This window comes from Rutidosis leptorrhynchoides, chromosome 9 (genome assembly GCF_046630445.1).
Source record: "Rutidosis leptorrhynchoides isolate AG116_Rl617_1_P2 chromosome 9, CSIRO_AGI_Rlap_v1, whole genome shotgun sequence".
In the NCBI taxonomy this organism is placed as follows: domain Eukaryota; kingdom Viridiplantae; phylum Streptophyta; class Magnoliopsida; order Asterales; family Asteraceae; genus Rutidosis; species Rutidosis leptorrhynchoides.
In genome coordinates this window covers 61,516,665-61,588,753 of record NC_092341.1, presented here as the reverse complement: position 1 = coordinate 61,588,753, position 72,089 = coordinate 61,516,665, and the positions used below count along the sequence as shown (strand labels likewise).

General features: G+C 34.5%; 3 protein-coding genes across 5 annotated transcripts; 1 reads left to right on the top strand and 2 right to left on the bottom strand.

The window, feature by feature from the left end:
- Window positions 1-31,474: 31,474 nt before the first annotated feature.
- Window positions 31,475-31,978, bottom strand: LOC139868096 (probable calcium-binding protein CML45). Its single transcript, XM_071856434.1, has one exon. It carries the CDS (start codon window positions 31,976-31,978, stop codon window positions 31,475-31,477), a length of 504 nt encoding a protein of 167 aa, XP_071712535.1.
- Window positions 31,979-34,522: 2,544 nt separating this feature from the next.
- LOC139865880 (uncharacterized) lies at window positions 34,523-41,356 on the top strand. 3 transcript variants are annotated; one of them, XM_071853983.1, is made up of 4 exons: window positions 34,523-34,873; window positions 40,687-40,725; window positions 40,899-40,983; window positions 41,084-41,356. In XM_071853983.1, the coding sequence occupies exons 1-4, from the start codon at window positions 34,854-34,856 to the stop codon at window positions 41,240-41,242; spliced, it is 303 nt and encodes a 100-aa protein (XP_071710084.1). In that variant the 5' UTR covers window positions 34,523-34,853; the 3' UTR covers window positions 41,243-41,356. The 3 variants fall into 3 exon arrangements, 2 of the variants coding, with proteins under 2 accessions (XP_071710084.1, XP_071710083.1); XM_071853982.1 differs by having other exon boundaries at window positions 34,523-34,940; XR_011765144.1 differs by lacking the exon at window positions 34,523-34,873 and adding an exon at window positions 38,597-40,479 and having other exon boundaries at window positions 40,687-40,983.
- A 6,058-nt stretch (window positions 41,357-47,414) lies between these two features.
- LOC139866469 (cyclic dof factor 1-like) lies at window positions 47,415-49,387 on the bottom strand. Its single transcript, XM_071854704.1, has 2 exons — window positions 49,184-49,387; window positions 47,415-48,590 (listed from the first exon to the last, which is right to left on the bottom strand). Exons 1-2 carry the CDS (start codon window positions 49,316-49,318, stop codon window positions 47,625-47,627), a joined length of 1,101 nt encoding a protein of 366 aa, XP_071710805.1. The 5' UTR covers window positions 49,319-49,387; the 3' UTR covers window positions 47,415-47,624.
- Window positions 49,388-72,089: the final 22,702 nt, after the last annotated feature.

The following is a 72,089-nucleotide window of genomic DNA, read 5'->3' as shown; positions in this document are numbered from 1 at the left end:
ATTGCAAGATCTTAAGTGTGGAAAGGGGTTAAATTCTTTCGGATTTTTAAAATTTTTATCTTAAACACTTGGTTACCATTAAAAATACTAGTAACGTAGTAGTTGTATTAGAATCTAGTTCTCTCTGATAATAAAGAACAGCCCTAGTCTTATATACTGACTACCCAATTCTAGTAAAATTTTTCAAAATTTTCAATTAAATGAACTCAAAATCATGTTTATACATATTTATGAACGATAAAACTAGGTGTTAACACCGAAATTATTGTTACCTCGGAAAGGACATAAATTGAGAAACAAACCAAAATGTTAAAATTCATTTAAAATGGAATAGAGGACAATAAAAAGGAAAATAAAAGCCAAGTGTGGAAAAAATTACCAAGTTATCTTAAACATATGTCACATATTTCTGTAACAAATAATTGAAGATACTTTTGCTTTGGACTAAACTAAACTGTTTTACCCGATGAAAGAAAAGAAGAGATGGATCTACACGATAAATCAATTTCATCGTTAAAAGGAAGTAAAGTCTTTCAAAAAAGACACGCGCTTCTTGATTTAGGTCATGAAGTTGTCGTCCAGACCAGCTGTAGGTTGATGAAAAATCTAGAAAAGTCATCTCTAAAATCAGCAGGAAATCCACGGACCTCAGCATAAAACAGGGTCGCCAAGTGGTCAGATTTATCCTAACCATGAGAAGGATTTATCTCGTACAATGGGGGGCACCGTGCAAATTAGCTTGATAAGACTAATGAATCAGATCCCCAAAAAGGATAATCTCCTTTAAAGATCAAAAATCAGCTTTTAAGACTGATATTACTCAATCCTAGAGATTGACCTTAAAGATTGAGAATTACAAACTCATGGAATTCAATGATATCTAAACTCGAGCTTGAACGAGAAAATATTTTGATCAAACTATAAACCGATTTGTTTTCTGAAAACCCATTTTCAATGCGTTCATTACCATTGAACGTAAAATCCTAGGAATTCATCTGGAATTCATTAGGTCATCTGAACCAAATCGGGTGTCAACCATAAGAACAGTGGTTGCATAGCATGGTCAAAGATAGGACCTTATGCCAGACCGAAAAATTATAAGGGTGAGCTTTACTATTGCTCCTACAAAGGATAGTAATTGCGTCCGACACGTTATAGACCATAATTAAAAGCATGTCAGGGGACATTGCCTTAACAGTTGCTTGTTCAACGCTTTCCTTTACAACCGGACGATAGTTTACCGAAAGGTAATATACGGAGCAAGTATACTGGACGTGTTGCTTTCCTAATACAAGGTTAGGAAGTGGGTGACACAAAACCACAAGTTTTGAGCTAAAATTTTCAAATCTGAAACCCACCAAACCCACAAAAATATTTTGCAAACACCGGTGAAGGGTTATTCCGGAAAACTTATCTAGGGTAAAAACTAGATTTAATTTTCAAAAGATCAAATGTTTTCATAAAGATCCAATTTCCTTAATGGATCTAAATTTTATAGTCATGTGGGACTGTAAACCACATCGTTACTACCATTATTTATACCGCCGTAAAGAAATCACTGATGTACAAAGTGTGAAGAATAAAGAAGTGATTCTAGTATTTCAAGACTATATTGCTTGAGGACAAGCAACGCTCAAGTGTGGGAATATTTGATAATGCTAAAAACGAACATATATTTCATAGCATTATTCCTCAAGAAAGACAAGCTTTTAGTTGCAATTGTCCTATTTACAAGTGATATTCGTTTAAATAATAAAAGGTGAAGACAAAAGGCAGATTTGACGAATTGAAGACGCAAATGACCAAAAAGCTCAAAAGTACAAAAGACAATCAAAGAGGTTCCAATTATTGATAAGAAACGTCTCAAAATTACAAGAGTACAAGATTCAAAACGCAAAGTACAAGATATTAAATTGTACGCAAGGACGTTCGAAAATCCGGAACCAGGACCAGAGTCAACTCTCAACGCTTGACGCAACGGACTAAAAATTACAAGTCAACTATGCACATGAATATAATATAATATATAATTAATTCTTAAAATTAATATATATATTATATTATATTATAAAACCGTCGGCATAAAAAAACAAAGACTTTTGAGCCTCCCCAGCTGGCCATGCGATCGCATGGCCTTGAAGGGCAAAGCCCATGCGATCGCATGAGCCCTTTTTCCAGGCCTGTCCTATAAAGTTCGCGAGTTTTGGACGCAAAAACACACATCTTTTTCTTCTCCTCATTCAACGTATAATATTTATATTTATATTATAATTTTAATTTTAATTTATAATAATAAGGGTGTGTTAGCGAATGTTGTAAGGGTGTAAGTCGAAATTCTGTCCGTGTAACGCTACGCTATTTTTAATCATTGTAAGTTATGTTCAACCTTTTTAATTTAATGTCTCGTAGCTAAGTTATTATTATGCTTATTTAATCCGAAGTAATCATGATGTTGGGCTAAAAATATTAAAATTGGGTAATTGGACTTTGTACCATAATTGGGGTTTGGACAAAAGAACGACATTTGTGGAAATTAGACTATGGGCTATTAATGGGCTTTATATTTGTTTAACTAAATGATAGTTTGTTAATGTTAATATAAAGATTTACAATTGGGTGTCCCGATAAATAACCATTTACACTCGATCGGACACGATGGGCAGGGTATTTATATGTACGAATAATTGTTAATTTAACCGGACACGGGAATGGATTAATAGCTACTAGAATTATTAAAATAGGGGTGAAATTATGTACAAGGACACTTGGCATAATTGATAACAAAGTATTAAAACCTTGGGTTACACTCAGTCGACATCCTGGTGTAATTATTAAACAAAGTAATAAAACCTTGTTACAGTTTAAGTCCCCAATTAGTTAGAATATTTAACTTCGGGTATAAGGATAATTTGACGAGGACACTCGCACTTTATATTTATGACTGATGGAATGTTATGGACAAAAAACAGACGGACATATTAAATAATCCAGGACAAAGAACAATTAACCCATGGGCATAAAACTAAAATCAACACGTCAAACATCATGATTACGGAAGTTTAAATAAGCATAATTCTTTTATTTCATATTTAATTTCCTTTATTTTATATTTAATTGCACTTCTAATTATCGCACTTTTATTTTTTGTTATTGTATTTAATTGCACTTTTAATTATCGTACTTTTTAATTATCGCAAGTTTATTTTATCGCACTTTTATTTATCGCAATTTCATTATCGTTATTTACTTTACGCTTTAAATTAAGTCTTTTATTTATTTAATATTTTACATTTGGTTTTAACTGCGACTAAAGTTTTAAAATCGACAAACCGGTCATTAAACGGTAAAAACCCCCCTTTAAAATAATAATATTACTTATATATATATATTCGTATTTTTATTATTTAAACTAATATAGCGTTAAGCTTTGTGAAAAAGATTCCCTGTGGAACGAACCGGACTTACTAAAAACTACACTACTGTACGATTAGGTACACTGCCTATAAGTGTTGTAGCAAGGTTTAAGTATATCCATTCAATAAATAAATAAATATCTTGTGTAAAATTGTATTGTATTTAATAGTATTTCCTGCTAAAATTTAATAGTATTTTATACCCCTTAGCTTTAACTATCAACAGCTACGCGTTAAACATTGAGAGTTTTCAGGTGCATAACTAGATGCATCGATCTTTTTTTCCGTAGATAAAGTGTCGTTGGTTCATCCTCTCGATTGAGGTGTTTTTAAGAATCATGAAAGGTTTGAACGCAGAATGTAATCGTGAAGATACAAATGAAGTTTAAGACGAAATCAAGTGGCAAACTTGAAGAATTGTTTAGTTGAGAATTGTTTAGTTTCATATGTTATAATCAATATTTTAATTCATTTTAATTGTCCAATATTATTAGTCCACAGTCGATAGTCCACAGTCGACAGTCCAATAATTCATATATGGTTTAATATATAATATTCGAATTAATTAATACATGTCGTGACCCGTATACGTCTCAGACTCGATCACAACTCAAACTATATATATTATTGTAGAATCAACCTCAACCCTGTATAGAGAACTCGATCATTACTGCATATAGAGTGTCTGTGGTTATTCCAAATAATATATATATATGCGTCGATATGATATGTCAAAACCTTGTATACGTGTCCCGATATTTAAAGTGCTTAAAATAAATAACAGAAATTAAATGACGATAAATAAAATTGCGAGAATTAAAATTGCGATAATTAAATTGCGATAAATAAATTGCGATAATTAAAATGTAATACGGAATTAACAGTTAGCTAGGATTTCGTTAGCGTGGATTCTTAACAAAATTTCTCATAGTTAATTTGTTTGTTTCTAACAAATTTTATCTTGTCCAATGTTTTCTTCATTATGCCACTTGTTGGATTCTGATAAATCAAAATCCAAATATGAAATTGGATGAATATGGTTATTATGTGGTGAACGGATTTGTATATCGTGGATGTAAGTAGGATAGTAAATGCCTGTTGAATTAGATTTGAAAGAATGTACAGTGTACTTATTATTGTGAAATCTAAATATTCCCCGGGTATTACCTACCCGTTAAAATATTTTCACCATTAACAGTTTGTACGAAAGAATTTTTAATTACAACCTTTATGAGAATATATATACATATATATTTTCTTCAGATGTAACTATGGATTTAATGAGTCAAATGATATTAATCTCATTTGATTTATCGTTAGAACTAGAATACATAATCTCTAAAATATTAGAGATTACCTAATCGCCATGCTGAACGAAGATAAATGAGGTAGAACAATACGTATAACGATGATTATACTCGAGGTATAGTGTGCGATGTTGAGGCATGGATTGTTGATGGTACGGGTGCTGCTATTAATGGTACTGTTGGTGTCGGTGATGTTGCTGAAGCTGGTAAATTTTGCACCATATTCTCCAGATTGATTACTCGAGAGCGAAGTTCGTTGACTTCTTTTATTATTTCGGGATGATTGTCGGTCGGAACGAGCGAATGAATAAGATTTAGAATCTGAGATAGTATGTAATCATGACGAGATATTCAGGAAATGAGAGAGAAAATAGTATCACGAACAGGTTCGAGGGTAAGTGCTTCAGGTTCTTTGCCAAGAGTGCAGGTTGGTGTGTGGAAGGGATCGCCTTCTTCTCGTCTCCATCGGTTAAGTCGACTACGAACCCATCAGATGAATTGGGGATGGCTGATTGGTTGATTCATTCTAATGATGCTGCCTTCGGAGCTTAGGTGAACATCCATGTCAGAATAGCTGTCGGAATAACTATCGGAATAGCTATCGAAATCTGAGGGACTCGAACTTGTTGAGGGATTCATCTCGTACGATCAGATGAAGGATTTTCGATAAGAAATAGATTATAGGATGTAGATTAGTACCCTGTAATACATAATTTACATATGCATATATAATACTAAAATCCCATAAGTTACGGAGGAATCTACGGAAGCTATCAGGCAAAGGTAATAATAACAGATACGCTAAGATATGAATTTTTGTCTATACACTATTCATGCAGTCACTGCAGTAAAATGTGTCTAGAATAAGAATGATAAGCAAATAATTCCCTAAGAATGATAAGCAGGTAATTTTTGACACGAAATGATAAGCAAAACTTTTGACATGCAGACACGGTCGAAGTCCAGACTCACTAATGCATCCTATCGACTTATCAGTTAGACACACTAATGCACACCTGGTTCGCTAAGACCACCGCTCTGATACCAACTGAAGCGACCCATCCTAATCCATCCGGACGAAGTCCATATCGATTATAAATGATTCACAACAGTTGATTACATCGCGAGGTACTTGACCTCTATATGATACATTTTACAAACTTTGCATTCGTTTTTAAAAGACAAACTTTCATTTACATCAAAAGTTGACGGCATGCATACTCTTTCGTAATATATCCATCTATAATTGACTTAGTAATAATCTTGATGAACTCAATGACTCGAATGCAACGTCTTTTGAAATATGTCATGAATGACTTCAAGTAATATCTCTATAATGAGCAAATGCACAGCGGAAGATTTCTTTCGTACCTGAGAATAAACATGCTTTAAAGTGTCAACCAAAAGGTTGGTGTAACGACCCTGGAATTTCCAACGTTAATGTATTAATAATTATTATTATTAATACGTGTGATAAAACGAATGTATGTCATTACATTTGCATGTTGCCATGATTGCCCGAACTTGACTTTAATTGCCCGAAACGTCTTTGTGACACCCGGAACTTGCACGAATAATATTTTCAAGTATTATTTACATTCATGATTAATTTTATTAATCATTTTAATTAACTAAAGCTATTAGTTAGTTACCTGGGCTTTTAATTGGATTAACTTGTTAATTACATGCATACTTGGGCTTTTAATTGAACTTGGGCCTTTACTAGTGTTATTGGACTTTAGAAGCCCACCCTATATTATTAGTGGACTTAACTAGCCCAATATTACATGTGAGTAGTACTTACAAGTGTAACTAGTTAGTTAACTTGTTTAGGAATCTAGTTAACTTGCCATTCCCATGTAAACACACCAAGTATCCAACTTTTGAAGCTTTACTTGCAAGTGACCACAAAACAAATCCATCCCCTCTATTTTTGCTGCTGCTGGCCGAATGGTTTAGGCCTTGGGGAGTGCTTCTTTTGTTTCATTTTTCTTATTACTTCATCACTTGTTACTCTCTCAAACACACACACAAAAATACTTCCAAGTTTTCTCTCTTTTCTCTCTAGTTGTAGTAAGTAACAAGCTTTAATTTCTCTTCTTTTTCTTTAACCAAAACCGAATTCAAACACCCTTGAATCATCATCATCTTTTGTTACTTGTTGTTGTTAGTTGTTACATATAATTGTTAGTTGTTCTTTACTAGCTACAAGATTAAACTCACTAGTTTGATTCTTCATAATATCTTGTATTTATCAAGAACACTCAAGAACATAACTTACTAGTTATGGTTCTACATATACTTTCCTAAAAGATTACAAGTTCATGTGTGGATTAAACTCATACTTGAAGTTCATGAAGTAAACTTTAAAGTTTACTTTCTAAAGATCAAACTTTGGTTTGAATCTTTAAAGTATGAATAACCATGAACAAATTACATGTTTACTTAGTTTACTTCTTCTTGCACTTTACCTTCATGTAATTAGTTTAAATAGTCAAGTACTACAAGTTAGTATTGATCTCATTAATCTTGAACTAAAAGTTAACCTTGAAAGTTCAAGAACACACAAATAAGTTTTCTTTAAATATAACTTTGTATACTTATGCTTGATCTAGACTTTTGGGTCTTGGATCTTCAAGATCTAACTAAGAACCATGTTCTACACCTTAAGATCTTGATTAGTTAGTTTATTTTCAAGTTCAGAGTTCAATATTTCTATTATAGTTCATGTAAGTGTCAAACCTAAGACTTTGATGTAACTTTGGTTCATCAAACTACATGCAACTCTTAAGTGAGTTGTGCTTCATATCTTAGACTTACACTAGGGTTATGATGGTCAAGACTTGGTTAAAATGATGTAGATACATCAATGAGTTGTACACTTGAAGCTATATGCATCAAGGATGAGAACCATGATGAACATCAAGCACCAAGACCACCGGAACTCACTTAAACTTACTGTTTCTGTCCAAAACCTACTGACCTGCTGTTTCTGTAACAGACCAGTAGACCTGGGCTATTCTGACCATGATTTTTAGATAGATCTTTTCGAGTATATAACTTTTCATATAGGACTCGTCTTAATCTGAGTTACGGTTTAGGATTTATGGCCCTCCGATCGTTACTATTTCCTTTAACGTTGTGCAGAAATTTCTGACCTACTCGCACTTAGACCGTCGCCACGGTCAAACCAAGACGAGTTTGCTTCTGTAAATTTTACCACACTTAAAAGACTCATAGAAGGAGCCATGGCCACTGGTCTCACCTTAATTCAGTAAGGGTAGAGGTCGTGGTGACTGACTGAAGTCAGCCTTTGTTGTAAACTACTTTCATAAACGAAACTTACTTTACGCCTTTTGTTTGATGATGAATGATGATGACCCTTAAGACCTTATTTACATAATTTTAAACCTATTAAGACAATTTACTGACTTAGTACTATTTGCCTTAGGTTGAGGACCTTCGGACCGATTACTTGCACACCTTTTCCGAACCGACTTTACGACTACATTATCATTGTGAGTTATAGCATTCCCTTTTTACTTTAACTTATTTTGGGAACTGAGAATACATGAGGATTTTATGTTTTACATACTAGGCACGAGTACTTAAAACTTATATATGTGTGGGTTATACAACGGCATAAACATTCCCTTTAGCTCGGTAACGTTTAATCATTGGTTTTTGAACCGTGAACGCGAATCTTAGATATGGATCCATGGGGTTTGACATCCCCACTCGGGCTAGTCGCGCTAGCATTTAACGAGTGTTTAATACTTCGTAGACATACGCACTTGCCAAGTGTACTTTCAGGGGGTATAAACGTTAAGTTAGTTACCAAGTGCCCACGGTTAACATATACTTTATCTTACTGTTTTGAAACGCTCTTTGTAGCACTGAAATCTCATGGCCTACCTTACATACTGTTATACTTAAACTATAGCTCACCAACCTTTGTATTGACGTTTTTAAGCATGTTTTTCTCAGGTGCTTGAGGTTAGCTTCCGCTTTGTACTAGTCGTGATGTAGACACCCGCTACTTAGAGTTGCTATCGCATGAACTACTTTATTTTGCATTCAAACATTCATACTTTTGAACTAGGACTTGTAACGGCCATTGTGGTCACATACACTTATTATTTGCTTCTACTTAGTGAAGCATGCTTTTGGATTTTAAAACATTCGATGTTGGTTTAGACATCACTTTATTTATGAATGCAAACTCTTTTTAAAAACGCATATAGTACTTAACCTTGTATTGATCCTGTTGTTGATGATTAGTACACGATGGTTTTGTACGGGGCATCACATTTGGTATCAGAGCATTGGTTGTAGGGAATTAGGTTGCATTAGTGAGTCTAAGACCGACCCGAGTAGGATTCACTAATAGGACTAATGTACAACTTGCTAGTTTACGTGTTTCTGCTGAACTTACTGCATGCTGCTGCTTACTTTTACTGCTATATGCCGTATGCTACTACATGATTTCACTACTGCATGCTATTACTTGCTTTCGATTGCATGCCACCTTCGTACGATTTTCTGTTATTGCCATGCTACTTATTGTTATACATGATTTAAACTGTTGGCCTAATACGTGCTTGCTTTATGACTTACTGACATGGAAAATTTATTTTTCCTTGTTCAGATGTCGGATGTACCACCTGCTAGTGTTTTGGGCAGTTCTGACTCAGACTCCACCACACCACCTGCTACTGTTGCCGATACACCGGTTCCGTTACCCACTAGTGATCCCAGCGCTTCGTCTTTCGAAGCAAGTAGTAGTGCGCCGGCACCTGTGACCACTTCTGACCCTACGGAGATTCCAGCTCTGTCTGCTCCCAGACCCTCGGGGTCACAGCCCCACATCGGTGGGATTGAGATTCCCGCGGAGTTCGGGGAAGGGCCGTTTCGTAACCACATGCGCACGCCTTGCCGACGCACTCCCGACGGACGTTTAGTGCTGATTCCGCCAGGCAGACACAGACAGATGTTGGCCGCCTTCGGACTGCCAGTTGAGCCACCCGTGTCGCCACCACATGATTCAGACGACGGGTCTTCCACTGATGCTCCATCAGACGACACCTCTTCGGATGACTCCAGTGATGATGAGGATCCCGCTGATGTACCTATTCAGGCACCCTCCACCCCGCCGAAGAAGCGGTACCGCCCTGATGGCACCGTTATTCCAGGGGTGAATGGAGGTCGTGCTTTCACTGACGCTTTTGGTCGGCGTCGGAGGGTTACTGCCCGTAAGCGGCTTGTGCCGTACCCTGCCGACCCACAGATACGTAAGGTTCCCCGTTACGTATTGACTATTCCTGGAACCGTACCGCCTAGATTTAGATACGGACCATTCCCATCTAGGGACGTACCGTCTACATCCGGAGCTGGACCATCTACTTCAGCACCACCCGCACCATCGGCAGCACCAGCACCATCTGCTCCACCGGCCCCACCTGCACCACCAGCATCACCTGCCCCACCATCTCCCACTGTCGAGGAATTGACAAGGGAGGTGGGAATCCTCTGAGCTCGGGTTACTGAGCTCGAGGAGCAGTTGGCTCAGATTTTAGACATCCTACACCCACCTTCACCGTAGGACTTTTGTATTTAGATTTCGTTATGTAATCTAGTTGTAGTTTATTGTATTACTCATGTATTGTACGGACTTATTCAGATGTATGAAACTTATTATTATTAATGAATGGAACTTTGCGTTATTTAATTCTTGCACGATGTTCTATTTACATTACTGTACGATGATTCTGTGGTATTTGTACCTAGATGCGTTATTTAATAACATGTGATGTTTTGATTCCATGTTGGTTAATATATACTATATTATTACATATTGAATGCTGGATTTTGACTTAAGTCAAAACTTTTGTTTAGAATACCATGGCCAATGGAAGAACCACACCTACCGCAGCCCAGATTGAGGACATGATCAATGAACGGGTCGCTACAGCCCTAGCAGAAAGAAACCTCCAAGCTCCACCGCCACCACCACCAGTTATCCCACCCGTTTGAAATGGGTGTACTTACAAGGAATTCCAGGGCTGCAAACCGCATAACTTCAGTGGAACCGAGGGACCGGTTGGTCTCACCAGATGGTTCGAGAAACTTGAATCAGTATTCCGAGTTAGCAACTGTTCGGAGGACAACAAAACCAAATTTGCTTCTTGCACGCTATCTGACGGCGCGCTAACGTGTTGGAACACGTTAGCTCAAGCGAAAGGCATTGATGAGGCGTATGCTACGCCATGGGAGGAATTCAAAGCTGCTATGATTGATGAGTATTGTCCGAGAACCGAAATCCAGAAGATGGAAATCGAATTTATGCAGTTAAAGGCCGTTGGAAATGACCTTGATGGCTACAACAGGAGATTTTTGGAACTAGCTCTTATGTGTCCGACAATGGTCACCCCGGAATTCAAGCGTATGGAGAGATACTTCTGGGGACTCCCTAAGTCCATCAAAGAAAACTTCACCTCATCCAAACTACCGAATGTTCCCGAAGCAATGCGCATGGCGCATACCCTCATGAATCAGATTCTCATTGATGAGCCAGAGAAGGCTAAGTTTGAAGCTAGAAGTAGTGAAAAGCGAAGGTGGGATAATAACAACAACAACCACAACCACCACAACAACAGGGGGAGAACCTATGACCAGACCCCCGCCAAGAGGCACAACAACGGTGGAAACCCCAACCCCAACAACAACACCAACTCCAACCCGAACCACAAGGGAACCTTACCACAATGCAAGCGGTGCTACAAGCACCATACTGGATATTGCAATGTTGTCTGTGAGAAGTGTCAACGGGCTGGGCATATCGGGAAAGACTGCAAGGTCACCACTTTGAATGAAAAGCCAAACACCAATGGACCGAAGAAGTGCTACGAATGCGGACAGACGGGCCATTTCAGAAATGCGTGCCCAAACAAGCGAAAAGACGGCGGACCACCCCGCGCTAGAGCTTTCAATGTTAATGCAAGGGATGCACGCGATAACCCCGACTTGGTAACAGGTATATTCAAAATCAACAATCTTTTAGCTTCTGTCTTGTTTGATACTGGTGAGGATAGAAGTTATGTATGTAGACATTTTTGCGATAAGATTAATTGGTCATTAGTCCCGTTAAACGAGAGTATGCTTGTCGAGGTTGCAAATGGAAAACTTGAAAAGGTTGACCATATTAGTCGTGGAGCTATTATCAACATAGCTGGTGCAGATTTCGAAATTGATTTGATACCAATCAAACTGGGAAGTTTTGACGTGATCGTCGGCATGGATTGGTTGAGCAAGATAAGGGCCGATATTATCTGTGGAGATAAAGCACTTCGCATACCACAAGGAGATGGTGAACCACTGATCATCTACGGAGAGAGATGTACCTCGAAGTTGAACCTCATTAGTTGCGTGAAAGCGCAAAAGATTATGAAGAAGGGACGTTTTGCTGTCCTAACACATGTGAAAGCGGTAGAAACTGAGGTGAAGAGCGTGAACGACGTTCGAATTGTGAACGAATTTTCCGATGTCTTCCCAGAGGAATTGCCTGGATTGCCGCCGCAGAGAGCTGTAGAGTTTCAGATTGATTTAGTGCCAGGAGCTGCACCTGTAGCTCGCGTACCTTATAGACTCGCACCTTCTGAGATGCAAGAATTACAAAGTCAACTACAAGAGCTGTTAGATTGTGGATTTATCCAACCAAGTTTCTCGCCTTGGGGTGCACCTGTGTTGTTTGTGAAGAAGAAGGATGGATCCTTCCGTATGTGTATCGACTACCGCGAACTCAACAAATTGACAATCTAGAATCGGTATCCTCTTCCACGAATTGACGATTTTTTTGATCAATTACAAGGATCGAGCGTTTACTCAAAGATCGATTTGCGATCCGGTTATCACCAGTTGAGAGTGAAGGAAAGTGACGTGATGAAAACTGCATTCATGACCCGTTATGGTCATTATGAGTTTCTCGTGATGCCATTCGGATTGATCAATGCACCTACCGTGTTCATGAACCTCATGAATCGTGTCTGCAAGCCGTACTTGGATAAGTTTGTTATCGTCGTCATAGATGATATCCTCATCTACTCAAGGAGCGAAGAAGAGCATGAGCAACACCTCCGATTAGTGCTTGAACTCTTAAGACAAGAGCAACTTTACGCCAAATTCTCCAAGTGCGAATTTTGGTTGAAGGAAGTCCAGTTTCTAGGTCATGTTGTGAGCGACCAGGGTATCAAAGTTGATCCCGCCAAGATTGAAGCCATCAGCAAGTGGGAGACCCCCACTACTCCAACGCATATTTGCCAATTCCTAGGTCTTGCCGGTTATTACCGAAGGTTTATTGAAGGATTTTCTCTGATTGCGCGTCCTTTGACCGCGCTGACTCACAAGGGCAAGAAGTTCATTTGGGAACCCGCACACGAATCAGCATTCCAAACTTTGAAGAAGAAGTTAACCACCGCACCTATCCTATCACTTCCTGAAGGCAGTGACGACTTTGTTGTTTATTGTGATGCATCGAAGAGTGGTTTTGGTTGTGTACTGATGCAACGAACAAAAGTTATTGCCTATGCCTCCCGCCAATTGAAGATTCACGAGCGGAACTACACTACACATGATCTTGAACTTGGAGCCGTTGTCTTTGCGCTCAAATTGTGGAGACACTATTTGTATGGAACTAAGAGCACTATCTTCACCGATCACAAAAGCCTCCAACACATCTTCGATCAGAAATAACTAAATATGAGACAGCGTTGATGGATCGAGACACTCAACGACTACGATTGTAAACTCCGTTATCACCCTGGCAAAGCCAATGTTGTAGCTGACGCTTTAAGCCGAAAGGAGAGGACGACACCTCTTCGTGTTAGGGCTCTGAACATCACCATCCATTCGAACCTCAACAGTCAGATCCGAGTAGCCCAAGAAGAGGCTCTCAAGGAGGAGAATATATCTCACGAACATTTGAACATACTTGTCTCTCGATTCGAGGTTAGGGAGTCTGGACTCCGATGTTATACCGGAAGAATTTGGGTACCTTATTATGGGGATCTACGAAACCTGATACTTGATGAAGCACACAAATCGAGATATTCGATTCATCCTGGAGCTGGCAAAATGTACCACGACCTTAAAGAACAGTATTGGTGGCCGAATCTTAAGAAGGACGTTGCGACTTATGTTGGTAAGTGTTTGACTTGCTCGAAGGTTAAAGCCGAGCATCAGAGACCTTCTGGATTACTTCAACAGCTGGAGATCCCATAATGGAAGTGGGAAAGGATCACGATGGATTTCATTACTAAGCTGCCAAAGACGGTGGGCGGATACGATACTATTTGGGTTATTGTTGACCACCTTACCAAATCTGCACACTTCCTAGCGATGAAGGAGACTGATACAATGGAAAGACTTGCTCAAATTTACATTAAGGAGGTTGTATCATGACACGGTGTACCATTATCGATCATCTCCGATCGCGATCCCCGTTTTGCTTCTAGGTTTTGGCGTTCTTTGTAAGAAGCCATGGGAACACGTCTTGACATGAGTACTGCTTATCATCCTCAGACTGACGGGCAAAGTGAACGAACAATTCAGACCTTGGAAGACATGTTGCGTGCGTGTGTCATTGATTTCGGAAAGGCCTGGGAAAGGCATTTGCCACTAGCCGAATTTTCTTACAACAACAGTTATCACTCTAGCATTAATGCCGCGCCTTTTGAAGCGTTGTATGGCCACAAGTTCTGATCTCCTATTTGTTGGGCCGAAGTAGGCGAAAAGCAAATCACCGGACCCGAGGTCGTCCACGAAACCACGGAGAAAATTGCTCAGATCCAAGCTAGACTTAAGACTGCCCGTGATCGCCAAAAGAGTTATGCTGATCTTAAACGTAAGGACTTTGAATTTAATGTTGGTGATCGTGTAATGTTGAAGGTTGCACCTTGGAAAGGTGTGATCCGTTTTGGAAAACGTGGAAAGTTGAACCCACGATACATTGGTCCTTTCGAGATCTTGGAACGTGTTGGACCAGTTGCATACCGTTTGGACCTACCAGCACAATTGAGCTCAGTTCATCCTACCTTCCACGTGTCAAACTTAAAGAAGTGTCTTGCAGCACCTGAACTTATCATACCACTGGAAGAACTTACAATTGATGACCAACTCCACTTTGTGGAAGAACCTGTTGAAATTATGGATCGTGAGATCAAAACTTTGAAACGCAACAAGATTCTGATCGTCCGAGTGCGATGGAATGCCAAACGAGGACCTGAGTTTACTTGGGAGCGAGAGGATCAAATGATGCGGAAGTATCCTCACCTTTTCCCGACTCCTCCATCTACCTCAGCTTAAATTTCGGGACGAAATTTTCTTTAACAGGTGGGTAATGTAACGACCCTGGAATTTCCAACGTTAATTTATTAATAATTATTATTATTAATACGTGTGATAAAACGAATGTATGTCATTACATTTGCATGTTGCCATGATTGCCCGAACTTGACTTTAATTGCCCGAAACGTCTTTGTGACACCCGGAACTTGCACGAATAATATTTTTAAGTATTATTTACATTCATGATTAATTTTATTAATCATTTTAATTAACTAAAGCTATTAGTTAGTTACTTGGGCTTTTAATTGGATTAACTTGTTAATTACATGCATACTTGGGCTTTTAATTGAACTTGGGCCTTTACTAGTGTTATTGGACTTTAGAAGCCCACCCTACATTATTAGTGGACTTAACTAGCCCAATATTACATGTAAGTAGTACTTACAAGTGTAACTAGTTAGTTAACTTGTTTAGGAATCTAGTTAACTTGCCATTCCCATGTAAACACACCAAGTATCCAACTTTTGAAGCTTTACTTGCAAGTGACCACAAAACAAATCCATCCCCTCTATTTTTGCTGCTGCTGGCCGAATGGTTTAGGCCTTGGGGAGTGCTTCTTTTGTTTCATTTTTCTTATTACTTCATCACTTGTTACTCTCTCAAACACACACACAAAAATACTTCCAAGTTTTCTCTCTTTTCTCTCTAGTTGTAGTAAGTAACAAGCTTTAATTTCTCTTCTTTTTCTTTAACCAAAACCGAATTCAAACACCCTTGAATCATCATCATCTTTTGTTACTTGTTGTTGTTAGTTGTTACATATAATTGTTAGTTGTTCTTTACTAGCTACAAGATCAAACTCACTAGTTTGATTCTTCATAATATCTTGTATTTATCAAGAACACTCAAGAACATAACTTACTAGTTATGGTTCTACATATACTTTCCTAAAAGATTGCAAGTTCATGTGTGGATTAAACTCATACTTGAAGTTCATGAAGTAAACTTTAAAGTTTACTTTCTAAAGATCAAACTTTGGTTTGAATCTTTAAAGTATGAATAACCATGAACAAATTATATGTTTACTTAGTTTACTTCTTCTTGCACTTTACCTTCATGTAATTAGTTTAAATGGTCAAGTACTACAAGTTAGTCTTGATCTCATTAATCTTGAACTAAAAGTTAACATTGAAAGTTCAAGAACACACAAATAAGTTTTCTTTAAATATAACTTTGTATACTTATGCTTGATCTAGACTTTTGGGTGTTGGATCTTCAAGATCTAACTAAGAACCATGTTCTACACCTTAAGATCTTGATTAGTTAGTTTATTTTCAAGTTTAGAATTCAATATTTCTATTATAGTTCATGTAAGTGTCAAACCTAAGACTTTGATGTAACTTTGATTCATCAAACTACATGCAACTCTTAAGTGAGTTGTGCTTCATGTCTTAGACTTGCACTAGGGTTATGATGGTCAAGACTTGGTTAAGATGATGTAGATACATCAATGAGTTGTACACTTGAAGCTATATGCATCAAGGATGAGAACCATGATGAACATCAAGCACCAAGACCACCGGAACTCACTTAAACTTACTGTTTCTGTCCAAAACCTACTAACCTGCTGTTTCTGTAACAGACCAGTAGACCTGGGCTGTTCTGAACATGATTTTTAGATATATCTTTTCGAGTATATAACTTTTCATATAGGACTCGTCTTAATCCGAGTTACAGTTTAGGATTTATGGCCCTCCGATCGTTACTATGTCCTTTAACGTTGTGCAGAAATTTCTGACCTACTCGCACTTAGACCGTCGCCACGGTCAAACCAAGATGAGTTTGCTTCTGTAAATTTTACCACACTTAAAATACTCATAGACGGAGCCATGGCCACTGGTCTCACCTTAATTCAGTATGGATAGAGGCCGTGGTGACTGACTGAAGTCATCCTTTGTTGTAAACTACTTTCATAAACGAAACTTACTTTACGCCTTTTGTTTGATGATGAATGATGATGACCCTTAAGAACTTATTTACATACTTTTAAACCTATTAAGACGATTTAATGACTTAGTACTATTTGCCTTAGGTTGAGGACCTTCGGACCGATTACTTGCACACCTTTTCCGAACCGACTTTACGACTACATTATCATTGTGAGTTATAGCATTCCCTTTTTACTTTAACTTATTTTGGGAACTGATAATACATGTGGATTTTATGTTTTACATACTAGGCACGAGTACTTAAAACTTATATATGTGTGGGTTATACAATGACATAAACATTCCCTTTAGCTCGGTAACGTTTAATCATTGGTTTTTGAACCGTGAACGCGAATCTTAGATATGGATCCATAGGGTTTGACATCCCCACTCGGGCTAGTCGTGCTAGCATTTAACGAGTGTTTAATACTTCGTAGACATACGCACTTTCCAAGTGTACTTTCAGGGGGTATAAACGTTAAGTTAGTTACCAAGTGCCCACGGTTAATATATACTTTATCTTACTGTTTTGAAACGCTCTTTGTAGCACTGAAATCTCGTGGCCTACCTTACATACTGTTATACTTAAACTATAGCTCACCAACCTTTGTGTTGACGTTTTTAAGCATGTTTTTCTCAGGTGCTTGAGGTTAGCTTCCGATGTGTACTAGTCGTGTTGTAGACACCCGCTGCTTAGAGTTGCTATCGCATGAACTACTTTATTTTGCATTCAAACATTCGTACTTTTGAACTAGGACTTGTAACGGCCATTGTGGTCACATACACTTATTATTTGCTTCTACTTAGTGAAGCATGCTTTTGGATTGTAAAACATTCGATGTTGGTTTAGACATCACTTTATTTATGAATGCAAACTCTTTTTGAAAACGCATATAGTACTTAACCTTGTATTAATCCTGTTGTTGATGATTCGTACACGATGGTTTTGTACGGGGCATCACAGTTGGTGAGTTCATTAGTTTAACATAAATAATCATTTTCATCATTTTAATAGACAACAAGATTTTCATTTCTCATAAATATACGTCCCATGCATAGAGACAAAAATAATCATTCATATGGATTGAACACCTGGTAACCGACATTAACTAGATGCATATAAGAATATCCCCATCATTTCGGGATCCTCCTTCGGACATGATATAAATTTTGAAGTATTAAAGCATCCGGTACTTTGGATGGGGTTTGTTAGGCCCAATAGATCTATCTTTAGGATTCGCGTCAATTAGGGTGTCTGTTCCCTAATTCTTAGATTACCAGACTAAAAGGGGCATATTCGATTTCGATCATTCAACCATATAATGTAGTTTCAATTACTTGTGTCTATTTCGTCAAACATTTATAAAAGAGCATGTATTCTCAGTCCCAAAAATATATATTGCAAAAGCATTTAAAAAGGGAGCAAATGAAACTCACCTAATGTATTTTGTAGTAAAAATACATATGACTATATTGAACAATGCAGGGTTGGCCTCGGATTCACGAACCTATATCATTTGTATATATATATATATATATATATATATATATATATATATATATATATATTAAAACATATTCTGGTAATCGAATAAATATATATACATTATTATTAGTGATATAATGTTTATTTTAATAATTTATATATTTCATTATTACTATATAAATATAACTTTTATTATATTATATGTATCAAATATTTTATATGTATATATTTCATTTGTTTGTTAAAATAGTAATTATATTAATACTAAAATAATATTAGTAGTAGTTAAAATAATGTTAATGATAATACTAGTGTTAATAATAATGATAATAATATTAATGATTTTATTAATAATAATATTAATGTTAGTTTTAATGATAAATCTTATAATAATGATAATAACAGTAGTTTTTATCAAATTTAATAATTTAACAATAATGATAATGGAAATGATACTTTTTGATATTAATACTTAATAATAATTGTAACCTTAATAATAATATTTTTATTACTAATAATGCTAATAATTCAAAAAATGATACTAATGTTAATATTAATATAACTAATAGTAACTTTTATTATTTTCATCGTAATACTAATAAAAATCCTAATAATATTAATAATAATAGTAATACATATATTAGTAATAATTATAGTAATAATAATTATTATACATGTAATAATAACAATAATTGATAATGGTAATCATAATAATTACTCTAATATTCATCATACTTAATAATAATACTAACAATAATGATATTACTAACAATAATAAACATAATACCAATAATAATAATGATAATGATAAAAAATAATATTAACAATCATAATAATATTAGTAATAATAATATTAATTTTTAAAATTTGAAAACTACCTCAAAATTTCTTCTAAAAAGAAAACGTCCCGAACCAGACTCGAACCCGTGACCCCTCGCTCACCCGCAAACACACTACACCACTCCACCACTTATGCTTTTTCTGGAATTACTCGTAGCAAGTAACATATATACTTGTATTCAATTAATTCCCTTTTCTTCTTCAATTTGAATTCGAACCACAATCATCTTTATCAGTTTGTTATTTCGCTCAAGGTCCATCATGGATTACGGCCCAATCATGAACACGGTCCAATAAACAAAATAAAATTAATAAATGATGCCCCCAAGTCTCGAACTTGAGACCTCTCGTTCCACACAACCACACCCATACCACTCCTCTGCCTTTGCCTTTTCTGTTTTCTATCCTAGTTTAAATCCATTAAACTGTTTATCTTTATTAGCTGAAACAAAAAAATCTTAGCAGCATCCTAAGTAACTCGACAATAAAAAAAAATGAGTGGGGGCTCCGTATTATTTATTCCATTAAGACCTCTCCACATAGATCATAAACATTGTCATTGCCTTTAATCACGGATCATCATTCATTTTAATATGTATCCCACTTTTTTTTTTGTCGGCCAAGTCTCCCATTTGATAAAAAAAACGCGTTATATATCCTGAGTATCATCACTACTTGTATTTTAGTTACAACATAAAGAAAAAGCAAAGTTTTCCCTTTTGTCTTCCACTTTGATCGGCCACAAGAAAAAAAAAAAAAATGGCTCATGCTTTTAAATAGCTGGAGGTTATAACTTTTGTGGTGGTTTGGTCCTACTTCAACCAAAAAGAAGAATACATATATTACGCATGGATGTCGGGTTCTCAAAAGAAAAGAAAGAAAATATAAGGTGACGGTTTGGGTAGTTTTTGGGTGATCAAGTGTGGTGGTTATGGTGTTCACAAAGAAGAAGGAAGAAGAGAGATAGAGAGGAATAAGGGTGGCGGTTTTGGAGTTGAAGTGTGAAGACTTGAGAGGTGGATGATAAAAAGGTGTCGTGAAAGTAGGCGATCATATGTATGTATTTTTTTTATATGTATGAAAACAAATTTAGATTAGATAGATGGAGGAAGAAGAAGGAAGATGTTGTGTATGAAAATTGGTGATACCGGTGGCTATGGTTGGTGAAAGGTGATAGAAAATTGAATGAATTTCTCTCCAACACAAATTAATCGATTTATGGTATAAAATGGAAGCTGTATTAAAGCCAGAGAGAAGAAAACAAATAAATAAATAAATAAATAAATAAATAAAGAGCAGAAAAAAATGTGTAGCTGGTTACAATTATCAAATTGGTTTGATGTAACAAAATCAGACAAGAATAAGAATCAAATAAAGCTTGATAGTGATGCAAAACAGATTTGAGATAGAAAACAAGGATTTAAAACAGTTGATGTTGAAAATTAAGCGAGTTCTTGTATCTGTATGTAATCTAGATGCCTAATTTATATTTAATGACTAATAATAATAATAATATTAATATTAATAATAATAATAATACAAGTAATATTAATAATATTAAATAATAATAATAACAATATCAGAATAATAAAGAGAAATAATAATACATATAGAAATTTTTAATATAAAGAAAAAATGATAGTAATGATATTATTACTTATAATACTAGATATAATAAATTATATAATTCAAATAAAAATACAATTAATACTTTTAATAATGCTGATATATCAATAATAATACCAATTACCATAATACTACTTATAATAATACTAATAATACTAATATTGATAATAATGAACGTAATATTAATAATTTTAATGTTACTACAACAATTATATTTTATCTTGCAATTTAATATATTAATATTACATGTGATAATATTGTATAATTATATCATGTATTTTATATTTTGGTACATACAGAATATTTAATATTTATATCTTCCAATATTTTACAATATCCATATAGTCAATAATCATATATAAAATTCATATATATATATATATATATATATATATATATATATATATATATATATATATATATATATATATATATATATATATATATATATAAATTATGTTTTTAAATATCAAGTTCTAAATTATCTTAAGTTATCTGTTATAATACTAAATTACATAATAATTTAATTAATAATGTATAATTATTTACATATATACTTATTTATATATACATCTTTATTTACAACAATTGTTCGTGAATTGTCGGGAATGGTCAAAGGGTAAATGCATTCATGTAATCCGTTCCAAAGTTTTCGAGACTCAACGTTACAGACTTTGTTTATCGTGTCGGAACCATATAAAGATTAAGTTTAAATTTGATCGGAAATTTTCGGGTCGTCACACAAACGGTCGAATAACACATGCGAATTACCACCAAAATCTTTGATGACAATCTTCTGTTATCTGGTAAATTCCCATTTAACCTGAGAATGATCGAATGATTCCAGAGACCTCGAGCAGTTGACTATTTGTTGACAGGCAAAGAACATGAATCAAAGCTTTGAATCTGTTCATGTTAATTAACTCTGACGAACATCGAGTGTTAGGAATTGAATGAGGATCATGTTCCTATCTTCAACTTGGTATTCAATCATTAAAGGAAGAATCACCTAATTGTTGCTTACGAATATGATGTTGACAATTGATGAAGATATGAATATGTTAATCTTCGATGAAGATGATGATGTAAAGAATGATGTTCGACGATGATTATTGAGGATGAAGGTTGTAAATTTTACTGTTTGTATAGATCTGAAGTTGTTTGTTGAGATATTTGATATTTATATATATGCGATATTTGATACGGAGTATTATTATTATATATATAAAATAGATGTGGGGCCAAGTGATGGGTACGTCATGGATGTTAGCAGTTAATGGTTGGTTAGTGATGGGAAGAAGGTGCTGATGTGGCAGTCAGTGATCCCATGATGGACCGTCATGGATAAGAGTGGTCTAACAACTAATTATACTACATCATATCTTTATACTATCCTTAATCTTTATATGCTTAGGTGTAAATTTCTCTTACTCATTATTAGTTGGTAATGATGGATGTAGGACCAACTTAAATATGTTTAGCACTCTTAATCCTAATAAGATGACTTCCTCTTACTAAAATATTACTCCCCCCACTACAAGTGTTTACATTGTTATAATTCAGTAGGCTTATAACTACCTTTAGTGGTTTGATTCTTGATGTTATAATTCAGTAGGCTTATAACTACCTTTAGTGATTTGATTCTTGATTAAGAATACTAATAATGAAGTGTAAGAACAAAGATGATAATGGAGAGAAAGAAAGAAACACTTTGTAAGTGTGAGAAATGGTGCAAGTTTAATGCTTGCATTCATGGCTATTTATAGCAAAAATATCACAAGTTTAGGTAATACAATAATATTACTTTTGTGTATCAATAATTGACTATCCATTTATATATATATATATTTATATATTATAACACTCCCCCTTAGATAGCAATTTTGTTTGTTGAAGATCAACTGTAAGTTACTGCCTCGTTAAAAACCTTGCTAAAGAAAACCCAGTGGGAAAAACTTTAGCTAAGGGAAAAAGAGTGCAGCATGGAGTTGACTCCCCCTCAAGTAGACATCGCTTCGGTTGTTACATCTTTTGAACATGTCTCATGCCAATGTTATGAACGCGTGTTCTGAAAATAGCAGTTGGAAGTGCTTTCGTGAAAAGATCAGCAGAGTTTTTGCTGGATTGAACATATCTCATTTCAATCTCGTTGTCCTTAATGAGATTTTGAGTGTATGAGAAGAATCTAGGAGGTATGTGTTTGGTTCGGTCACTTTTGATATACCCTTCTTTCATCTGTGCTATGCAAGCTGCATTATCTTCATAGATAATTGTTGGACTTTTATCGCATTTTAGTCCACAAGAATCAGTAATGATTTGTGTCATTGATCTCAACCAAAAACATTCCCGAGTAGCTTCATGTAATGCAATCACTTCGGCATGATTTAATGATGTAGCAACAAGTGTTTGTTTTTGAGAACGCCATGATATTGCAGTACCTCCATTTAGGAATACATATCCAGTTTGAGATTTAGCTTTATGTGGATCAGATAAATAACCTGCATCAGCATAACCAACCAAATCTTGTTTTGATTCGTTAGAATAAAATAATCCTAAATCAGTAGTTCCTCGAAGGTATCGAAATATGTGTTTGATTCCATTCCAGTGTCTTTTGGTAGTAGCAGAGCTGAACCTTGCCAACAAATTAACTACAAAAGAAATGTCAGGTCTTGTACAATTTGTAAGATACATAAGAGCTCCAATTGCACTAAGATATGGTACTTCTGGTCCAAGAATATCTTCATGATCTTCACATGGACGAAATGGATCAGTTTCAACATTGAGTGATCTAACAACCATAGGAGTACTTAATGGTTTTGCCTTGTCCATATTGAAACGTTTCAAAATCTTTTCAGGATATGTTGTTTGATGTACAAGTAAACCATTAGGCATATGCTCAATTTGTAAACCAAGGCAATACTTGGTTTTTCCGAGATCTTTCATTTCAAATTCTTTCTTTAGAAGTTGAATGGCTTCATAGATCTCTTTATTTGTACCTATGATGTTAAGATCATCAACATAAACAGCTATGATCACATATCCGGATGTTGTTTTCTTAATGAAAACACAAGGGCAAGTAAGGTTATTTGTATACCCTTTGCTTATCAAGTAATCACTTAATCGGTTATACCACATACGTCCCGATTGTTTTAACCCATATAAAGATATTTGTAATTTAATCGAATACATTTCTTTGGGTTTTGCATTTGATGCTTCTGGTACCTTAAATCCTTCAGGTATCTTCATATATATATATATCACTATCAAGTGATCCATATAGGTAAGCAGTCACAACATCCATGAGATGCATTTCTAAATTTTTAGAAACTGCGAGGCTGATTAAGTACCTAAAAGTAATTGCATCCATAACAGGGGAATAAGTTTCTTCATAATCAATTCCCGGTCTTTGAGAAAAACCTTGAGCTACAGTCTAGCTTTATACCTTGTAACTTCATTTTTATCATTTCTTTTTCGGACAAAAATCCATCTGTATCCTACAGGTTTCACATCTTTAGGAGTGAGAATGATGGATCCGAAAACTTTTCTTTTATTGAGTGATTCTAATTCAGCTCGTATTGCTTCTTTCCATTGAGCCCAATCATGTCTATTTTGACATTCAACCATAGATGTTGGTTCTGGATCATCATCATTATTCATGATGTCATATGCAACATTAAATGAAAATTTCTCATCAAGATTTTTCATTTCATTTCGGTTCCATAATATTTTTGAATATGCATAATTGATTGCAATTTCTGTATTGACATCATCAATCTCCTCTGCAGTAGGAGTACTGATTTGTGGTTCTTCTTGAACACTTTCTTTTACTTCATTATCAGCTGATTTCCTTTTTCGAGGATTTTTATCCTTTGAACCAATTGGTCTTCCACGTTTCTGACGTGGCAAAGATTCATGAGTGACGTTATTGCCAGCTTTTGGAATTTCAATTCGAGCTGGAGTATTTACTGCTGGTATATATGATTTTGTCACCGTTTTTGTATCTGTAAATGCATCAGGCAATTGATTTGCAAGTTCTTGTATATGCATTATCTTTTGAACTTCTGTCTCACATTCTTTTGTGCGAGGATCAAGATACTTTAATTGAGGTTCACACCATGAAACATCATTTTCTTTATTTTTCATTTCTCCCCCTAATCTAGGGAACAATGTTTCATTAAAATGACAATCAGCAAAACGTGCTGTAAAAACGTCACCTGTCATAGGTTCAATATACCTTAATATTGAAGATGTTTCATATCCAACATATATTCCCAACTGATAATGCTAAAAACGAACATATATTTCATAGCATTATTCCTCAAGAAAGACAAGCTTTTAGTTGCAATTGTTCTATTTACAAGTGATATTCGTTTAAATAATAAAAGGTGAAGACAAAAGACAGATTCGACGAATTGAAGACGCAAACGACCAAAAAGCTCAAAAGAACAAAAGACAATCAAAGAGGTTCCAATTATTGATAAGAAACGTCTCGAAATTACAAGAGTACAAGATTCAAAACGCAAAATACAAAATATAAAATTGTACGCAAGGACGTTCGAAAATCCGGAACCGGGACCAGAGTCAACTCTCAACGCTCGACGCAACGGACTAAAAATTACAAGTCTACTATGCACAAGAATATAATATAATATATAAATAATTATATTAATTATTTATATTTTATATTTATATATAAAATCCGTCGGCAAGAAAGACTCCAAAAGATGTGAGCTGTAATTTCAATCTCCGCGACTCGCGGAGTTTGAAGGCAAAATTCACCGCGAGTCGCGGAGCCCCAAAAATCGAAATTTCCTATAAAGCCAACCGAATTCTGATCACAATATATATCTTTTTCTTCTCTTATCATACGTAAAATTTATATATATATATATATATAATTTATATTTTAATTTTAATTTTAATTCTAATAATAAGGGTATGTTAGCGAATGTTGTAAGGGTGTAAGTCGAAATTCTGTCCGTGTAACGCTACGCTATTTTTAATCATTGTAAGTTATGTTCAACCTTTTTACATTAATGTCTCGTAGCTAAGTTATTATTATGCTTATTTAATCCGAAGTAATCATGATGTTGGGCTAATTACTAAAATTGGGTAATTGGGCTTTGTACCATAATTGGGGTTTGGACAAAAGAACGACACTTGTGGAAATTAGACTATGAGCTATTAATGGGCTTTATATTTGTTTAACTAAATGATAGTTTGTTAATGTTAATATAAAGATTTACAATTGGGCGTCCCTATAAATTACCATATACACTCGATCGGACACGATGGGCGGGGTATTTATATGTACGAATAATCGTTCATTTAACCGGACACGGGAATGGATTAATAGCCACTAGAATAATTAAAACAGGGGTGAAATTACATTCAAGGGTAATTGGTGTAATTGTTAACAAAGTAGTAAAACCTTGGTTTACACGCAGTCGATAACCTGGTGTATTCATTAAACAAAGTATTAAAACCTTGTTACAATTCGAATCCCCAATTAGTTGGAATATTTAACTTCGGGTATAATAATAATTTGACGAGGACACTCGCACTTTATATTTATGACTGATGGACTGTTATGGACAAAAACCAGACGGACATATTAAATAATCCAGGACAAAGGACAATTAACCCATGGGCATAAAACTAAAATCAACACGTCAAACATCATGATTACGGAAGTTTAAATAAGCATAATTCTTTTATTTCATATTTAATTTCCTTTATTTTATATTTAATTGCACTTCTAATTATCGCATTTTTTATTGTTATTATATTTAATTGCATTTTTAATTATCGTACTTTTTAATTATCGCAAGTTTATTTTATCGCACTTTTATTATTCGCAATTTCATTATCGTTATTTACTTTACGCTTTAAATTAAGTCTTTTATTTATCTAATATTTTACATTAGGTTTTAACTGCGACTAAAGTCTTAAAATCGACAAACAGGTCATTAAACGGTAAAAACCCCCCTTTATAATAATAATATTACTTATATATATATTTGTATTTTTATAAAAGTAAACTAATATAGCGTTGAGCTTTGTTTAAAGATTTCCCTGTGGAACGAACCGGACTTACTAAAAACTACACTACTGTACGATTAGGTACACTGCCTATAAGTGTTGTAGCAAGGTTTAAGTATATCCATTCTATAAATAAATAAATATCTTGTGTAAAATTGTATCGTATTTAATAGTTTTTCCTAGTAAAATATAAACTATTTTATATACACCTCGCATAACATCACCAACCTCCTTTGAGGACCCATTTTTGTACGTTGTGGTGTCGCAATTGGAACATACACTGCACAACCAAATGTTCTAAGATGGGAAATATTTGGCTCTTGACCAAAAGCAAGTTATAGGGGGGAATATTTATGACTTGCACTTGGTCTGATGCGAATCAATGCAGCAGCATGTAAAATTGCATGACCCCATATAGATACAGGGAGTTTTGTTCTCATTATCAATGGTCTAGCGATTAACTGTAAACGTTTAATCAATGACTCAGCTAAACCATTTTGTGTATGCACATGAGCAACAGAATGTTCAACAACAATTCCTATAGACATGCAATAGTCATTAAATGCTTGAGATATAAATTCACCAGCATTATCAAGTCTCACCCTTTTAATGGTGTAATCAGGAAAATGAGCTCTCAATTTAATAATTTGGGCAAGAAATTTTGAAAAATTCCACATTACGGCTTGATAACAGACAAACATGAGACCATCTGCTAGATGCGTCTATTAGAACCATGAAATATCTAAATGGTCCACATGGTGGATGAATTGGTCCACATATATCACCTTGAATTCTTTCAAGAAACATTGGTGATTCTTTCTCAACCTTAAGTGGTGAGGGTCTAGTTATCAATTTTCCAAGAGAACAAGATGTACATGGAACCATTGTATCATGATGGATTTTTCTATCCTTTAGTGGATGTCCATGAGTACATTCAATAATCCTTTTCATCATTGTTGATCCTGGATGGCCTAATCTATTATGCCATAAACTGAATACACCAGGATCAATATATTTTTCGTTAACTACCATATGTATTTCTGGTACATTTATATGTGTATAATGTAATCCAGAACTAAGTCTTGGCAGTTTTTCAACCACATGACTCTTGTCAGTGATACTTAAATATTTCTCATTTTCTGTTGTCACTGACTGATAATCATACCCGTTAAGGTATATGTCGGAGAAACTCAATAAATTTCTGCTTGACTTGGGAGAAAATAAGGCATCATTTATTAAAAATTTTGTACCATTTGGTAGTATGAAATTTGCCTTTCCTATCCCTTTTATCAAGTTAGCAGGTCCTGATATTGTATGTATAGTTCCTTCCGTTGGTTTTAGATCAATAAAATATTTCTCGGATTTAAGTATAGTGTGTGTAGTTCCACTGTCTGCTATACAGAGATCTCCACCACTTGATTGATGTTGTATTCCAGCAAAATTCATATTGAACTTCATATATAAGAAATAAATAGTGAGTACATTAATATTACACAATATTTTACACGCAAATAGATAGTACTGAAACATTTAGCAAACATAATGACAAAGACAGACGATATTAAATCGTTTATTTTTCGAAAGACACACAACTTAAACATTCAAGAAATCTTCATATAAATCAGATGGTTTCTCAGTGACTGTTGGATCGACGTTATCCACAAAGTTTACTTCCTTTTCTTTATCTTTCAGCGAATCCTGATACATCTTAACAAGATGTTTAGATGTTCGGCAAGTATTAGCCCAGTGGCCCATTCTACCACATCTGTAGCAAGATTCTTCAGAATTTTTAGAAGAATTTTCTTCAACATCTTGTTTAGTGGGCTTGTTTTGTGGTTGATATTTATATTTTAGTGGATTATTATTTCTTTAACCACCACGGCCACGACCACGACCACGTCCTCGCCCATTACCATTACCATAAGGATGGTTTCTACCATAGTTATGGCTTTTGGCATGATGATGGTGATGGTTATTATAACCACGACCTTGCCCGCGTCCTTGTCCCTGTTTATAATTATTTGCAGTATTTGCTTCAGGGATTGCAAGTGTACCAGTAGGACGGGATTGCTGATTTTTCATTAATAGCTCATCATTTTGCTCTGCAACTAAGAGATATGAATTAAGTTCGGGATATGTTTTGAACTTTAGCATTCTCAAATTTCTTTGCACTGTGATGTTTGCAGCATTCATTGTGGAGAAAGTTTTCTCCATCATGTCTGCATCACTTATTTCATGTCCACAGAATTTAAGTTGTGAACATGTATTATACAGAGCTGAGCTATATTCATTTACTTTCTTAAAGTCTTTGAACCTTAATGTTCTCCATTGTTCCATAGCAGCTGGAAGTAAAATTTCTCTTTGATTATTGAATCTGCTTTTGAGACCTTCCCATAAAACATGGGGATCTTCTACAGTCACATAATTATTTTGTAAGCATTCATCAATATGTTGATGAATAAAGCAACATGCCGTTGCTTGTTCTTTTTCAGAACAAGTGTTGTTTTCATTTATGGCTTCAAGAATGCCCATTGATTTAAGATGCATTTTTACTTTTATAACCCATGGCATGTAGTTGTTTTCAGTTGATTCTAAAGGAGTAAATTTAAGCTTTTTCAGATTCGACATTTTCTATTAAAACAAACAACATGATAAATTATAGTCACTTTATATTCATAAGTATATAAACATTAAACATAAATTTAATATAACATAAATGATAAGTAGGTGACAGTGTCGACCATATGTAAGCAATCATTAATAAATGTTATATAACATAAATATAAATATTAGTAAACATAAATGATAATTAGGCGACAGTGTCGGCCATATAAATGTTAGATAATAGAAATATAAATGTTAGTAACATAAATGATAATTAGGCGACAGTGTCGGCCATATAAATGTTAGATAATTGAAATATAAATGTTAGTAACATAAATGATAATTAGACGACAGTGTCGACCATATATTATTCAGGTGGTATAACCGACCATATATCATTTAGGTGGCAGAGCCAACCATAATTAGTATTTAGATTATCGTGCTGATAACGTGTTATAATTCAGTAGGCTTATAACTACCTTTAGTGGTTTGATTCTTGATGTTATAATTCAGTAGGCTTATAACTACCTTTAGTGATTTGATTCTTGATTAAGAATACTAATAATGAAGTGTAAGAACAAAGATGATAATGGAGAGAAAGAAAGAAACACTTTGTAAGTGTGAGAAATGGTGCAAGTTTAATACTTGCATTCATGGCTATTTATAGCAAAAATATCACAAGTTTAGGTAATACAATAATATTACTTTTGTGTATCAATAATTGACTATCCATTTATATATATATATATATATATATATTATATATTTATATATTATAACATACATTAATATTTTGAGATGTTCTATTTCAAGTGTTCACTTAATATATCTAGGGGTGTGCATGGTACGGGAAGAACCGAAGACCATACCGGACCGAACCGATTTCGAACTGAACCGAGCTTTTCGGTCCGGTCCTTGGTCCATAATTTTACGGATTTTCGGTCTTCGGTCCAGACCGAACCGGACCAAAACCGAAAAAACACTAAAATTACCCAAACCGTACCGTACCGAACCGAACCGATAATATTTGGTCCGGTCCTCGGTCCATGTTTTTGCTTCAAATTGGGATTCGGGGCGGAACCGAACCGAACAAGTTTGGTCCGGAACCGTACCACGCACACCCCTTATATATCAACCAACTAGAAGAGGTTATTCTGGAGAGAGAGGGTTTCTGATTTGTGAAGAAAGAAGTTAGTGGATTTCCTAAACTGTGTGTAAAAAGTGAGTAGACACTTGTAATGAGACGGATGGAGTATTGGTCCTTCTAGGTATACCATGTCAATACAAATTTGATGTAGTTTAAGTACTATACATATTTGCCGTCTGGTTAACTATGCTGTCTACTCGCAAATGATAGAACCGGTACGCATCCGAATAGCTTTTAGCCAACCAACAAACACTTATAAAGAATGTATTAATTATTTGAAGAGTTTAGTACACTAGAGAAATCAAATGTACCCCATAGCAATGGCAGTTGTAGTTTTGCCCCTGTACATCTTGAAGCTTTAAACTTCAAAGTTTATATAAAGTTGAAGATGATATATGCTTGTTAAATCCCAGAAGTCTTAAGTTACGACTCATTATTGGATGCATTCACAAATCATAGCTAAGCATCACAACAATCTATCAAAGTAGAGTTCGGGTGGCTCTAATTCGAGAGATCATAGATTTAGAAAACAAACTACATGATGACTATTGAGTGTTGTCATGTTTTTTGTAGCAAAAAGATCAAACACATCAATATACAAAGGCCACACTATGATACAATACTTATTTCATCATACATACATATTGGACAAACCCAAAAAAAGACACAAGATTTCAAAATTAACAAAAGCCATCCTCAATGACTTTCAAAAACTCTTGAAAACTAAGCTTACCATCTTTGTCAGCATCATAAACATCAATCATCCGTCCACAATCGCTTTCAGATAATCGAAAAAATCCCATACCAGAAAGCACATTTTGTAACTCTTTCGCATCAACGTACCCATCATTATCCTTATCAAACACACAAAATGCTTCTTTCACTTCATCTAAACTCGGTTCGTCTTCAACAAACATATCAACCATATCATCCAACTCAATACTCTCCCTTTGATCATCAGGATCCCAAAACGTACCTAAATTTTCCATCACAATCTTTGGATTCACTCCTAACGCCTTCTTTTTACCTGGCTCGTTTTCCACACGACCAAGCTCAGCATCTGGAGCTTGGTCGTGTGATGGGACCGTGCAACGAGCTCGTGGTGTAGCAATGATAAATTGATAAATAGGGCACGCAAAAAACCGATAGAAGTCATGTAATAAAACAAACCATTCTATACACATGAAACATATGAATAAATACATGAAGAACATTATTGGGTTAGTTCTAGAAACTAGCTAGCTAGATTATTAGTTAGTTTGTGTCGATGATGAAATGGATGATGCATTGCTATTTGTAGAATAAAATTGGAAATTTAGGTGAAAATACATACAAGTCGTCCATGAAGTAGATAGAAAGTGAGACTTGGTTTGGTTTATAGAGCCACGCCATGTCAAGTGAGCTTCCTAGCAATATCGTGAGTATTTATTTACGAATAAAAGTTCATGGATCTTGACGCCGACTCGATATAACAATTGATGGTCTATATATATAATAAATGAATATTAAATAGTTATTGACAATTGGTGGCCCGTGGCCGGTTATTATAATATGATATTTTATAATCTATAGGCGAAGACAAAATGAAATGCAAATGATATATAATGAAAATGGAAATGTATGCGTAGGGATTGGCACCCGCGGTCGACGGTCACGGATCTTTAATACATGTGATCTGTCAGCCAAAATTTTTCTTTACCCGTGGGTACCCGTTTATCCGGCAACGGGTAAATTTTTCTGCCCGTACCCCCAACTCGCGGGTATCCGCAACCCGCGGGTAAAAACGTGGGTTTACAAAATGACACTTCTAACTAATTTTTATTCACGGATACCCACTACCCGCGGGTAAAATCGCGAATAGTTATGAAAATATATTAAAAAATTAAATTATATAATATATACTTAAGTATATGTATGCGGGTAAACGGGTATACCCGCGGGTAACTTAAACGGGCATCACGGATTGACGGGTCGAGTTTTAATCGCGGCGAGTATGAACTACCCACGACCCGCCAACGGGTATAAAATTTTACCCGAACCGCACCCGCGGGTACATTTTTTCATAAATACCCGCCCATCACGGGCACGGGTACCCGCCGGTCACAGGTTTTTATTCACCCATTGCCATCCCTATGTAGGGTTTTCAAAATAACTATATCTGTATTTGATGGAGAAACTCGAAACTCGATAAAATTAGGTCAGGTTCGATCCGGGTTCACAAGTTTAGGATCATTTATGGGAATGGTTTTAGATTTTTAGTCCGCGTTTTAGTCTATAGATGGTTTTAAGTATAAATCTGACTACCCGACCTGTATACCTAAAAATAGACCCGTTTTAGTCTGTTTTGGTAAACTATTTATAATTTATGATGGATGATAAGTAATGGAATGAATTAATCCAGAGGTAAACACATTTTTAGAAGAAAGGGAAGTAGCTTTTTCTTTTTTTGAACATTTTTTCAAACACTAAGATCACACGAAAATATGAACATTTAAAAAAGACACTTTGTGATAAATGTTATTATTTTGGCGGAAAAATGTTCGGAGAATTAACTGATAACATGCATCATTAGTATTGTTATTCTTCGTGCATTTTTTTAGGTTTTATATATGGTTTAGAAATTAAGGTTTAGAGTTTTTGAAATTAAGGTTTAGATTGAATTTTTAACACGAATGACTAAGAGTTTAGGGTTTAGGGTCAAAAACCAAAACACTAAACCCTAATCCCTAAACTCTAAATCGAACTAAATTTTGAAGGAAAAAAACTTCCCATAAGTTGAAAAAAATACTCCAAGAATAACATTCATCACAATGAATGTTATAAGGAATAACATTACTCATGATGCATCTTATCAGTTATTTCTTCGAGCGTTTTCTTGTCAAAATAATAACATTCATTATAAAGTGTTCTATTTTAAATGTTAATATTTTCACATAATCATACTGTTAGTGAAAAAAACAAAATTTCAAAAAAAAATAAATTTACTCATTCTTTCTTTAAAAAAGTATTTTCCTCTTGACTATTACGTTAACGGATATTACTAATTTAATTTTAAACATTATATACAACCTTATGATAATCTCATGATTATATGTTGTACAAATTTTAATACAAATTGTACAATCTTTTATAAAAAAGTTCATGAACACATGTACAAACTTTGAATCATATTGTACAACCTTTATATAATAATTGTATTGTAAATTTTTTTTTAAAAAATTAAAGAGACATTTGTTATTATTAATAATTATTAATACTCAATTTTGAAGCAAATTTTATTATTATATTATTATTATTCAAATATGGGTTCTCTTTACGAGATTAATTACGTTACATATGTATACGAAATACATCTGTCAATAAAATGTTGTAATGTAAGCTTTTATGAGAAGGAAAATAGTAATTGTGATGAAAATTGAAAAATGTAGTAGGAGAATAAATGTAGTTCATTTATTTTCATCAAGTTAAGTATATCAATATGTTTGTAAAAACAACGACAAGTTTCTTAATCGGAATCTGTGATTCCACAGGTCATTAAACTAAATGACTTTAGCATTTACGTTCATTAATATTTAAAACATACTATTATTAAACTATTTCGTTTAAACAAACTCACGCTAATTTTTTTTTTTCATTTACATTTTTGAAGAAATTTTCCACATGTCCTACTTATTTTTATCGTGAGACGTGCGGATCCGTTCCCATATTGACTTGTACGGTACAAACCATCGATGCAGTTCAAGTCCAAATTAACGTCAGTTCAGGCTGCCGTACACGAAATTGCAAAACAAAGAAGATGAGTCAAACAACCAAAAGTAAACGACGAAAACGTCTCCGACCAGAAACCACCGTACAACCACTTCCACCGCTACCTTACCGCCGTCTGCCGTCCGCCGCACTCGTCGACACACAATTCGTCACTGAAAACAACGAATTTACTTACTTCCGTGACCTAACTATCTCGTCTGAGAAATTTTCAAACCCTAGAAGCTTTCCGTACAATGTGAAGCAGCAATGTTGGGAGAAGGCTGAGAATATTAAAGGACGGGATCCAGATCGATGGCGGAAAGATCCACTCGGTAACACAATTTTTCGTAAGCTTATTGGTTGTCCTGGTTGCTTATGTCATGATTACGATCACATTAGGTACGGAGTATTTCATAACGTTACATCTTTCATAACTTTGTATCAATAGTTTAGTTAATTTTGTTTTTATCACATTATTTATTTTGATTTTTAATATACTTTCTGATAAGTTGTTGAACGAATAAAGTTTTTGGTTGACTACATGAAAATTCTGTAGAATAAATGAACATAAGTGTGGTCATATGTGTGATCAGTAAATTGGTTGCTGCAATCTTTTATTATTTGGTTGACAAAGTGTTATTTGATCTGCTTACCTTTTTGAAGTTTCCTGTATCCTGTATGATATTATGTGATTTTTTGCTTACTTGAGTTTATGTCATCTGGTTGAAGAGATTTGATGTCATCATCTGATATAATGATAAAATATTACTCGTAGTTTAATGACTTAAGTTAAGCTAGTCAAAGAAAACATTGACCCTCAATGTGAAATGAATCAAAAAGGTTTTTGTACACTGGTTTATGTGTGTAAAGGGTTACAATAGGAACATATATATAGAGTTGGAGTTTACAATTAGGTGCCCTATAGAACTATGCTAATTACCATTGAATACTTATTCTAATTCGTCCCAGCAAATGACTCGTAGCTTGTATCATAAAAGAAAAACTTGTACCTGATAGCGTCAGTATGTCAACTACATAATATTTATATATATAAATGGTACAATAGATTCAACTTCCATGTGCTTTATATGAGCATGTAAATGGGATTAGTTGAGAGATAAGTTGCACCTACATTATCATATCACACTGTAGGATAGGAAAACACAAACAAATAGTTCTCAGCTAAGATAATTAGATACACGAACGGTCGAGATGGTATTAAGAATGAAAATTTGTCAAAGTTAGAAGACTGCAGAATAAGACTGCATAACGTGATCGGCGAGATTGAAACATGATTTAATACTAAATCATTAAATCTCATTCCATATTCCCATGTTATCAATTAACAAGAATGTGATTTATGAGATGGTAATACATTGAAAACAATCTCAAATTCAAAATTCTTAATTTGTAGAGCTACAATTAAAACCACATTGAAATAAATAATGGTAGACACATCACTCGAGTACCCACACTTAATGATTAGAAAATGGTAGGTGCCAACCCTCAAATACTAAATTATGAGAAGCTAGAAACGCAGATGCATGTGAAAAATGTGCAGTGATTGAAAATATGAAGATTTTGATATTTGTCGATTGAAACTATGAAATTTAAGTATCATTATTGAGTGATTAAGTTAATACTTCATATTAAATTATCTTTTTCAATAGGCATTATTATAAGAGCTCTAAATTAGTTACATGATGATTGGTTAAGATATTAAAGGTCACTATAGTCATCTTGAAATCTCCTGCTACTCCGCCTAATTTAAATGCAGTTTTTTAGATTTCAAGTGAATCCATGGGTTAACAAAAAGTCAGCTCGTTGAGACACGGCCGGTGGAGATGGAATAGGAGGAGTGAATCCACCACCGGCTGACAATGCACTACTCATTTGGGCAGACGAGCCCACCCAGGAGTTAAGCGAAGTCCGGCAAAGGGCTCCGAGGGAGTGGCAACTCGCTTGTTATGAGTCTAAGGAGCTTCTGTTAATCTAATTTAAGGTCTCCAATCTAAAGTCACAGTTGAGCAAGGAGTGAATCATCATAGAGTGAAAAAGAAGCCTTTAGAAACTGGAAATAGCGGAATAAATACCAAGTCTGAGAAATAAAAGAAACCTAACTGTCAAGAAGTGAGGAAAACTTCTTGCAATATGGGCGGCATAGAAACTAATGAGAATTACATGATGCTATTGATTGAGATGCTGGTAGGTGTGGTACTGTTGAAGAACTTTGCTAACATCATACATAGGTGAGTAATAAATAACATGTTAGCTCGAAATATAAAAGTATATAAAAGTTATGTAACTCTTAATAAATTGAGTTGTTACTAGTGTTTTCAACCTTGTTTCTGCTTTGTACACTTTAGTACAAAAGTTTATGTATGATGTTAAAACAAAGTTGAAAACACAAGTAACTTATCAATTTCTTACGACTTACATAGATTTATATACTTTTGTTTTTCCGGGTAGTATGTTATTCATTGCTCGCTTATGTATGATGCTAGCGAGTTCTTCAATAGTATCATGCCTAACAACATCCCAATCAACAACATCCATGTAATTCTCATTGGTTTCTACGTTGTTTGTTTTGCAATTACTTTTCCTCACTTCTTTTGAGTTATAATTTTTTAATGTTTCTCATACTTACTATTTTTTTTACACAACTTCTGTGCAAGCTAGAGCTATTCCTCAAGAGCTGGTCAATTTAGCACAAGCCGTTGATTCAAGAATTCAAGAGTACTGGAGAGAGATGGGTGCCTACTCTGGAGCTCATAGGTGCGTTGGTGAGGGGTCAAATAAAAGGAAAGGGTATAAAAGAAGAGTATGAGGGAAAAGAATACATAAAAGAAGAGTATGAGGGAAAAGAATACAGGGTGTTATTCTGATCACCAAACTGTGTGAGGAGGCACAAGAAGTACAATCTAAATGCTCTCGAACTGAGGAAACCGATGATGAGATAGCTGAGCAAGAAGATTTTCACATGTCCTACTTTTCTACCGCACTCTTCGACACATATTTCATCGCTGAAAACGACCAGTTTACTTCTGTGACCTAATTATTTCGTTTACTTCTGTGACCTAATTATTTCGTCTGGGAAATTTTCAAATCGTCGAAGCTTTCTGTGCAATGTGAAATGTTGGGAGAAAGCTGAGAAATTAAAGGACGGGATCGTGATCGATGACGGAAAGATCTACTTAGTAACACAATTTCTCGTAAGCTTGTTGGGTGTCCTGGTTGCTTATGTCATGATTACGATCACAATATTCCGTAAGCTTGTTGGTTGTCCTGGTTGTTTATGTCGAATGAAACTATGAAATTTAAGTATCATTATTGAGTGATTAAATTAATACTCCATATTAAACTTTCTTATTCAATAGGCATTAATAATAATTAATATAGGAGCTGTAATTTTAGTTACATGATGATTGGTTAAGATATTAAAGGGCACTATAGTCATCTTGAATCTCACGCTACTAAGCCTGCTTTAAATGCAGTCTTTTTTAGATTCCAAATGAATTCATGGGTCAACGAAAGTCCAACTGTGAAGAGGAACCCGAAGTTGGTAATCTAATTTACGCTCTCCAATCTGAAGTCACAGTTGAACTAGGAGTGGATGCAATAAACAATCATCATAGAGTGAAAAAGAAGCCAAAGAAACTGGAAATAGTGGAAAAAAATAGCATGTATGAGAGACCAAAGAAACCTAATTGTCAAGAAGTAAGGAAAACTTATTGCAAAACGGGTGGCATAGAAACCAATGAAAATTGCATTGATGTTATTGATAGGGATGTTGTTAGGCGTGGTACTGTTGAAGAACTTGCTAGCCTCATACAAAGGTGAGTAATGAATAACATGCTAGCTTGAAATATAAAAATATATAAAATTTACGTAACTCATAATAAATCGATTTGTTACTAGTGTTTTTAACCATGTTTCAGGTTTTTACTATTTAGTATGTATGATGCTGAAACAAGGTTGAAAACACAAGTAACAAATTAATTTAATACGAGTTACATAGATTTATATATATATACTTTCGTTTTTTAGATAACATGTTATTCATTGCTCGCTTATGTATGATGCTAGTGAGTTCTTCAGCAATACCATGCTTAACAGCATTCCAATTAATAACATTCATGTAATTCTCAATGATTTCTATGTTTTCCGTTTTGCAATTACTTTTCCTCGCTTCTTCCCAGTTAGAATATTATTTTTTTTTTTGTTTCTCGGGCTTGCTATTTTTTTACACAACTTATGTGCCAGCTAGAGTTATTACTCAAGAGATGGTCAATGTAACACAAGCCCTGATAATTAGATGTCTACCCCTGGAGCTCATAGGTGCGTTGGTGAGGGGTCAAGTAGAAGGAAAGGGTAAAGAAGAAGAGTCTGAGGGAAAAGAATAGAGGGTGTTCGTCTCATCACCAAACCGTTTGAGCAGGCACAACAAGTACAATCTAAACGCTCACGAATCGAGGAAATCGATGATGAGATAGCTGAGCTAGTTGCTTAAGTACAATCTAGACTCTCATGAATAAGAAAATTTTCACGTGTCCTACTTATCCTTTATCGTGAGGCGTGCGGAGAACAACCATCTCGGTGGATCCGTTCCCTAATTGACCTGTATGGTACAAACCATTGATGTAGTTCGAGTCAAAATTAACGTTGGCACCAGCCACCGTAAAGAAGATGAGTCAAAAAACCAAAAGTAAGCGACGAAGTCACTCAACTTCTGCCAACTCTTCGACACATACTTCGTCGCTGAAAACGACGAACTTACATACTTCCGTGACCTAACTATTTCGTATGAGAAACTTTCAAACCCTTGAAGCTTTCCGTGCAATGTGAAGCAGCAATGTTGGGAGAAATATGAGAAAATTAAAGGACGGGATCCTGATCGATGGCGGAAAGATCTACTCGGTAACACAATTTTTTCGTAAGCTTGTTAGTTGTCGTGGTTGCTTATGTCATGATTACGATCACATTATTCCCTACTCTAAGGTACCTTATATAACTTTATATCTCGCATAAAACTGTATGTATAGTCTTGTTTTGTTTTATCGCATACTGTAATATTCTTTATGATTTATACTCCAGTATATAATATAATGATGAATGATGATATACTGTAATATTCTTTATGCTAAGTTGTTGAACAAATAAAGTTTTTTGTTGACTATAAGAAATTTTTGTAGAATAAAGGTGAACATAAGAGTGGTCATATGTGCGATCAATGTATTGGTTGCTGCAACTTTTTTCTTATTTGGTTGACAAAGTAATAGATGATTTGGTTACCTTTTTGAAGTTTGCTGGATGATATTGTATGATATTTGCTTGCTTTATTTATTGTCTTCCGGTTTAGGTGATGCTCGTGGTCGGCATTGTCGTTATTGTTATTACTATACTTTTAATCAAGGTTGCAAAAGACGCGAGACGGGGTCGAGACGGTCGGGTCCTAAAAGGGTCGAGACGGGGTCGAGGCGGAGGTCTAGACGGATGTTGACTAACGTTGACTTTTAAATAAAAATGTTATATATTATATATATATTGTACATTACATTATTCCAAACATAAGCATTTCACACATGTTTAAATACTTCAACATTTCAAACATAAAAAAAGAAACCCTAAGTAATAGCACAGCGTTTAATTTTTATTTTTTTTATAAAAAAAAAAAAAAAAACTTGAAAAAAAATCAGAAAACCCGTTTTTTCCCGTCTCGGACCGTGTTTGACCGTCTTTTGACCGTTTTTTGGCCGATTTCCGTTTTTTCAAACGTTTTATGTATAAACGGGACGGGGCACTCCAAAATCCGTCTACACCCCCGTTTTTTCCGTTTTTTACAACACTGCTTTTAATAGACACGAGTATGGCGAGCAATGCAACAATGGTCGATGGTGATACTAGGCTTGTTAAGACTTTGAAAACATCACATTGTCATGTAAGTTGAAAAATGCAAACTAAATTTTAACATCTGCAGTGATAAATGATTAAATGATTCATCAAAATTTAATTTGTGAATCGTTATATAAAGACAAAGAAATGGTGGACTCGTCTTCTGCTCATATCTGCAGTTTGCATGTTATATGTTTATTCCATGTTGTGCTTTCCTAATACTCTTATGTGCCTCTTCTTGTTAATCTTGCAGGGAGGCCGAAGCACATTGGAAAATTGTCAGGTTCTACAGGTAACACGTTCCCTTAATCGGTTATAAACCTTTTCAAAATTGCCACCTCCACTAATGATTGTTTTTTTGGTGTGTGTGCTTTGCATGTTATTTATTTTTATTGATTAGATGAAACAGCTATGTATGTTGTTTTTCCTGTAAGGGCTTATGGGCCCATGAGTGTTTCTTTTCAGGCGACAGTTAATCGATCGAAAGGGAATCGTACGGAGATGTCTAGAGCTGATCTTATTTAAAAGAGCTCTTATTGCAGGGTTTCAGGTACATTAATAACAGCTACTGGTGTGACTGTGATATAATGTAATTACATTCGCCAGCAACTGGAAATGCAAAAAATGACCCTTTTTATGAAAAACTGCAGGGCGTTACATGGATCTTCTTGAATTGTCAGCCTATGGTAACGTTTGCAGAGGGAAAGATTCTGGAGGATGTAGTATGCAATGATCACACATCAAAGTATGTTCCAATTGTATTTGTATTCACTAGTCATAATTCTGATATATATGTATATAATAACTGAAATGAAATTGGTTTTATTCTAATTTTTATCCTTTTAGCCCCAACTTGTTTAGAGAATAATGTTGGTCTTGTTGGTTTATTTCCGCTTGGAAAGATGGTAAATGGACACAAACGAACATCCTCTTTCGTAAAGAGCGTTCAGCCACATGTTTGCAAACAGATAAATGAAAACACAGAAGCAAGTTCAGATTTCACTACAAAGTAGTCAAATAATTTCTATAATAAATAGCATCCATTCAGTTAAGCACTTAGGTAAGATCTGCATTACTAACCACAAAAGGTGATTAGGTCAGCATGAAAGGTTGTGATATGTGATGTGTGACTTGTGAGATATGAGGATTTAGAATCATAAAATTCACCGAAATGAAGCTGCCTTTTTTAGATTACGGCGACGATATCAATCTAATGTGATAGGAATATTTCTACACCAACACCCCACCATATACACAACATAACATGTGAATTGGTGAACCTTAAAGAAAAGATTGTTGAATGTTTGCGAACGTTAAGAAATGAGTGTGACCTCAATGTTTGAAATATTTATGTTTTAAGTTTGAAATATTTTTTTTTTTTTTTTTTCATTCTTTATGGCCGGAGGTCCCCCTTGAAAGCAATCTCTTTACCCGTCGAATAGAGAGAGGAGGACTTTCTCCGCTCTTGTGAGTGTTTAACTCGGGGTGGAGAAATGATTTCTCTTTATTCTAGGATAGAGGAAGGATTGTCTACATCTCACCTCCCCCATACCCCACTCTTATGGGATTGGGTATTGTTGTTGTTGTATATGTATGTATAAATATATATATGCTTAATTTATGCATTAGTAAAAGTCAATGTTGGTCAATGCCGGACTCGTCCGCGTTTCAACCGTCTCATCCCTCCAAGGTCCGACCGACTCATCTCTGACTCGCGAGTTACCTTGTCGGATTTTAGCTGAGCTTGAGATGATTTTACCAATGAATGGCCTGGATTGATTCTCCAAAATTTCAGCTTGAAAAAAAATCAGTGAATTAAATCTTTATTTTTATATAATTCTACAGAAGTGACAAGGTTTGTGAGCTGTTGATTTGGTTATATAGATCATTTAAAACTGCTATATTATAGACCTCATCCTCATCCATGTAGACAAATCTGGGCCACTGTACTTCCACCACTCCTTTATGGAAAAAGAAGAAAGCAAAAATGTTCATTTTTAAAGATATATAAGATAATAGATATATGGCATTTTGGGTCCACAAATACAAAGCATGTTATATAGAATGTGGCCTCAATTTGATTAGGAAGTAAAAATATCTTGATCTTTTTCAGGGCTAGTTCTCCTGGTACACATATTTTTCTTCTGATGTTGATATGCCTACCCTGTATAATCAGGATTTACACTTCTATATAGATATAAAGATATAGCGACAGGTACCCAATAATAATGATCTTGCATTAGTGAGTTGTACCGTACTAGCCATCCCTCCATATCATTAGGCTGCCTAATCATAGGGTTTTATATGTCCCTTTTATGAGGGTTAGGATGTGTTCAAGAGTTGATATGCATTCTATTTTATAGGTGGCAAGATGGGCGAATTGGGTCCAGGGTTAAACGAATTATCTTTTAACACAGGTCGGAATGAGCAGATTAGCCAGCAAACACTTTTTGTTCATTTCTTAGTAATTGTATAAAAAAAAATAGACTCTAGGGAGCTCTAAACAACCCATTCGATCGTTCGATTATCCGTTTAACCAAAATATTAATCAATCCTATTTGACACAATTGAGAAAAAATAAAACTCAATTTTCTTTATCATAGGTACACTAGAACTTGTTGATTTGCAAGTCATGCGCATATTTAATGTATTAGCATTGCAAATTCAAGCTCTTTGCAAGTATCCAGTTTCCTATATTTAACTGGATTTGTTTATGACAGATGACCTTTTTATTCTTGTCACCTTAAACAGCTGGATTATTAAAGTGGTAGGATCAACAGGTAAGTAACCATTCGGGGGGAAGCGGGGGAAGCAAAAACTTTTTTTTTTTTTTTCGTTTTTTGAAAAAACTTTGTTCACGAACATTATAGATGAGATGAAAATATGAACATTTAGTAGACACTTTGTGATAAATGTTTTTATTTTGGCGGGAAAATGCTCGAATACGTAATATATACCAATTATCGTGTTTTTCGAGCGTATTTTGAGGTTTTAGCTATTGGGGTTTAGATATTAGGGTTTAGATATTAGGGTTTATAGGGTTTAGATATTAGGGTTTAGAAATTTAGGGTTTAGGGTTTAGATTTAGGGTTTAGATTTAAGATTTAGATTGAGTTTTTAATACGAACGGTTTAGAGTTTAGGGTTTAGGGTTTAGGGTTTAGGGTTTGGTGTTTTGGGTTTATGGAATAAACCCAAAACACCAAACCCTAAACCCTAAACTCTAAATCGGGCTAAATTTTACTTCACAAAACATGAAAAAAAAACGTTCATATTCTTCACGAACAATATTATCTTGAATGTTATTTTTGTCGATCGTTTTCCCGCCTAAATAATAACATTCATCACGAAGTGTCTCTTCTAAATGTTCATACTTTCGTGTGATCTTGATGCCGAAAAAAAAAAATTCAAAAAAAATGAAAAAAAAAAACATTTTTGCTTCCCCCGATTGGTTACTTCCCCATTGATCCTGCCCCGATTATTAAAACTATTTTGCAGGAAAAAGTTACTAAAACTTACAAGAATCTTAAAATCTAAAACTATACAAAAGAAATCCTACTTACTTCCTTTGTTACTATATTTTCTTACATCTTATTCACACCGAATCAGTGCGCTATCTAAAGTTGCGTATTAGGCCCTTTCTTGAAAACAATTCGACCTAGATAAAGCGGCTGGATTCGCTTGTAATACATTACATGGTTCTATTTCCGTACGTTTCTTTTCTTCATCCCCTTTTGCTTGAAACGCCTTAAACGCATGTCGTCCAGTGGCGGTTCTAAAGGTTAAGGTGTGGGGTCATGGCACCCCACTACTTTAAAAAAATTTTATAGTGTATACTCTTCAAAATGTATAGGACACCATTAAATTTAGTTAGAGGACCCCATATATTTTTAAAATTTATGATTTTTTAAATATTTTTTAAAGGTAAACATCCACTAAAGTAACCTTAAAAAATAATTAGCTTTGAAAAATATTTTTAGGACGCCATTGAAATTTCATCCTAGCCACTGATGTCGTCTGTCACTGTTTTCATTCTTAATTCCGAGCGTTGCCCATATAGAACTCTTTACAGCTTCATCTGGATCATCTATTCTAAGAGTAACACGTCCTCTTAATCGGCTATAAACGTTTTCAAAATTGCCACTTCCAGTAATGACTGGTTTTTTGGTGTGTGTGCTTTGCATGTTATTTATTTTTTATTTTTAAAAATATAACTATGTATGCTGTTTTTCTTGTAATGGATTATGGACCCATGACGGTTTCTTTTCAGGTAACAGTCAATCGATTTAAAAGGAATCGTATGGGATCTGATCTTATTTAGAAGAGCTCTTACTGCAGGTTTCAGGTACATTAATAACAGCTACTGTTTGCATAAGTTTATCCATCGATTCGGGTAAAACACGATTGTTTTAACTGTGATATCATGTAGATATATTCACCAGCAACTGGAAATGCAAAAAATTGACCCTTTTTATGAAAATCTGCAGGGCGTGACATGGATCTTCTTGAATTGTCAACCTATGGTAACGTTTGTAGAGGAAAAGAATTTTGGAGATGCATCATGCAATGATCACATATCAAAGTATGTATTAATTGTATTCACTATTTATAATCCTGATATATGTGTTGATTACCTTAAATGAATTTGGTTCTGTTCTCATTTTTACCCTTATAGCCCCAACCTCCCCCATTTAAGTTCACATCAATTTTATTCATGTTTTATTCAATGGAAGCATCTTCAATTTGTTTCTTTATGTTGTTTCATTGGTGAGAAGTGTAATATGCTAAAAATGAGCGGCTTGGTAGATTTTATTCAATTGTGAGGTAGATCGTAGATGTAGGTGAACCAGTTTCATTTCACAAGGGACAATATGGATAGTGATGTTCATCATCATATCAAGAACATGGTTGCAAAAATCGCTACTTGGGGAGTAGTTGGTCGGCACTTTTTAGGGAGTACTCAGATGTTGCCTAAGTTTGGCTTCAACCGATTTTGGCCGAGTTTTGACCAATCTTGACTGATTTTCCGAGTAAGCCCGAGCTTTGGCCGAGCTTAACCAAGTTTGAGTTTGACCGAGTATTTGCCAAGTACTCCCCGAGCTGTCAAAACGAAGTACTCGCTGAGTGATTTGGAGTTCTGCAATACTGATCAAGTGGATAAATTGCAAACACAAAGGCTCTAGGCTGTAAATGAACCAAAGAAATACATATACGTATAAAGATTGTTCATCTAAGTTTAACTGAACAAATAAATGAATATAAACTTACAAATGAACATAAGTTTGTTCTTTATGTTCACTTGTTTATAGAATAAGGTTGGTTTATTCTCGTTTGGTAAGATGGTAAATGGACAGAAACGAACATACTCTTTCGTGAACAGCGTTCAGCCACATGTTTGCAAAAAGATAAATAAACACATAGAAGCAAGTTCAGACTTGACTACGAAGTAATTAAATCATTTCGAAGATAAATATCATCCATCAGTTAAGCACTTGGATGGTGGCATTGAGTTTTGTTGTTGGTGTAGTTAAGCACTAAAGTATGATCTGCATTGCTAACCACAAAAGGGATTAGGTCAGCATGAAAGGTTGTGATTTGTGACTTGTGAGATTTGAGGATATAGAATCATAAAGTTCAACAAATTGAGGCTTCCTTTTGAGATTATGGCCAAGATATGATAACAATCTAATGTGAAAGGAATATTTGTACACCAACACCCCACCATATACACAACATAACATATGTGATTTGGTGTACTTTAAGAAAAGATTGCTGTATGTTTACGAACGTTAAGGAATTAGTATGATCTCTATTGTCGTTGCTTAATCTAATTAAACAAACGTAAAAGCTTGTTCATGTTTGTTCTCTTCCTAAATAAATGAATATATAAACGAACTTTCCATTAAATGGTTTTGAATGTTCTATATGTTGCCTTAGGCATAGCTGTTACTCGTATGAGTCACGAGTAGACTCTTATGATTCATAAAAATATAACTAGAATCATAGTCTAGTAGGAATTAAGACCACACTTTTGAATAGAAGGGAATATTATATGTGAAATGATATATGAGGCATATAGAAGGGACTGATTCTTTAAAAAATCAGCTTGAAAAAAACTCCAAAGTGAAATAAGAGTTTATTTTGCAATTTGATTTTATAGATCATTCAAAACTGCTTATATTATAGACCTCATCCTCATCCATGTAGACAAATCTGGGCCACTGTACTTCCACCACTCCTTTATGGAAAAAGAAGAAAGCAAAATGTTCATTTTTAAAGATATAAGATAATAGATATATGGCATTTAGGGTCCACAAAAACAAAGCATGTTATATAAGAATGTGGCCTCAAATTGATTAGGGACTGAAAATATCTTGATCTTTTTAAGGGCTAGTTCTCCTGGTACACATATTTTTCCTCTGATTTTGATGTGCCCACCCTGCATAATCAAGATTTACACTTCTGAACAGATATAAAGATATAGTGACAGGTACCCAAATGGTAATGGTCTTGCGTGAGTTGTACAGTACTAGCCATCAATTCTGCATTTAAGGGATCTATATGTCCCTTTTATGTGGCTTTGCATTTTGTTTTATAGGTGACAAGATGGATGGGTTGGGTTCAGGGTCAACCGAAATATCTTTTAACACAGGTCGAAAAGGGCGGGTTAGCCAGTAAACACTTTGTCTATTTCTTATCAATTGTATTAAACATTGATGCTTTAGTTATGATCACAAAAGCAATATGTTACATTACATGGTCTATATCATTGAACCAAATCATTTAGGATGTTCGACGTATTAAAAATTAGACTTTAGGAAGCATTAAACCCATTTAATCGTTCGATTGTTCTCCATTTGACCAAAATTTTAATCAATCCTACTTGACCCAATTCACACAAAACAAAACCCAATTTATCTTATCAATTATTCATTTTTCTTTAAATGGATTTGTTTTTGAACGATGAGAACCAATTTCATACTAACTTTTATTCTTGTCACCTGAAAAAGCTGGATTATCAAAACCATTTTGCAGGAAAAGGTTACTAAAACTTACAAAAATCTTAAAATCTAAAACTATACCAAAAAAAAAAAAAAAAAAAAAAAAAATCCTATTTACTTCCTTTGTTACTATATTTTCTTACATCGTATTCACACCGAATCACAGTGCTATCTAACGTTATTAGGCGTTTTTAGGCCCTTTCTTGAAAACAATTCGACCTAGATAAAGCAGCTGGATTCGCTTGTAATACATTACACGGTTTTATTTCCGTACGTTTCTTTTCTTCATCTCCTTTTGCTTGAAACGCCTTAAACGCATGTCGTCTGTCACTGTTTTCATTCTTAATTCCGAGCGTTGCCCATATAGAACTCTTTGCAGCTTCATCTGGATCATCTATTCTAAGTGTCTTTGGGATCAAAATTGAACTCCTTTGTTTCTTCGCCTCTTCGTGGGACCCATTTGGATTCATTGGTTCTCCATCTAGTGAATGTTTTCCTAATATCGATCCGTTTGGATGTAACCAAGAAACCGAGCTCCAATAAGACGAAGGGTAAATTGGCATATGAGTGTATCCCGGAGGGAACATAGCTGGAATCGGCATTGGATTCCATGGGTTATACGGAATCCAATGAATTTGACGATTGAAATCGTTCGTTTTAACAGCTATTGAATTGGAAGAACGATCATCGCTTTTTTCGCTAACGCTTGAATTGGGTCCAACATGTGGTGTATTTGAACCAAATGAAAGGACTTTTGGTGAATCAGCAGTAAATTCAATATGATTTGCTGTTGCTGTTACTGATTCAAACGCATCTTCGGAGATTATGAAACGACAATGTGATGGTGTGCTCTTCTTTTTCCGTCGACCTGCGCCAACTGGCATGCTTCTCATGGTCCCACCAGCGGTCCAGTATCTTTGGCAACTCTTGCAAAAATGGCGAGGCTGGTTGATATTCGAATTGTTGTAGTAACAAAACTTTGTATTCATACTGTTACAACGAGGACACGGTAGAATCTTATCGGGTTTTTTCAGAGTTTTAGGTTGAGAATCCATCGAATCGCCTTCGATTGTAGTACTTTGTGGGTTTTCGGATGTACCTTGTTCTTCGATAGGTGGAGTTTTCGGATTATCGTCTGATTCATCTTTTTCTTGATCCTGAAGATTTGAGAACATAATAAGATTAGCAAAGTAGTTAGAAATACATGAAATTTTCATAGCTAAAAAAGACCCAAATTTTGTAACTTTTTCATTGGGAAAAAAACAAAGTTATCATCTCTAGCAAAGTAGAAAGAAAAACATGAAATTTTTATAGCTAAAAAGACCCAAATTTTGAAACTTTTTCATTGGGAAAAAAACAAAGTTATCATCTTTAAACATCAAAAGATGAAATTTTGTAACTTTTTCATTGGAAAAAAAAAACAAAGTTATCATCTTTAAACATCAAAAGATGAATACAATTGAAATCTAAACTCGACCCATTAATACCCAGAGATTTTTATCAAATGGGTATATCGAAAAAGATTTGAGAACATAATAACAATAAAGATTAGCAGAGTAGAAAGAAAAACTTGAAACTTTTCATAGCTAGAAAGGCCAAAATGTGAAATTTTCTAACTTTAGCAAGAAACAAAGTCATGATCTTTAATCATAAAAAGTTTTATAAAATTGAAATCTAAATTCGACCCATTAATTTCCTGAGATTTCTAACAAATGGGTTGTAATCAGAATTGCAAAATAATTACACATACGTGTGGTGTAAGTAATCTTGATGAACAAACTGTTGCATCATGTATGTTCTGTTTCTCTTCTGAATAAGTAATTTTGGGTGTTTCCGGCAACCCAATCTTTTTGCCGAACAATATGATACCGGGATCAGTCGTCATATTCCGGTGACAGTTATCGGCGGCTAAGAAAAGTAGTAGTGCTAGTATTGTAGCGTAAAAATCTAAGTACGAATAATAAAACTGTATATGAGATATAATAAGGAGTTGTGAAAGAAAGGTGGATGCCACGTAAGCAATGGAGAGGGATTGTGAGCCACAAAATTAGTTGTGGCCTTGATACGTTGAAAGTGTTGATTCTTTTGGGTGCATACGAAAGTAGGACTAAATTGGTTAAAATATGTCTGGCACATAGTTATTGGTTGTTTACACGGATATTATCGTACTTTGTGGTTTTGTATCACTTTTTTCTCCTACCTGCCTCTTTCTCTTAAAAAATTAAAATTCGAGTTGTTATTTAATATTATTATTTTTATTTTATAAACTTTAAATTAAAGTGTCAAAGGATATGGATTCAAAGGTAACAATGTACTGAAATGTTTAAAATTTTGTAAATTGTTATCTTAATTTCCTATAACAGTCAGATAATACGAGTTGGATTCCACTTGTACCATATTTTGTACCTTGAATTCTTGTAATAGGTTACCTCAAAATTGGGAAAAAAAAAGTTTGTCAAGTAGAAAAATTTAGGTTGCTGGTGCTTTACTCCCTTCGTCAACCCTAATTATTAAGAATTATTAGGATGATCTTTTTTTTTTTCCTTCTTTTTTACTGTAGTTGGTCACCGTGGTAAAAGTTACGTAGGCAGTAGGTGATCCTTATTAGTAACGATCGTTTTGGATTGAGAAAAACATGCAAGAGACATGGTTAAACAAAAATAGAAAAATACCACATATCCTGAATTAACAGGATTAACGGTATTTTTTTGATGACTATTATTTTTATTATTGACGGCGTAACTTGTGCAATACGGTGACTTGTACATGCATCATCCTAGTATCTAGGGTAAATTGCGTGTCATGGTCGGTCCTGAAAATTTAAGTACGTAGAATAAGGTGAAAAGGGCATTTATGCTGTAACGAACAGTATAAGGTATTTAAAAAAAGGCCCTAAATATAAGCATTTAAAAAAGGTCCCTTTAGGTTTTGCTAGAATGTTAGTAAACTTTAATTTCGTCTTTTTGTAGGGTCATTGATTATTGTTTTTGGGCCTATTGTGTTTCGCCTTCGTTGCTTCAGTTGTATTTTTCTAGTTCTCATGTTTTCCAAATCTCCGATTATGGCTATATATATAAAAACATTGGGCCCCCTGAAAACTCTTAAAACCCGAGCGATCGATCACCTTGTTCTCCCTCCGTACCTCCTCTATCACATGAAATTTTTTCATAGAAATATGATAAAACTAAAGTAGACTTCTATTAGTGATAAGATTAATATAATTGATTTTATAATCGATAATCAGAATTTTTCCTAGATGGTTTAGCTATATTGGCCAAAATAATATAGAATCGGCTAGTAGTTGATGATTTTTGGAGATATATTTATGTATATTTTGCTCTTTTGTTTCAACTAGTTGTGGAGCCCTCGCTTCGCGCCGGAGGCTTCGTTTTGAATGCGAATTAAAAAAAAGTCTTGATCTATTTTGTAAAAAAGAATTTTTTTCGACATATAACATTGAAGGGTTGTTCTTAGTTGATCTATTTTGTAAAAAAGAATGTTTTTCGACATCTTTTGGTAACATTGAAGGGTTGTTCATTTTATAAAAGTTGCATCTTTTATCGTTAGGAAAAAAAAAAGGTAGTTGATTTTTTTGTAAATTTTTTTTTTCGACATCTTTTGGTAACATTGAAGGTTGGTTCTTTTACGAAAGTTGTTTCTTTTATCGTTGGAGATAAAAAAAAGAGTGAAATAACGAAAATACCCCTAATTACTATTGATGAATAGTGCTACAGAATTTTGTGTTTTAGATAGTATATTTATATTAATATTAATATTAATTTCAATTATGTTGAAAATATGCATTAAGTTGTACGCATATAAACAAAGATAAAGCAAGAAACTTAAAGAAAACAATATAATCACAATACACTTTAGTAAAGTCATATAAAACCTTTAATAAAGAAGGGTTTGTGTACGTGTCGTGATAACACGTCATTATCAAGCATCTTTCGGTGTTAACGAGTCTCCTAATTCATTTTTTTAACATTAAGATTGTGTTAATGATAGGATTAGTGAATAAAATAACCATGGAATATCTTTCCTAGTCACTTTATTAATTGTATTTGTTTCCTAAGGTGGACGGTTGTTCGGGTTTGTTTATATAATCGGACCCGAAAAGTCATATAAATTAACATCCCACTTACCTTTACAAAAAGTTGGCTTTTTCTCCCTTTAAATAGTACTTATCAGGATACTTTTCAAGCGACTTTTAGAAGTTTGGTTTAGTAGATAGAACTTTTGAAATAGTTTAAATATCGTGTTAAAATAAAATATTACGTCACGTTTTAAGTATTCATATTAATATTACTATTGTGGTTGCCTCATGGTAGGTGTCAATTTTACCATATCAAAAAGGATTTAAGTGGATAGAGATGAAACTTGATTGTTGAAATTGTAGTTAGTGAGGATTTTAAAAATTGCTTAGCTAACACAAATGAACACTTTAACTTGAACAGAGGGGTAAATATTTGTTTAAACCGGCTACTTTCGTGCCTAAATCTTTCATTATGGGGCTGAAGATTAATATTATCATATGTTCAATGTGCAGTATGATTGTTGAATCGTGTGATCATATATTCTTCACTTGTTATTGCGCCTCCTCCATTTGGGCTATGATTCGGGTTTGGACCGATTCTTCCATGCTTGTGTGTATTAAAATATAGACTAAGTTGGTCCAAGTTTGATTGTGGCTTAGGTCCGTTGGAATTTTAAAAGTTTCTATGTTCCTTCACAATCTATAAATAGTGTAACAATAAAGTATTATATAATCTGCAGGGTTTTCTATTGTTTAACAAATGAAAGAAAGTTATTTTATTTATTTTTTGATAGATAATGTCTTTTTTGTTTCTAGCCTGAACTTTCACGATTTGCCGTTCAAATTGCGCCAGTGTATTAGAATATAGATTAGGTGCTTGAGTCTATAAGGGTTTTTTAGGATTTCTATGTTCCTTTGCGATTTACGAAATATCAGTTGTATATTACAATTATATTGAAGGGGTTTTCATTGTCTAACAGGATGCTCATCTACTACTAATGACCTTGTGATTTGGTTCGACTCTTGACATGTTCAGAAATCATCTAAGGATAAAATTTATTCCATTATTGCTTGTACATGCTATGGGAATTGACGGGGGTTGCACAATTGTTAGAGTATGTGGTTTAATTCGATACAACACGTAAAATCTTACCAACCCTTGACATATGAACAAGAAAACCTGTCATGGGCAGCGGTGAATCTAATTGGAGTCTCGTGGGATCACGAGACACTGCTAGTTAGAAATTTTATTTAGTAAAAAATACTCTTTAAATTGTATAGGATACCACTAAATTTAGATATATGACCTCATATATTTTTCAAATTTATGGTTTTTCTTTTAAATTGTATTAGACACCACTAAATTACACTACTCGAATCCCGTATATTTTTTGAATCTTTGATTTTTAAGGTAAATTATTACTAAAATAGCATTCTAATATAATCAATACTTAAAAATATCGGGACTTCATTGAGTTATAAATCTAGAATCGTCACTGGTCATGGTAACTTTGGAGATACATAAATGATGTTCTTAGGAGCTAACAACATCAACGAATGCTATTTATTCGATCTCCTTAGGCTTTTTTTTTTATTGCTTAAAGTCTAAAAAAGTCGTATTCTTTGATGTTTGAATACTTGGTTAGTTCATCCATTGTAATCTCTTTTCCCTAGTTTCTCATTAGTGACTAATAAAGTTTCGCCCTGAATAAAATGAACAGAGGGGTACATGTTTTACAAACTTTTGTCAATGCTTAGTTTTGGCACAAAGAAACTTCTTAGAAGCAGTATACTGGCAATTTCAACTCGAAGCCCATTAACCAATTAGCCCATTAACATACAGGGCTATTCAGGCCCAAATGTTGACTAGCTGACATAGTCTTTGCTTATCACATAGAAAAATTAACACGCTTCTAAAAATCCATTTCAGGTCATGTATTTCCAAATGTGAACATCGATATATAATGTTGTAACAAACATTATGTTCACATTTGGAAATATGCGAAGTAAAATGAACTTTTAGACGCATGTTAATTTTTTCCGTCTAAAACGTAAAACGAGTGATGTGATTATGTTAACTAACCATCACTATAAATGGATTTGGAAATCAGAAATTTCCCTTATTGATATATCCTTGACAAAGCTTCTCAGTTGCAATTTGAAGGCTAAAATAAAGATTATAAATAATTTCCTCGATGCTACACTACACCAACCGTCCCCATATTCAACTAAAATACAGAAAATGACATTACTTGTTAGCACCTTTGTACAATTTGAATTATTTTTTAATGGAAAGAAAAATATTTTGATAGAAACATCCATCTAATACAAAGCAAGAGCTTAGGTAGTCTTTAAAAAGAGTCGTAACGGCAAGATGTAGTCATGAAGTTTCGGGCATATCAATATCTATGATTCACGAAATACGTTAACATATAGTTTTCTTACTTACCTGTTCTATTCCATGTATATAAGTTAGATCCATATCCCTATAATATGTTATTATGTTCTCCCTTATAATTTATAAGTTCTATTAAAATCCTAAAATTAATTTATAAGTTCTATTAAAATCCTAAAATTATGATGTAATAATTTCTCTTTTTCATTCTATAAAAAAAATCAAAAATAAAAAAAAAATTGTGAGAATAAGTGATGTCATAAATAGAATTATTTTTACAATTAAATTAAATACACTTATAGATTTAAATTAAATCTTTTTCTACAAAGAACTAATTGTTGCACGACTTCTCTATCTCTTCAATTAGAGTTTCTTTATATAAAAAAGCACGCCACTGTACTTCATCCTCAAGAATCGTTCCTTTTCCAAATTCAAAACCTGCACGCCTGACATATCGGTAGAAAATTAATTGGTTACCTTAAGTATGCCTCTTCTTTTTCATCTGTTTTCTTTCATCTCTCTTCTTTTTAGTTTCTGGATTCAAATTGAAGGTGCTCGATAAATTTGGATTTGAAGATTTTTACAATTATTGGATTTATAGTTTTTTAGGGTTGAAATTAGTGAATTTGTATATTTTCCTTTATGATGTAACTTCTTCAACTTCTAAACTGAGAATCATGATTTTCGTGATGTTGAACCAGGTATTTTGAGTCCTTCTTTTGATGTTAAATAAATATCATTTATGACAAGGAAAATAGTAATTGTAATGAAAATTGTAAGAGGGTTGTGGAAGAATCAATGTAGTTCATTTATTCTGACCAAGTTAACAGCGACAAGTTTCTTAGTTGAAATATGTGGTTCCACGGGTTATTAAACTAAATGACTTTAGCATTTACATTTACTTAATACCTAAAACATATTAGGGATGAGATCGGTTCCGGAACCGTACTGAATCATACCGGAACCGGTTAGTACCGGTACCGAAATTGGGTAAAATGGAGAACCGAAATTTCAATACGGTACCGGTATTTTTCGGTCTTTTACCCATTTAGTACCGCAATTTTTTAACAACGGTGTAGATAATACGAGTGACGTGGTATGATTCATTTGCATGTTTGATGGTTACCTGTTTCGTAAAAATGATGAAAATGTAACACTTAATGTACTTATATCAATTGCATTAGTGTCATTCTTTGAAAGTTTGATGACGATTATGAGTATGAAAGTTTGGTATTTATGCGTTTCGTATCAAACAATGTAGATTTATTCGATGGGGAATCGATGTTTATTCGCATCATTGATTCATGCATATATATATATATATATATATATATATATATATATATATATATATATATATATATATATATATTAGTTGTTGTAAAGTTTGAAAACAATGAATATTTAGTTTGTTCATGTAAAAAGACTTCGAAATATGGAGGCTGACATTGTGTTTCTAGTAAAATGCAAATTAAGATTAGTGAAAACTAGAAAAGAATGGCAATACCTACAAACATAACTAAATTTAGCCATATTACCATACTTCTTATCAAAATATATGCACACATTGTTTGATTATATAAAAAAAATTCAATAAAAATTCATGTAAACATATGAGTTTCCTGCGTGGGAAAAAGACACTCACATTGCTTATAAGTTGGATTAAAGGTCAAAGCTTAATTGTTAACTAGATCTTTACGGAGCATATAAGTTATATGATATGGGCCTATTATAATGAATAAAATCTGGAATGTTTAATTTCGGTACCAAATACTGATTTCCCGAAAAAAATACCTGAAACGTACCGTACCGATACCGAAATCGTCCGATTCCTGGAACCGAAACCGATACCGAATCCTTTTCGGTTCGGTTTTCGGTACAGGTACCGGTTCGGTTTCAGTATTTCGGTTTATTTGCCCATGCCTAAAACATATTATTAAACTGTTTTGTTTAAACAACCCCAGTGGTTTCACGGATCATTTCACTAGTAAGGTTACATATTCATTAGTAAAATCTCTTGTTTGCTTTTCAAAAAATAAAAAATAAAATATAAAATATAAAATAAAAATACCTTAAATGTTAAACTAGCTATCATATCCAACCACACTTTCTATACTACTACTAGGAGTACGTATTAAGTTAGAATTTCATTAACCACCTTAGCGATCATATGCCACCCACACACGGTTTAAAAAAAAAAAAAAACCAAATCGCAATAATCCTGGCAGTACGGTTGAAGGTTAGGAAAACCCCCTCCTAGAATCTAATTGTTGCTGGCAGAACTAATTAGATCTCGACCCTTGGTATCAAACATGTGCCTACTCAAGGTCGCCCCCTCGTATACAATTCAGGCAATGCCTCAATAATTTTATTAACAATCTATTAGTTAGATTTATTATTATCTTCGTAATCTTTGGTTGTGTCAAACTATGCAAAATATAAGGATTAGTTGCCATTATGATATTTTATAACTTTTGAACTTAGATCACATTTCTTTAACAGCGAGATTGAAGTCACTTACGGGACTATCAAAAATAGTTCCCATCGGTCGATCAATTCAGTTTCAGAAGACTTCATAACTAACTGTAAAGTAAATTGTATTATGAAATTTCCATGTAAGACTTAAACTTGAGACTTCATGAACACTTAGGACGGTAATCACAACTAGGTAAGTCAGTAAATGTACTCAATTGTGGAGGACATGTATGTATTAGATGTGACCAGCTATTAATTAAAGGAGTCCCTAATTCAGTAGATAAATGAATTTGATTATCCCCACCCAAATTCAGCAACTAGAATGTGATTTTACCTAACCATGCGAAATAATGTAAAAATAATCGAAGAATCAAAGTATCATAAATAAAGTATATTAATCCATTTATCTAGAATATATTGTTCATTTATATTCTTTTTCTTTAAATTGAACCAATTCCGTATGATCGATCAATCAATAATTCTCGTCACTTAAATCAATACCATCAGTTTTGAATTAATTGAGTCATTTCTTTTATTTTTATTTTTTTTCATTTGTTTTTTGTTTACTAAGCATTTGACTATGTTTAAATGATTTGTTACTTTTTATTCTTTGTTCCTTAGTTATCTTGATATGGTATATAAAGTTATTTCAAGTTGTACTATTGTATATGAATATGACATATATTTTCAAAAAGATGTTGACACCGTTAGGGATGCAAAAAGAGATCGACTCTATCACACGTAGACGTCTTGAACTTCAAATGTTAAGTTAAAAGTTTAAAGAAATTCTCTTCTATTTAACCAATAATTGTTGATATTCTTTTATGATATTTTGTGATTCCTTATCATGTATGTGGAGAACTTTGTTAGAAATTAAGGGCCCAAACAAGAACATGTAATTTTAGTATCGTTAATCATAAATAACCCACAAACGATAAACGAATCAACTACAAGCATAAACGATAAAAATAAAGCATAACTACACAAGAATATAACATGGTTATATCCCAACTCTAAACACAGCTCCACGAGCGCAAACCAGAAATTTCCTTCTTATTATTTTGTGCACACAATTACATTTTACATACGGTTGAATTTATAGTGCAAAACGAAACAAGGAAACATTTTAAAACAACTTGACCTGCAAGCCAAACGTCGCTTGCCAAATCTTTTGACCCATACTCGATCTCACCCTAATATTTCTGCAGTGGCGAATTTAGAATGAAAATTGAGTGGGGTCCTAAATTTATTTTTACAAAGTACCTTTCATAATTACTAGTTGTTTACCTTCAAAAAATCATAAATCTTACAAATATATGGGGTTACGTAGTTAATTATAGTGATGTCCTACACGCTTTTAAAGGCTACAAAAAAATATTCTATGGCAATTGGATCCTATAGATCATAAGGTGGACTTGCATTGTGTTGGTCCCTTGATTCACCAATACGGATCTTTTGATCATAAACAAGCATCGATTTAACATTTGGATCAAGATAAGTGATAAACATTATGAACATGAATAGATAAGATCAATATACTATATAAATGTCGAGATTACAATATTGATTTTAAACAGAGAAACATCGGTGGTCAGGGGAGATCGAGCATGATCTCCCCTATGAACGGGATCGCCAAAATGATATTTATAGGCAAACAAAACATTAACCCTAATGAGCCTCATTCACACGAATGGGCCGCTAGACATTATGGCCCAACAGTTACATATGCTCCTGTAACTGATCAGTTTCACGCGTGTACATAGACTAGGTGTACAATGTAATAATAAACGTCATGCAGGCTTACCTGAGTGGCCGCCGAGTTGCCCAATGAAGCACACCACCCGAGTTCAATCCTTGGCTATGCCAAATAGTTCAAAAATGGAGTGTGACTAGAGGGCGCGCATAATGCGCAATTCACCCTGTACCAGGTCTTGCGCTCGGGAGGCTTGATTACCCAAGGTTTTACCTTCTATGGGGGAGCCAATGTGCCCGTTCATAGGAGGGTGTCCTCGCTTACCAAAAAAAAACGTAATAATAAACGTTATTCGCCCAACGACGGCCATACAAATATGCATCAACACATTGTATTTCTACCTTCGAAAAGTTCAGTCAAACTAAGATTACTTGGGATATCCGTATTCCACCATTTGTACACTGGCTCCAATGTGTTTTGCATGATTGCATCTTTACATTCCAATAAGCTATGTGTAACAGTTTTAACGTCATCATCACAGAGTGCACATCGTGTAAGGATTATAGGACCCAAACAATAAGATTAATCACTAAGATTAATCACCCACTTCGATAAACGAAAGACAATAAAACAAAAAGATTAAAGAACGCGAGATTTAACGTGGTTATATGTAATCGAATGTCGATTACTTTAATCCACGAACCAACTAGAGATATTTTATTGATATAATTCTTTATATACATGAGGGTTACAATAGGATGCTTATATAGGCCAAAGACACCTTGGAGAACAAGAAAAACATAAATATGGAAACTACCCGTCATACACTAGCCGCACCGCGCCTCCAAGACAAAATCTCAAACAGTTGGTTTCTTCAATCCGATGCTTTGTTCACGTGTTAGGCTGCGACACGCATTTCAAGATCGCGTCGCCTCTTTACTAAAACCGTTTCCATCGTCTTGTTTTAATATCCTTCACATTCAACAATCTCCCACTTGAAGATAGTCAAAACCATGACTCATTTTGTCGACCCATCATATCAACAAACTAACCAAGATCGCCAAAGCACCCTTTACCGCCAAACTCCATTTGGGACACACATACTCCTATCACATACGACGGATAAGCAGACTTTCGATACAAGGTCTTCAACACTTCTTGTTAGAATCGAATCATCATCTCTTTATCTCCCTAGTCAGTCACTACCTTCTCATTAGTTCATGAGAAGACCCGTTGAGGCTATGCAAAACCTCAATTTGTCCATTGACACCACCTTAGTAAACATATCTGCGGGATTCTTCATACCAAGGACTTTCTCCAATATCAAAGTACCATTCTCAATACATTCTCGAATAAAATGATACCTTAAACCAATGTGTTTCGTACGATTATGAAACACCAGATTCTTTGCGAGATTGATTGCACTTTGGTTGTCACAATATAAGACACAATTGTCTTGTCTTTTACCCAACTCACACAAGAAGTTCTTCAACCAAACAAGCTCTTTAGAAGCTTCCGCAATAGCCATGTACTCGGCCTCGGTGGTCGAAAAGCAACACTCCTTTGTAGTCTAGACATCCAACTAACCGTCGTCTTACCAACCATGAACACATATCCCGTAGTACTCTTACTCGAATCACCAAATCCGCCCAAATTTGCATCCGCATAACCTCTAAGTACAACATTGCCCTTATTGAAACACAATCCCATACTAGAAGTACCTTTCAAATAACGAAGCAACCATTTGACCGATTCCCAATGCTCTTTCCCGGATTAGACATATAACGGCTTACAACTCCCAATGCATGAGCTATATCCGGTCTCGTACAAACCATGGCATACATAATACATCCCACGACCGATCTATACGTAACCTTTTCTATCTCCGCTTTGTCTTCTTCCGTTTTAGGTGATTAATTCTTCGATAACTTTATCGCGCTACCCAATGGCATAGTACGAGCCTTTGGTTTATCAACATTAAACTTTTCTACTACTTTATCAATATACTTGGATTGAGACAAGTATAGAACACCTTTAGCACAATCACGCACAATACTCATTCCAAGTATTTGCTTAGCACTACCAAGATCCTTCATCCCTAACTCTTTTGAAAGCATATCTTCCAACTTATTGATCTCGGACATGTCGGAATCCGCTAGCAACATGTCATCAACGTATAACAATAAGATTATGTAAGAAGACTTGAATTTCTTCAAGTAACAAAAATGGTCCGCTTCACATTTTACAAAACCAACCTTCTTCATAAACTCACCAAATCTCAAGTACCATTGCCGAGGTGCTTGCTTCAATCCATACAAACTTTTCTTTAACATACAAACCCACTTCTCTTTACCCTTTACCTCAAAGCCCTCGAGTTGCCTCATATAGATCTCCTTATCAAGATTCCCGTGTAAGAATGCGGTCTTCACATCTAGTTGTTGTAGATGTAAGTCCTCGGATGCGACTAACGAAAGCACCAAAAGAATAGTAGTCATCTTCACCACCGGTGAAAATATCTCTTGATAATCAACCTCATTCCTTTGTTGAAACCCTTTAACCACTAACCGTGCTTTGTACCTCTTCTTGTCATCCACCTCATTCTTTATTCTATATACTCATTTGTTTTGCAACGCATTTTTATCATGAGGTAATTTCACTAGTGACCAAGTCTTATTCTTATCAAGTGACCCCATCTCTTCTTTCATAGCAAGCTCCCATTGTATGGATTCTTTGGACTTTCTTGCTTCAAAGTAACTTTCAGGTTCACCATTCTCGGTATAGAGCAAGTAGTTTGTTGATGGATAATACCTAGGATTAGGTTTGGGCATTCTAGTTAAGCGTCTATATATATATATATATATATATATATATATATATATATATATATATATATATATATATATATATATATATATATATACATACATACATATAGAAATATATACATACATATAGAAATATATATATATATATATATATATATATATATATATATATATATATATATATATATATATATATATTGGAGCAACCGGTATGGTTGGACTGGTTTCATTAGTAGCCTTCTCATCACTAGAACTCGCACTATGTTCGGCATTAACACAGCTATCCGAACCATTCCCATCATTGTCAAGATCCAACCTATCACAATTAATCGGCAATTCATTGTTCCCCGAACTCCTACTAGAAACCGCAAGATCATCAAGAGAAACATCATCAAGAATAACATGATCCGGTTTTTGACTCTCCGTTACTGGTTTGCCATAGACCGAATCTTCATCAAAGGTAACATCGTGCAATCGAATAACTTTCCTAGCTTCATTATCCCAACAACGATAGCCCATTTTATCTGAACCATAACCAATGAACGTACACTTCTTTGACTTAGCTTCAAGTTTATCATTATCAATATCTTTGATTTTCACATAAACATTACACCAAAAGATTCTAAGATGATTATAACTAACCTTTTTACCTAGCCATTCTTCTTCGGGAATTCGAAAACCCAATGGTGTTGATGGTCCACTATGAATCAAATAAGCCACTGTATTAACCGCATCCGCCCAAAACATCTTAGGCAAACCGGCATTTAGTCTCATACTCCTAGCCCTTTAATTCAATGTACGATTCATACGTTCGGCAATCCTATTGTGTTGCAGTGTCTCCGGTACCGTTTTCAACATTCTAATACCGAACTTTGCATAATGGTCTTTAAACTCAAGACTACCATTGTAACGACCCGACTTTTTCGACTTTTAATTTTATTCATTACTTTCACGAAATTGCGTATTTGTGCATACTGAGTTAGATTATATTCTGGGATCATTAATTATGTTAATTACATTCGTTACTACCTTATAACGTGTTTTTAAGTACTAGGTTACTTAACGTGATCCTTGATTTCATTTACGACCGTTAGTGTCACTTATTGATTTAAACAAGTTACGAACTTGGTACACGATAAACTTTTGCCATGATTGGGATATTATGGCTACGTAAACGTAATTGTTACTTATTAATGACAATTACTTAGTTTTATGGTCCCTTAATTATGCTTAAGTGTTTACTTGGGCTTACTAGTTACCTTATTGGGCTTAACACCTTAGTGGACTTCCATGGCCCAACCTACTCAACTTAAGTGGGCTAGTAATGGGCTAATTAACCCATGTAATCATAATTAAGTTCAAGTATGTAATAAGACAAGTTATGTGCATGCTTAGGAACAAAGGCTTGCAAAATGTCTCAAACCACCCAACATATTACTATCACCATGTACCACCACCATGAGCCACACCACAAAATGCCAAATGGTCCCCCCACCCTTGCCTTGACCGTCGGCCACCCTCCACCACCTCACCATCATTTATTTTTTTTCTTTTTCTTTCTTTGATAAATACTTACACTTCATTCATTTTTTCATTTTATTCAAATTCACACACTTCTCTCTACTTTCTCACTCTAAAAACTCTCTCAAATATTTGAAGAGCTTGTAAGTTCTTAACCTCTTTTTCTTTCTTTTCTTACTTTGATTCATGCATCATCATCATCATGAACAAAGATTCAAGTTTTGTAACTTGAAGATCCAACACTTTACTTTATGGATCTTCAAGAAAGTTTGAAATACAAGCTTACTAGCTTGATGTTTCTACAAAAGTTAAGGTAAGATCAAAGTTTGTTAGTTTATGATCTTCTTTTGTTTGTTGTAGTTTAGATTTGTGACTTGTGATTTATGAAACAAAAGATGCAAGCTTACTAGCTTGAGATCTCATAAGTGTTGTTAGAAATTCAAGCTCTCTAGCTTAGGGTTTCCTTTTTATGTTTGATTTAAGTTGTGTAACTTATGATCTTCTACTTTGTTTAAGAGAAAACTTATTTGCTTATGATCACTTACTTTACAAGATCTAACTTTCCTAACTTATGGTTGTGTAAAGTTGAAAGTCTAAGTGTTATGACTTAGGGTTTTCATCAAGATCATGAGATCTAGACTTTTTAGACTAAGATCTTTAAAATCTAGTTAAGATCTAAGCTCTCTAGCTTAAGGTCTTGATTACTTAGTTTGATTCAAAGATGGTAGCTTAATGGAACTAGTATATGTGTTGAAACTAAGAAAGTGATGCAACTTTGGTTCATCAATTTCCTCAAACTCTTACATGAGTTGTATATTGTTTTCTTAGTTTTGATTGTTGTGTATTGATGGTAGAACCTTGGTTAAAGTGATGCAAACAAATCAATGAGTTGTATACTTGAAGCATTAAGCATCAAGGATGAGAACCGTGATGAGCATCAAGCACCAAGAATCCCACTGGAGCACTTTGCTTACTGTTTTCTGCATCTGATCAGGCTCCTGAGCTACTGTAAAAGTTGATTTCCAGATATCCCGGTTCGAGTAGATGACTTTTCATTTAAGACTCGTCTCAATCCGAGTTACGGTTTAGGATTTATAGCCTTTTTAAAATCACTACACCTTTGTAACGTTGTGCTGAAATTTCTGACCTACTCGCACTTAAACCGTCGCCACGGTCAAACGAAGACGATTTTGGTTCTGGAAATTGGTCAGAAACTAGAGGACTCACATACGGAGCCATAGCCACTTACTACACGCCTTTTTGATTTCTGTAGAGGTCGTAGCAGCTGATCAAAGTCAGCCTATTGTTTCGATCTCTACATTTGTTGAACTTACTTAGCTGTTACGATGATGAATGATGATGATGATGATGATGATGATACCTAAGACTTAACTTATGTACTTTTAAACCTTTAGAAACAAATTACTGACTTAGTAACTTTTGACTTAGGTTGAGGACTTTCAGACCAACTTACTTGCTTACGTATCTCGTATCGACTTTTTAGCTTAATCACTGTGAGTTATAACATCCCTTTTTACTTTAACTATTTTGGGACTGAGAATACATGCGCTTTTTATGTTTTACATACTAGGCATGAGTACTTAAACTTTATATATGTGTGAGTTATACAACGGCATAAACTTTCCCCTTAGCTCGGTAACGTTTAGTCATTGGTTTTTGAACCGGTGAACGTGAATCTTAGATATGGATACATAGGGTTTGACATCCCCACTCAGGCTAGTCGCGCTAGCATTTAACGGGTGTTTAATACTTCATAAACTTATGCACTCACCAAGTGTACTTTTAGGGGGTGAAATTACGTTAAGTTAGTTACCAAGTGCCCACGGTTAAGCATATAATTTTCATACTGTTTTGAAATACGAAATCTCGTGGCCTACATTACATTATTGTTATAATTTAAACTATAACTCACTAACATTCATGTTGACGTTTTTAAGCATGTTTTCTCAGGTGCTTAGAGGTTTGATGCTTCCGCTGTAGTAGTCTTGCTGTGTAGACTCCCGCTGCTTTTGTTAGAGATGTCTCTGCATGAAACATTTACCTTGCATTCAAGATATATGTTACTTTTATACAATGAATTTGTAATGACCCTCGGGTCTTGTACTTATGTTAATTGCTTTCTATTCGCAGAAGCATACTATCATTTGTAAAACATTTGACGTCGGTAAAGACGTTACCTCTTTTGATGAATGCAAACTTATTTAAAACTGCATATAGTGTTTGACCTTGTAATGATCCTGTTGTTGATGATCCGTACACGTTAATTTTGTACAGGGCGTCACAACCATATTCTCCTCCATTGTCCGACCTTAAGCACTTGACCTTTAAATTTGTCTCATTCTCAACCATAGCTTTCCACTTCACAAAAGTACCAAATAGTTCGAATTTAGCTTTAAGAAAGTAAACCAATACCTTTCGAGTGGAGTCATCAATGAAGGTGACATAATAACGAGAACCTCCATGTGATTCTACATTCATTGGCCTAAAAACATTCGTATGAACTAGCTTCAATTTCTTTAACTTTGGTGTATTCCCCAATTTAACAAAAGTCACCTTCTTTTGCTTCCTATAAGTGCATGGTTCGCAAAACCCTAGCTCTATCTTTTTCAAATCCGGAATCTTCCCACTCGAACTAAAAACCTTCATACCCTTCTCACCCATATGGCCGAGTCTTCGGTGCCATAGAGTAGAATTGGCCCCAACGTCAACCGTAGCAATCACCGTGTCTTCTTCAAACACCTCAACCATATAAAGAGTTCCCCTTTTATGTCCACGAGCCACAACACTACTACCCTTAATCACCTCCCATTGGAGATTCTTGAAAGTAACCTCATTACCTTCTTAATCTAATTGACCAACCGAGATTAGCTTCCTTTTTAACTTAGGAATAAACCTCAAGTTTTTCAAAGTCCAATTAGAACCAAGAGTAGTCTTCAATACAACATCTTCTATACCTTTAATCTCGAGACCTTTGTTGTTTGCCAATCTAACTTTACCTTGATACGATTGAAAATTCTTCATCACACTCTTAGTGGGTGTAGCGTGAAACGAAGCTCCCGAATCCAAGAACCAAGACTCCACCGAACTTTCAATACTACATAATAATGCATCCTCCGTATCTTCCGCGGTTAAGTTAACATCTTTAACCGGAGCATTCTTACAATTTCTTTGATAATGCCCCTTTTGATTGCAACCCCAACAAATAACATCACTTAGGTATTTTGATAGATACCTCTTCTTGAACTTCCCTTTACTCTTCTTCACACCGCGATCAACTTTCCTACCACGATTGTCGGTACTTAACAAAGAACCGGATAACAATTCCCCTGAACTTCTCCTACGAGTGTCTTCACCAAGAATTAAATCCCTAATTCCTTCATATGTAAGCTTAGTAGTACCGGTAGAGCTACTAACCGCGGTAACCGTACCCAACCAACTTTCTGGTAATGACGAAAGCAAGATTAGTGCTTTTAGTTCATCATCGAATTTGATTTCAACCGACTCTAATCTTGAAACAAGATTATTTAATTCGTTGATACGATCCGTTGCACTCATACCTTCCTTCATCTTCGTATTGAATAATTGTCGCATGAGAAAAACCTTATTCACCACTGTAGGTTTCTCATACATGTTGGAGAGTGTCTTCAAGCAATTAATAGTTGTCTTTTCATTCATAATATTATCGACAACGTTCTTGGCGAGTACAAGATGAACCACACCCAAATTTAACGATCCAAGAGCATCCAATCAACATCGTTCATGCCTTCGTGTTTGGTCTCCAACAAAGGTTGGTGAAGTTTCTTTTGATACAAGTAGTCTTCTATGAGCATCTTCCAAAAGGCGAAGTCTTTGCCATCAAACCGCTCAATCTTCAATTTACCGTCTTCCGCCATCGATCCCAACACGAAGCTTGAGCTCTAGATACCAATTGTAAGGATCGCATAGACCAAACACAATGTCCTGTAATATAAGCCCAAGAGTCCATCCTTTTCTAAAACTAATTGGTGATAGAGGGACTTTCCCTTATACTTATATACATACATTTGTTTTGTCTCATGACCGATGTGGGACTTTGCTTTGCACCCGAACACATCGAGCGAAGTTAAGATTTATACCTCGTTTATCTAGCTCGATCCTTACTGGTGGCCTTTGAAACTTTTTTTGTCAAATGAATATCTCGACTTTTTTAGGGATAAGATAATTAGGGCGTGTTGCCAAGCAGCTTCCGTGCAGCTTTGCGTTTAAAGATGATGTAATAAATGTTAGATGATTTTGTATAATTTATTAATCAAAGTCATTAATAAACATAGTAAATGTTAAACTTGTTAAATCAGGATAGATCATATTATTTGTCTCAATGAAACAGTACATAGAACATAGATATAAATAGGGCTAAACCCTAGTAATACAAAATGGGCTAAGCCCAAGTACTAAACGTATGGACTAATATAATGGCTAACATCCCCCCGTAGTTGGAGCAGGAGTTCGCCGAACACTCAAACTGGATCTGAACTCGTTAAATAAAGCAAATGGCGGGCCTTTGGTGAAGATGTCTGCGAACTGATATCTGGATGGAACATGTAGAACTCGCACCTGTCCCTGAGCAACCAAATCTCTGACAAAGTGAATATCTATCTCGATGTGCTTGGTTCGCTGATGTTGAACCAGATTCGAGGCGAGATAGACAGAGCTGACATTATCGCAATAAACTAGAGTAGCAGATGTGACTGGGCAGTGAAGCTCGCGAAGAAGATTACGTATCCAACAGGTCTCAGCAACTGCATTCGCGACCCCGCGATATTCTGCCTCGGCATGGAGCGAGATGGAGTGAGCTGCTACTTCGAGGACCATGAAAGGAGGTTATTACCGAGAAAAACACAGTAACCTAAGGTGGAACATCTGGTAGTAGGGCACCCAACCCAGTCAGCATCAGAGTAAGTAACCAAAGTTGTGGGAGATGATGCATATAGGTGTAATCACATGTCTGTAGTCCCTTGAACATAACGAAGGATCCGTTTGAGAGCATGAAAGTGTTGCTCTCGAGGATCGTGCATGAACAGACAAATTTGTTAAACAACGTAAGATATGTCTGGACGAGTGAAGGTGAGGTACTGCAATGCACCTGCAAGGCTGCAATATAGGGTCGGATCCTGCACAGAGGGGCCGTGAGTGGTGAGCTTAGCGCCCGGATCAACTGGAGTCCTGCATGGTTGACACGTGGTCATGCCGGCCCACTCTAGAATCTCAATAGCATACTGTTTATGGGAGAGAAACATCCCAGAAATGGTGCGTGAGGTAGAGATGCCAAGAAAATAGTTCAGCGAGCCGAGGTCAGTCATAGCAAATTCCTTATGTAACGAATTGATGATCCGATGAAGTAAACTAGTCGAGGAAGCTGTCAACACGATATCATCCACATACAGAAGAAGGTAAGCAGTGTTTTATCCCTGTAGATAAATGAATAAAGAAGAATCACATCAGCTATGATGGAAGCCAAGACGCTGAGCATATCCTACAAAGCACTGAAACCATGCACGTGGGGCCTGTTTGAGGCCATATAAAGATTTCTGCAGTAAGCAGACATGATCGGGGTATCTGGGATCCCGAAACCCTGGAGTCTGATTCATATAAACCGTCTCGGAAAGTTGTCCATGAAGAAATGCATTCTTGACATCTAGGTGATGAACATGCCAGTGTCGAGAAATCGCTAAGCTGAGGACAGTGCGAATGGTGGCCAGTTTAACAACCGGACTAAAAGTCTCATCACAATCAACACCAATCTGTTGGCTGCGACCATTAGCGACTAGTCGAGCCTTATACTTGCTTAAGTGACCGTCTGCATTAAACTTGTGCTTAAATAGACACATGGAGCGAACTATGTTCGTGTCCGACGGGCGAGGCACAAGTTTCCAAGTACTATTATTAATTAAAGCATCATATTCTTCAGTCATAGCATGTTTCCAGTTAGGATCGCAGAGAGCGTCAGGGTACGAGTGGGGAATAGGAGATATAACAGAGGTGTGAAGATTAAGAAGTTGGACAGGTTTCGTGGTGCCAATTCTCGTACGTGTAATCATAGGATGAGTAGATTGAGATGTGTTACTGGTAGTAGCCTCATTAGGAGGAGGCCGTGTCTCCGGAAGAGTAGTTTGCGTATTTTCGGTAGCCTCATTAGGAGGTGGTTGTGTCTCCGGGAGAGTAGTTTGCTTATTTTCGGTAGCCTCAGTCTGAGGAGGCTGAGTCTCCGAGGTGGGATCAGAGAGATGGAAGGATCGAGAAAAGAGGCTAGGAGGCGGATCCAGAAAGTCATAGGAAGGAGGTTGAGTAGGTGTCATAGAACCGAAAGGAAAGGAAGTTTCTTCAAAGGTGATGTGACGAGACAGGATGATTTTATTTGTGGTAAGGTCAAGATAGCGGTAACCTCGGTGATTTGAGGGATACCCGAGAAAGATGCATGGAGTGGAGCGAGGAGCGATTTTATTTGTGTTGGTGAGATGGGATAGCACAGGCAGCCGAAGACGCGAAGGTGGGAGTATGTGGGTTTTTGTTTGTAAAGGCAGGTATGCGGTATGTCATGATGAATAGTAGAAGAAGGGAGAAGATTAAGAAGATGAGCGGCCATGCAGAGAACTTCCACCCAATAAGCTTGCGGAAGATGTGATTGGAACACAAGGGTGCGAATGAGGTTGTTTATGGTGCGAAGCACGTTCTGACTTGCCATTTTGTTGAGATGTGTGAGGGCAGGAAAAGCGAAATTGAATGCCATTGGTTTGTAGGAGTTAATGAAATGCGGTGTGATAAGGCTAAAAAGGAACATATATTTCATAGCAATATCCCTTCTAAATAATAGGTTTTCATATGTAATTGTATTATATTTTCATTGTAATTGTTTAAATAAATAAGTGCGAAGACAAAAAGCGAAAACGAAGATTTGAAGACACAAACGTCCAAAAAGCTCAAATGTACAAGATACAATTCAAAAGGTTCAATTTATTGATGAGAAACGTCTAAAAATGACAAGAGTACAAGTTACAAAACGCAAAGTACAAGATATTAAATTATACGAAAGGACGTTCGAAAATCCAGAACCGGTACCCGAGCCAACTATCAACGCTCGACGCAACGGAGCTGAAAGTACAAGTCAACTATGCACAAGAATATAATATAATATTTAAATAATTCATAATAAGAATAATAATAAATAATAAAAAGTTGTTAATTGAGCATAGTTAAGGGGTCATAAGTGAAAATTTCAATTCAATATTTGCCTATAAAAGGCAATTCATTTGATCGATTTATGTACACCTTTTCTTCTTTCTTTCTCTTTACATGTAATATATATATTTATAATTTTAATTTTAATTTTAGTTTAAGTTTAATAATACTTGGGTTATTGTAAGGAATGTTTTACGGGTTTTAAAGTCGAAACTCTGTCCGTGTAACGCTACACGATTAATAATCACTGTAAGTTATGTTCTTCCTTTTTAAATTAATGTCTCGTAACTAAGTTATTATTATGCTTATTTAAGCCGAAGTAATCGTGATGTTTGACTAAATATTAAGACGGAGTTATTGGATTTTGTACCATAATTAAGGTTTGGGCAAAAGACCGACACTTGTGGAAATTGGACTATTGACTATTAATAGATGGGGGTATTGTCTAATTGAGTGACAACTCATTGGAGTCTGTCGAACCTATCTTCAAATTAATTATCCTAATAATTAATAATGATTATGGTTGTCCTATTTAGTGACGTTCATATGGAATCTATTATAATCATTTAATTAATTATTCGGGTTGGGTAATTGATTATTCAAACTGATCAAGTGGGTAAATTAATATTCATATCTAATCAAAACAGGGGTAGATTACATACAGTGATAACTGGTGTAATTGTTGACAGAAGTGATAACTGCGTCACAGTTTAAATCCTTAATTAGTTGGAATATTTGACTTCGGGTATAAGGGTAATTTGACGAGGACACTCGCACTTTATATTTATGACCGATGGACTATTATGGATAAAAACCAGATAGGTATCAAATAAACCATGACAAAGGACAATTAACCCGAGTAACAATTAATTAAAATCAAAACGTTAAACATCATGATTACGGAAGTTTAACTAAGCATAATCCTTTTATTTCATATTCTATCGCAATTTTATTTATTGTTATTTTATTTATCGTCATTTATATATTTTACGCACTTTAATTATTGTCATTTATCTTTACGCTTAAAAATATAAAATCGACAAACCGGTCATTAAACGGTAAAAAACCCCCTTTTATAATAATATTACTACTTATATATATATATATATATATATATATATATATATATATATATATATATATATATATTATATATATATATATATATATATATATATATATATATATATATATATATATATATATTTATATAAATATAGTTTTATAAAAATATAGTACGTAATCACTAGCTCCCTGTGGAACGAACCGGACTTACTAAAAACTATACTACTCTACGATTAGGTACACTGCCTATAATGTTGTAGCAAGGTTTAGGTATATTCCATCCGTAAATTAATAAAACTTGTGTCATATTTTTTAGTATTTTGTATTAAAAATAATACTATTTCGTACCCTCACGCTACATCATCAAGTTTTTGGCGCCGCTGCCGGGGAGCGCTAAAATGCTATATTTTTAATTTATATCTGTAAAAATATAGTTATAAAAAAAAAGTAATTTCGGGGACACTTTTTGTGTTTTTCACGGGGTATTTAAGTTTTTTTTTTTAGTTTTTGATTGATTAAAAATATATTAATTTAAATATAATAATTTAATAAATATAATAATATTGAAATAAAATATAATAATATAATAATATTTTAGAATCAAATTTGATACGTAAAAGTTTAAAAAGTTTTAAAAAGTCGTATTTATTAAATATTTCAGGGGTATATTATGTAACTTATAATTAATAATTTCTATAATGTCGCTTTCATGTGAATAGTAAATTAATTAATTTCTTTCCTTTACTATTTTGAATCGTAAAAGTTTTAAAAGTTTTAAAAAAGTCGTATTTATTAAATATTTCAGGGGTATATTATGTAACTTGCAATTAATAATTTCTATCATGTCGCTTTACATGTGAATAGTAAATTAATTAATTTCTTTTTATTTACTATTCATGAATAGTAAATGAGTTAAAAAAAAAGTTTTGAAATTTTTTTTAATAATAATAAAAAAAAATTGTGTAAAAAAATCATTTTTTTAAAGAAAAAAAAAAGTTCGTTTTAAAAAAAAAATGTAAAAAAAATCGTTTTTTTAAAGAAAATTTTTTTTAAAAAAAAAAAGTTTTAAAAAAAATATATAAAAAATTTTTTTTTAAAAAAAAAAATTTTAAAATCCTTAAAAAACGAAATATAAAAAAAATTAAAAAAAAGTTTTTTTATTACCTTTAGATTTTTAGACTCTAGTTACAATTTTTAGTATTAAGTTTAGTTTTGCCATAGTTATTTTTATTTCTAGAATTTTTAGGTTTGCCGTAAAATCCCTTAAGTGCCTTTTCTTTAGACTAAGATTTAGGTACTTTAGAATTTTGCGACGCCTTTTTAAGTTTTAGTTTCTTTTTAAGTTATTGCCATTTGGGATATAGTTTTTCTTGTAAACTTTAATATTTTTAGACACCTTTTACCTATGTA

Coding starts and splice junctions, on each gene's coding strand:
- LOC139868096 (XM_071856434.1), bottom strand. CDS start 31,978: ATGTGTATAGAATGGTTTGTTTTATTACATGACTTCTATCGGTTTTTT.
- LOC139865880 (XM_071853982.1), top strand. CDS start 34,591: ATGAGTCAAACAACCAAAAGTAAACGACGAAAACGTCTCCGACCAGAA. Junction 40,726..40,898: donor AAAATTGTCAGGTTCTACAG/GTAACACGTTCC, acceptor GTTTCTTTTCAG/GCGACAGTTAATCGATCGAA. Junction 40,984..41,083: donor CTCTTATTGCAGGGTTTCAG/GTACATTAATAA, acceptor GAAAAACTGCAG/GGCGTTACATGGATCTTCTT.
- LOC139866469 (XM_071854704.1), bottom strand. CDS start 49,318: ATGACGACTGATCCCGGTATCATATTGTTCGGCAAAAAGATTGGGTTG. Junction 48,591..49,183: donor CAAGATTACTTACACCACAC/GTATGTGTAATT, acceptor TCAAATCTTCAG/GATCAAGAAAAAGATGAATC.